Genomic DNA, 72,089 nt, shown 5'->3' on the forward strand with positions numbered 1-72,089 from the left:
TACTGATGGGTCCTTTGGATACCATTAGATCAAGATCACTAAAACAACCTTTGCGATTGAAATGGGTTGTTTTCAGTATACAGTGATGTCCTTCGGGCTCAAGAATGCATCAACAATATTCTCTCGTGTAGTCATTGCAGCATTCAAAGAGTTTATTCAAAAAAATTTGGAGGTCTATTTCGATGAATGGATAGTGTTTGGGCTAGTCAAGCACCATGTAAACAGTGGGCGCTTAATATTGGATACTGCCGAAGGTATCAAATTGTGTTGAACCTAAAGAAGTGCTTGTTTTGTGTCCCCTTTGGAATTTTTCTAGGTCATGTGGTATGCAGGCAAGGACCCATGGTGCACCCTACTAAGATCACAATAATAATCAATTTGGAAGCCCTAAGGAGTGTTAAACAGTTGCGCACAACGCTGGGCTATACTGGGTATTATAAAAAATTCATCAGGGCTTATGCTTAGATTACTGCGCCCATGGAAAAGTTGCTAAAGAAGGACACTATATTCTATTGGAATGAAGAATGTTAACGTAATATAGATGTCTTGAAGGAGAAAATGGTTACTGTGCCGATATTGGTCTTATCAGACTATAATAAATAATTCCATGTGCACGTTGATGCCTCATGTATTGCGTTGGGAGCAGTGCTGACACAGGTTGGAAAAGGAGAACTAGATCATCCTATAGCATTTGCAAGCAGGAAGTTGTCAAAGGTTAAGAAGAATTATTCGATGACAGAGCGCGAAGGAATGGTGATGGTGTATGCACTCCAAAAATTTAGGCATTACCTATTGGGCAGACATTTCAAGATGTACAGAGACCATTCTCCATTGAAGTATCTAGTCAATAAGCCTATGTTGGGGAGGGGAATATGCAGATGGACGCTGTTATTTCAAGAATATGGTTTTTATGTAATTGTGAAGCCAGGAAGGTTGAATGCGGGTCCTAACCATCTGTCGCACATTGAGACAGGAGAGGAGCCTACTAATTTGGAGGAAGGGCTGCTCGATGTGCAGCTCTTCGTGGTGTGCATAGCAGATAACCACTTCACGGATATTATCCAATTTCTAACTGCAGGGACAACTCCGGAAGGATACACCAGCCATCATAAAAGGGAGTTGGCAGTGCATGCGGCAGATTTCTCTGTAATTGCCAGACATTTGTATAAAACAGGATCAAACAAGGTACTTTGATGATATGTGCCCGATTTTGAACAAAATAGTATCCTCTTAAGCTCATGGAGGAGCTATGGGAGGGAATTACGTAGGACATGAAACAACACAGAAGATTTTGCATGCTAGGTTATGGTGACCGACGCTGCATAAAGATTCTAAAGCATATTGTAAGGCATGTGATGCATGTCAGAGGACAGGCAAGCCATTGTGGAGGGATGAGCTGCCACTAAATCCACAGGTGTCATTATAGCCATTTGAGAAATGGGAAAATTATTTTGTAGGATCAATTAAGCCCCCAAGTAAGAAAACAGGTGCACACTACATCATCACTGCGACCCACTATTTGACCAAATGGGTAGAGGCATAGCTTGTGAAGGACTGTATAGGGGCAAAAAATAAAAGTTTTTGTTTGAATATGTGTTGACCAAGTTCGGTTTCCCAAGGGTATTGATGAGTGATCACGATACAAATTTTCTCAATGAAATGATCAGTGCACTAATAGAAGAGTTCCAGGTTTACCATAAGAAGAGTACACCATATCATCCTGAGGCTAATGGAACAATTTAGGCTTTCAATAAGATATTGGAGAATGCGCTGACGAAGGTTTGCAATGTGCAATGGAATTATTGGGACGTGAATGTACCATCTGTGTTATTACAAAACTACTTGCAAAAAGCTAACAGGTCAAATGCCTTTCTGATTGGTTTATGGTGTAGAGGCTGTAATGCCGATGAAATATATAGTGCCGAGTCTACACATAGTGGATTTCACAGCAATGGTAGACCACAGATCCTTAGAAGAATGAATTGCGCAGCTAATGGAGCTCGAATAAGATAGGTTTTTGGCTGGATTCCATCAGCAGGTTCAGAAGGAACGCGAAAAATCTTGGCATGATCAGCACATCAAACTACACACCTTCAAGGTAAATGACTTGGTTTTATTATATGATAGCAAGTTCACTAAGTTTCCAAGAAATTTTTAGATGCACTGGATGGGGCCCTATGTCATCAAAGAAATTACAGATGGTGGCACAGTTCAGCTTGCAAAATTGAATGGAGAACCATTTCCAGGAAGGATAAATGGAAGCTGATTGAAGCCATACATAGGGGATCTAGATAAATGACTACATGATGATAGGACAATCTTAGTGCTCCAGGAAGCTGCAAGGGAGCATAGGACTATAAACTACACTATCCGGTCGGTGGAACTACACGACAGAGGGGCTGCGTGGAAAAGGGTGGTGTCATAATATCATAAGGCACATGAAGGGAGTTGCGCTATGAGGGGAGACACCATGAAACATCCATGAAATGACTGTTATAGTCACTATTCATGATTGGAAAGCTAGGAGATGATTAAGAGGAGTTGGGGGGGTGGAATTTAAGGCTAAAATCTTTGAATATCTATCGCTAAATCAACATTTATGGATGGATTTTGGGGGGAATGGTCGAATTTGAATTCAAATTTTCATATAAATTACGCGTGGCCATCCAGTAGAGAACACTTTGCATCTTTAGAATTTTTGAGCTATGCTGTCTGTCATTTATGAATCCTTATTTTTTCACAGATTTAGTTGCCAGCTCTGTGTTTAATACGTTGCCTAAGGATACCCAATAGTTTGTTCTCAGCACTATGTCTAGACCATGTGAGACTATAAGCGACAAAGGAACTCTTGTCTCTGAGGGAGCGACTCCAAAAGTTGTAAGCATGGAGGCTCTGGCTCCCATGCCTACAATGCTAAGGCTGCGTAGGCCGAAGCCTACAATAGTATGTGAGAATACCAAGCCCAAGAAAGACAAGCCAAAGAGGCCAATGCCGGTGCACAAGTCATCGAGGAAGCACTTTGCTACTAGTCCTAGAGAAATATAAACAACCGATGAAGGATAAGGATAAAGTTGTAGATTTGGAGGCTAAAGAGGGCATGGAGGATATAGATGTCGAGGGCATGGAGCCCATATGCAAATTTCCATAGTACATTCCTTTGTGTAAGGGAAAGGTGAAGGTCAGTAAGGACCCAGATGTAGTAAAATTCCTCATCAATATGCCCTTGCTACCAGAAAGTATCACCTTTGAAGGCCCGTGCCTGGCGCGAATTCCCCATTTGAAAATGGAACACTGGGATTTGGTAGACCATGAAAGGTTCCCCCACCTTATGATGAAGAACTACATGAAGTGGGTGTACTATAAAGAATCCAGTGTCACCGTGTTGGAGCCCATCGAGTGGATTTGTGGAGTGAATCAATCGGAGCTGTTGAACCTGTTGTGGGTGCCCCACTACCACCGCTGCAAATTCAATATCATCGTTATCAAGAAATTGCTAACTCTGGTACATGATGGATGTTTTTGGTCGAGCACACTGATACCAATCATAGATATGTTGATCCATTAGACACACTTGCCACATTCAGGCTTGAATTCGGCCAAGGAGTTTGGTGGAAAAACCAGTGAGTGTGACCTGACAGAAAGGATGAAGGAGAAGTTAAATCTAGTTAAGAAGCTGCACGGGTACTCCATCACGTCTATCACTGACCCTGCGATGCAAGTTTCCACATAGATCCTCGCTAGTAAGGTCATGAGGAAATGTTGTGCGGACGAGTTTCCGAAGCCAGTAATCTCATTATCTGCACAGTGTGTGGAAGGCGTGTAGTTTAATTGCTCGCACTACCTCTGCAGCGAGTTCCTTGCGAATTGTTGCGAGGCTCAGGATGAGAGAAAAACCTTCCACTATGCATGGTTTTTTCTCCATCATGCTAGTAGCTTGGGAGTTGCTGGAGGACAACCAGTTTCCTCCCTTGGAGAAAGGATTTTTGGAGGTTGCACAGTTTGCCTCCCTTTGGGCCACAAAGGAATCCACGCGGGTCATGGAGACAAATTTTTCTAGGTGTTGATGGAGGTGAGAATTCACATGGCCATCAACCAGAAGCCACAATTTTCTCCGACTATGTTTGAGTAGTTATCAAAGTACAAAGAGTTTAAGGCAGACTTCCACCATGTATATATCAAGGTGCAGAAGGATCCACAAAATAAATGGTTTTATCTGCCTTATCTTTCCATAGATGATGCTATTAAGGAGGTTATAAAGCAATGGTCAATAGATTGGCATTCTCCATCTGATCTAGCCACGGGCACTAGCAATGACATAGGGAGTTCTGCGTAGAAAAAGAAGAAGGAGGAAATGAAGTAGGTAGTCCAGTAGTTGGCTGAGAAGCATAGGAAGGAGGCCAAGGAGAAGGCCCAACTGGAAGAAGAGTGTGCCACAAAGCAGCAGGCCAAAAATGAACAATGTGACTTTGAGCGAAGAGGTAAATTCCCTTCACCCTAGCCTGAGGAAGAGGAGTAGTCAAAGTAGGGAGGTGACGAAGATGAAGGACAAAGCACCCCGTTTTGTGTGAAAAGGTACAGGGAATAGCAAAAGGAGGCGCTGATTGAGGCCAAGATCAGGAAACTTGCAACGGGTGTCCGTGACACTAAGACATAGTTGGCCCGAGTTGAGTTCGAGATAAACCTAAAAATCACAAAACTAGAGCTTAGGTTACAACCTTCGACCCCGCCAGAAGTTAGGGAACAACACGAAACAACTGTTAAGGATGGAATATGCACTATTGATGCTGTGATGATGGACTGCACATCATTGTTTGAGTAGGCTATGGAAGTAGTGACAGCCATGTAGGAAGATCCCAAACTGTAGAGATTAAAAACAGAGACTTGCGAGTTTCAACAACAGTACGACGAAGTGTGGGTGACGACATGCACAGTGGCTACAATGTAATGCCTTGCCAAGTTGAAGGAGGGGAAGAAACTCCTTGCACAAGTGGAAGTCGCATAGAAAAAGGAGGCAACCCTTAAGACGTGGTTGGATCCTTGGTTGGAAGAAGCCTACCAAGTCTCCGCCAACATACAGGAAAAGTTGGTGAACCTGCAGCTTACACAATAGAAGATCAAGCAGGACAGCGAAGGACCAGCCACATAACAGTTGGTTGAACAGGTGAAGCAGGCAGCCACGTAGAGCATGGCTGAAGTAGCAATGGTGTAGGTGGAGCTAAGGGATCTTCACAGCAAGATCCTTTCACCAGCTGAGTGACTCGAGGGCGAGTCATGATCTTTGTGTTGGGGGCCTGTTGGGATGGGGTCCCTTGGGTCAGTTTTGGGGAAAACCCCAAGTTTTGATGTAAAAAGATGTAAAGTGTCCAAAAATTGTGGTTGTCGAGTGTGTAGCTAGTTAAGAGTCAAAAATGGTTTTACTCTTCTTTTATGTAACTTGAGTCAGCTTTTGAAGATCTACCCATGGTCTGCAGACCATGTGATTGTATAAATAGGTGTGTCTTAGGGATGTCTAAAAATGTAAGAGAAGAAGTCTATGGGTACAAGCGAAGAAGTCTAGCGCATAAGTAGAAGTCTTAGAGGAGGAAAAGGCTTTGCACCTGAGTGCACAGAGGCCTAGAGTAGTGTTCGCAGCTGAGTGTGTAGACCCATGCAGTTGAGTGCGCAGAGAAGTCTTGAGTCTGTAAGCTTAACTGAATATCAATAAAGAAGATTGTTGCAGAAATTCGTATGTTTTATCCATTAAATTTTGTTATGTATGAATGCACTTTATGCTGTGATGAATAATGGTTTTATGAAATAATGATGTATTAATGTGTGACTTTACTTATTCTACATTATTATCTAAACACAATTAATGTTAAATGATTATGTGAAGATTATAACACTTTTGTTAAAGTTATAAAAAACTTAAGTAGATATGAGAAAATAATGGTCTAAGGATAATATAAAGTGCGCGTACGTAGCTAATTGACCTGTTCAGGGTCCAAAAATCCATTCGTAGACCTTTACGGAGGTCTAGAGGTTGATTGGAGGAAGTTACAACAATAGGTTGCAGGAGCATAGAGGTCTGCGCGAAGGCAGATCTAGGTCACCAAAAGGACATCACATTGATCTCTGGGTGCGGAAACTTGGTTCCAACACCCCCCCATACTTCTTTGGGTGAGACTTCAGTCTATGCACCACATATTGATGCCAAAAGGGGCAGTAGTTTAGGGATTTGTTTGGCACAACTAACTCTGAACCTGGGTCAGGACCCCTAAGCCAACAATATCTAACCCCAAAGTTTGATTCCAAAGTCTTCGTCATTGAAGAAATGCAAGATTTCAAGAACATCACTATTGAAAAACTCCATGGGATATTGACAACTTATGAGATAAGAAAAGGGAATACATCAGGTATTGGAGAACAAGAATTCAAAGCAACAAACAAAGGGAAAGAAAAAGAAGAGCCTAAGGAAACAAGTTACATTTGAGATGAAGAAGAAGCGAATTTTGTGAAGAAGATCCATGTAAGAATTGGCAGGTTCAAAGGTAAGATTCCTTTTAGATGTTTTTCCTATGGAAGAGTAGGTCACTATGCCACTAAGTTTCCTTATAAAGGAAATCATGAAAAATGGAAGAATGTTTCAAAGAATAATGTCAAAGGAGGTTTTACTAGCCAAAAAAGTTTTTATACTCATGCCACCATTGTTGAAGAAATAACTCAAAGAAAGATTTTTCTAGAATAAGCTAAATTAGTAGAAGAATATATGAATAAACAAGTCCAATAAAGTGAAAAACACTGTGAAAACTTAGAATTTTAAATTATGGATCTAACAAAGGAACTTGAGAAAACAAAGGCTCTAAATATTATATTTTCTAAGGATCTAAAAATTTAGAAGAAATCATTAAATTTCAACGTTCTCGAAGCAGTAAAAGGAAGCAATCATCATAATTATAGGACTCAGCAAAATAAGGAAGGATCAAACTATTCTTAGGAAAAAAAACCTCTTCGTGAACAAAGGGAAAGCTACTCAAAAAGGTATTATACTCCTAGGTACTCTTACTTCAATGGTTAATGCTTCACTTATCACAACTTTGGTCACAAAGAAATTCGTTGTGTTGCTTATAAAATGATTATGACCAGAGAAGCAAGAAAACAACTTAATGCAAATAGGAAAAATAAGTCTTCATATAATTATTTCTCCCCTCTTCATAATGAAGTTGAATGTTATATTTGAAATAACTTTAGTCATGAAGAAATTGAATGTAGAAGCAGGATGAATTCATCTTATCAACATGAGCAAAAGACAAATCCTCCCAAGCTATGGAAAAAGAAAATTTCTTCCTCTAAAAATTGTGGTCTAACATTATATGTAGGAGATCAAGAGAATCTATGGTACATTAACAACAAATTCTCAAAGCATATGACAGGTGAAAAATATAAGTTTGTTTCTTTTAATGAAATTAAGAAAGAAAAGAATGTGACTTTTGGTAATATCTCACCCACTATTATTAAAGGAAAAGGATACGTAGCATTAAAAGGAAAGGTCAAGGTTGAGAATGTATTATTTGTTGATGGGATAAGACATAACTTATTAAATGTTATTCAAATGTACGATTAGGGAATGAAGTTATTTTTATATCAAAGAATTGTGTGGTAAGAAATTTGGATACGGGTAAGACCATAATTAAGGGCACTAGAACTCCAGGCATCGTCTATATCCTATAAGGTGGCAAAGAGCACTATGTTTTCAGTAAATATGAAGAAAGATGGCTTTGGCACAAAAAATTGGGACACCTCGACTTTTCTCAACTATACAAATCAAGCAAGATGGGAGAAGTTTGTGACTTTCTAAACATTTCTCCACCTGAAAATAGTATTTGCAAATCATGTTAATTTGGTAAGCAATCTAGAGTTTAGTTTAAAGCTAAATAATGCACTTTAGGTAAACCCCTTGAACTTGTTCACACTAATTTATGTGGACCTATGATAAAGAAGTCTCCTTGTGCCAAACAATACTTCATGCTATTGATTGATGAATTTACAAGAATGTGTTGTGTTGGTTTACTAAAGTATAAAGATGAGGTATTTGAAATGTTTAAAATGTTCAAGGCTATGGTGGAAAATGAATTGGAACTAAAAATCAAATTTTTTAGGTCTAATAGAGGAGGAGAGTTTATATCAAATGAATTTTTCAATTTTTGTGAGTAGCATGGCATCAAAAGGCAATTTTCCATAGCTAAAAATCCTGAACAAAATGGAGTGGTAGAAAGAATGAACATAGCAGTTCAAAAAATGGTGTGTGCCATGCTTGATGAGTCAGGAACTCCTCACACCTTCTAGAGAGAAGAAGTACATATGACCGTGAATGTACTTAACAAAGTCCATGTTCGAGTAAATAATGGTAAAATCCATATGAACTATGGTATGGTAAGCTTGCAACTATCAAACACTTTAGAATCTTTGGAAGAAATTTTTTCATAAAGAAAAACGATGATAAGATTGGAAAGTTTGAATCCATAGCTTATGAAGGAATCCTTATCAAATACTGTTCCAGAAGTAAAGAATATAAATTTTATAATAAAGGGATCCAAAAGATAGTTGAAAGTGTATATGTTGTAATTGATGAAGCATCCATATGTACTAAAAAGGAAGCACAATCATATGACGAACCACTTCCTACTAAAATCTAAGTAGTTGTAGGAGAAGAAGAAAGAAGAGCATGAAAATAAGGAAATGAAAATACAAATATGTCATAAAAGACTCCATCAAGGTATGTTCATAAAAATTATCCTGAACCTCAAATTCTAGATGATAACGAAGCAAGAATTCAAACTAGAAAAATTTTGTTGGATCATCTAGTCATTTAGCCTTACTATCCACAATTGAACCTCAAAATGTGAATCAAGTAATAAAATATGACGTTGGGTTAAGGAAATGCATGAATAACTTGTTGGCATTATGATACATATGTTGTACTTGATGGCAACCCACTCATCTCAGATGATAAATTATAGTGCAGCAAAGTTCACGCACTTTCAAGTAGATAAAATTTTCTTTCATGTAGAGAAAAGTTCACGCACTTTCATGAAGATAAAAGTTTCTTTCATGTAGAGAAAAGTTCATGCACTTTCATGAAGATAAAAGGTTCTTTCATGTAAAGAAAATTTCACGCACTTTCATGCAGAGAGAAGTTTCTTTCATGTAGAGAAAAGTTCACACACTTTCATGCAGAGAAAAGTTTCTTTCATATAGAGAAAAGTTCACGCACTTTCATGCAAAGAAAAGTTCCTTTCATGAAGAGAAAAGTTCACGCACTTTCGTGGTTGGCTCATGGTATTAGTCCGACAGTTTTTGATCCTATGGTTTTGGTTCGTGGTATTGCATCCAAAAGTGTTGACCCCAAGTATTGGGTTCATGGTATTGTGTTATTATGGTTTTGGACCGTGGTATTATGAAAGGCCTAAGACTATAAAAGAGGAAGGAGATCATTTGGCAAGGCAATCAATCTGAATGAATTGAATATCTAATAAGTGCTAGATCTGAAATATTTGTGATTGGGGTTATGGTGCAGATCTGGATCTGAATGAAGGAGGAACCTTAGCGCATAAAGAAGGATAAGTTCTATTGATGGGTCATAATCTTTAATCTTGAATAATAGTATCTTTGTATGATTTTGATCTGTTATATGAGGCACATGCTTGATCTATAAATCTGACAATCTGGGTTACTTAGTGTTTGAATATTTGAAAGAATGAATTATTCTTTATAGATCTGTACGCAGGTTCAGTAAAGTGAAAGAGCGTATACATGCTGGTTCAGTGAATGAAAACGGCGTATACGCAGGTTGGTCCAAACACAGGAGCGTATGCATGCAGGTTTCAGGTTGTTGAAGTAGTGTATATCTTTTAAATTATGATCTAGCTACCTCTGTTTATTGCTGCAGTATTCTAGGTTCAGAATTTGGTGTGTGGTTATTGTTACTGTGTTCTGGGTACAGTTGTCAGAGAAGTGTTTACTTGATTCAGTGCTAATTGGGGAAAAGGAGATTGTTTGATGCAGATATACTTGATGATTGATTGATGTTCATGGATCCAGTCTGAAAATTTATGAAACGTGGTCCCTGAAAGAAAGAGAAGGTTGTAGCCTTCAGTAGGCTAGCACCTACGTACTAGTATCTTGGCTAGTACAAGAGCTAAGGGGGTTGTAGCTCCCTTCCAGGAGAAGCTGGAAAACGAGAGAGGGTTGTAGCTCTCTACAGGTTGTAGCCTACGTACTGGTAAAGGACTGCACCAGTACATTTTAAAAGGAAGTTTCTAATTAAAAAAAGATAGAGACGAATTGTAGCAGGTGGTTTTCACCCACATTGGGTTTCCACCTTATATCTTGTGTTCTTGTGTGTGACTGTCTTCTATTCTGTTTTACTGGTCTGGTTACTGTCTATTTCACTCAGATACATAGATTAATAATCAACATCTGAAAGATAAAGTAAATCATAAGTTTGCATTGTATACGTGGGTTTCCTTCTACATAGTTGCGTATATACGCGGGTTTTACTAACTGAAGTAGCGTATATCCTCTGAATTTTAAAAAGGGAATATTTGGCTTGATAATACTGATTCACCGCCCCCCCCTCTCAATATTATTTCCAACATAACTTGATCAAATAGAAAACAACCATAGATGGGAACTTGTACCAAGGCCTCATAATAAAAATCTAATTGGGACAAAGTGGGTGTTTAAGAACAAACTGAATGAAAATGGAGAAGAAATTCAAAACAAAGAAATAATTCTATGTAAAGGTTATGATCAACAAGAAGGGATAAAATTTGAAGAGACATTTGTGCGTATAGCTAGGCTTGAAGCCATAAGAATGTTTCTTGCATTTTCCAACTCTCATAACTTTAAGGTATACCATATGGATGTTAAATCTACATTTTCAAATGGGGACCTAGAAGAAGAAGTTTGTTTTGAAAAACTTGAAGGATTCATACTTGAAAATGATAAAAATATTTTTTGCAAACTTAAGAAGCATTATATAGGTTAAAACAGGCTCCTCATGCATGGTATTATCATCTTAACAAATATCTTCAACAACAAGGATTCAAGAAAGGATCTGCAGATAACAATTTATATATCAAATATGAAAAATACAAACTTTTGGTAGTAGTGGTTTATGTTGATGACATCATATTTGGAAGAAATGTTGAATCTATGAGTCAAGGATTTGCTTCAACTATGCAGCAGGAATTTGAAATGTCTTTACTTGGTGATCTAACATACTTTCTTGGTCTTCAAGTTCATCAAACTAAAGATGGCATCTTTCTTTCTGAAACCACGTATCTTAAGCAAATTGTGAAGACATATGGACTAGAAGACTATAAACTTGTGTGCACACCAATGGTAACAAGTTGCAATCTCAGCCAAAATGATGATTCTCCTATAGTTAATCAACCTGAATATAGATCTATGATTGGAAGCTTGATTTATCTTACAGGTACAAGACTAGACATTATGCATGCAGTTGGCATAGTTGGACGATTCCAAGAAAATCCTAAGGAAACTCATCTCAAAGTAGTCAAGAGGATATTCAAGTATCTGCAAGGCACTCAAGATTTTAGTCTATGATATCCCAAAAACACATATTTTGTACATCATGCTTACATAGGTGTAGACTAGGCAGGTAATGTTGATGACCACAAAAGTACTAGTGGAGGAGCATTCTATTTGAGATCTCGATTAATTTCTTGGTTCAATAAGAAAAAAGTTCTATTAATTTATCAACTGTTGAATTAGAATATTTTGTTGTTTCCACTTATTGTACTAAACTTCTATGGATGATACAAACATTGCAATACATTCAAGTCACTTGTCCTCAACCTGTACCTATTCTTTGTGATAAAACTAGTGCCATACACATTTCTAAAAATCCTGTCAGGCACTCAAAAACTAAGCACATACCAATCAAATACCCTTTTCTTAGAGAGAAAGTTCTTGAGAAAAAATTCAAATTGGAATATGTTCCTTCAAAGTAACAAGTTTCATAGTTATTTAGCAAGCCTCTTCCATGCTATTCCTTTGAATATATCAGACAAAATTTAGGAATGATTCCTACTTCTTCGCTCTACTAATTGCTCTAACATCACAGGAACATGCATGCCATGTTCAAAGGGAACTTTGACTATAAAAAATAACATTTTATATTATGTACGCGGTTGTTATGAAAGATAATCATGTGTATATGTGATATTTGATCTAAACAGTCATGTATGCCTCTCTGCAATGAAAAATATATGGCACAAATTTAGGGGGAGCTTCTCATATGCTTCCATCTATTCATTCTTATCTTTTTGGACCTAACATTGGTTTGTTGCAGTCTATTGGTGATTCCCTTATGCTTCTTAGGGTATTGGCTCACGATGATTTTGTGAGTTGTTGCAAAATCTCATATTATTACTACTATTAAAATGGTTCATTGGTGCATTTTTTTTATTGGTGAGAAAGATATGATGAGGATTGGTGATGAAGAGTGTTAGGATATTCCGACACATAGGATATAGTTAAGTTCAACTTGGTCTAGTGTAGAGTTAGGTATAGAGTTAGGTAAAGTGTGTTTCTTTACCGTTGTACATTTTGTAACTTACAATCCGACGGTCACGATATGTAGTGATCTGACGGTTCATTCTCTCCTCGGTATTACCGACACTTGATCCGTGGCTTAACACCCGATTGGTCCATGAGTTCTATTTAAAGTGCATGGAGGGTCATTGTTCGGGTAATCCGTGCATGAGAGAAGCTTATGTAAATTTTCATTCTTTGATTAATAAATTGCCTGTAGTAGCCACGTTGGCGCAGGTCGTGGACTGTTTCCCTCTTTAAGGGTTTTAACCACGTCAAAAATACTGGTGTATTGATCTATGATCTGGTTGTGAGCGGTGTCCTTTTGGTGTTCTTTCTGAGGAACTTACCCTGTAAATTCCTACATGGTATCAGAGCTATTTGAGGGCCGCGTCCGTTGGTGATCCAAATCTAAAGCCGATAGAACTGCATGCGGCTGTCGTTTCCTAGATCTGCTGTTTCTGACTGCTTTCGGGCCGAGAGGACTGCTCTGTTGCGTTCGGAGCATCTGTTCCAGTGAGGAACCCCTTTCGTTTCACGTGAAAAGGTTTCCGGTAGCCCTAGCTGCGTCATTTTTCAGATCGGGAGGTATACAGTGTTTTTGCAGTTTACTGTTATTTTCTCTCTGCTTATTTCGGTTTCGGTTTATTTACCCTTTTTTTTAAACCAGATCTATACCTTTCATTTCGACGTATGCTCTTTGCCCTGCGACTCTGTGCGATCTGGGCAAATCAGAAACAAAAAGGAAGGATTTTTCTCATGCGTATGCTCTTTTCCCCGCACCTTAGTGTGATCTCGGAAAATCAGAAACATTGAGAAAAATATTTAGTTTTTCGGCTAAAGCTAACTTTGAGATTTTTTTTTAAAAATATCTAGTTTTTTGGCTAAAGCTAACTTCGAGCCGCAAGGTTCGTTTTTCTTTGCATATTTGTGTTGGGTTTTGTGTTTTGTGTTTTGTAGGGAAAAAGAGCTTTCTCAAGGCAAGCACGCAAACCGAGGCCCCCCCCCCCTCTCTCTCTCTCTCAAATTTTTTGTATAGATCAATTGGTTCAAAGCTATTTTAAGAGAGTAGAGGTCTTGGGTTCAAGTCTCCATTTTGTGGGGGCGGATTTTTTTTTCATTTCCGCACATTCGCGCACTTTGCCGGCAACTTCAACAAATTTTTTTCAAAAAGCCATAACTTCTTCATCCAGAAGCCTTTTTCAGAGCCGTTTTTTTTAAAAAAGCCTAATTTTTTGAGATCTATCCATTGGAACACTTACCTTCAGCATATTCAGCTTCAGTTTTTTTAAGAAAAATGGAAAGTCCATGCCAAGTCATTCTTGACAGCACTAATTACTTCCAATGGATAACCTACATGGAAGATTTACTTAGAAGTAAAGGTCTCTACAGAATAGCCACAGACCAAGAGAAGAAACCAAAAGACGAAGACAAGGCTGCAAAATGGGAAAATAGACAAGATCAAGCACGTGGTTTGATAGGGATGTTTATTTCTCCTGATCTTAGATTCCATATTGCAGAACTTGAGACTCCTCATGAAGCATTGGAAAAAATCGCTAAAGTTTTTGGGATTAAAAATGAAATTAGAGCCCATCAACTTGAAAATGAGTTGCTTACTTTGGATCCTAACAATTTTTCTTGCATTGAAGATTTCTTGTCCAAATTCAAGACCCTTAGATATCTCTTGGAAGGTGTTAAGGTTAAGAAAGAAGATGGTAACCTTATTTATTCCATCCTTACTAAGTTGGGACCAGCCTACTCTGTATTTGTTTCCACCTTCCATTCTACAAGGGAAGCTTTCATTTGTCAAGTAAAAGACTACAAGGCCCCTTCCTTTGACTCCTTTTGTGATTCCTTAATCAGAGAACAAGAAAAACTCTTACACCTTGGTCTTCTTAATCTTGGAAACTCTTCCACGAAAGCGTTAGCTGCCCAACAGTAACCAAATTCAAAGAATCCTAAGAAGTCATATCCTCAAAAGAATGGTCCTAAACCAACTCAGGCTCAAAATGAAAGATCATTTCAGCAAAATGATAAGACCAATAAAAACAAATGGAAGAAGACTGATAGACATTGTAACTTTTGTAATCGAGATGGCCACTTAGAATCTAAATGATTTAAGAAGATGGAAGCCTTGGAAGCCGCAATGAAGAAACATAACATCCATGTGGAGCCTACTTCAACTTCAACTTCTGGAATGGCACTTTCTGCATGTCGTTGTCAATCATCTCAGTCTAGTTATGCATTAAATGTATCTTCTTCCTCTCCTTCTCATGAGTGGCTCATTGATTCTAGAGCCTCTTATCACATGGCCAAAAACCAAGCCATGTTTTCTTCTTTAAATGATTGTAACACCAAAGATATATATGTTGGTGATGATAGATCTCTTAATGTTGTCGGGACTGGAACTGTTCATCTAGACAATGGTCAGTTTAATGATGTATTATGTGTTCCAACCTTATCCTGCAACCTTCTATCTGTATATCAGATAACTCATTCAGGTGAAGGTAAAATTGTTGAATTTTCACCTCATGATGTTGTAATCAAGGATCTAAGAGATCCTAAACAGATTCTAGCTACTGGTATTGCTGATGATTCCACAAGGTTGTATAAGTTTCACAACTTTAGGTCATCAAATATTCCCTCAGTATTTGTTGCTCATAATGATGAAGTGAGCAAACTTTGGCATGAGCGATTTGGTCACTTAAACTATCGCTCCCTTCAGCATCTATGTAAAGAAAATATGGTGACAGGTCTTCCTATGGTATCTTGCAGAGATGTTGTTTGTTCCGGATGTGTACTCGAAAAACATCATCGGGACAGTTTTGACAAACATGCCTCTTGGCATGCCTCAGCCCCTTTACAGCTTATGCACAGTCATTTATGTGGTCCTCTTCCTGTTGCTTCATTCTCTGGCTGCAAGTATTTCTTAACTTTCATTGATGATTTCTCCAGACGCACTTGGGTATACTTCTTAAAACTCAAGAGCGAAGCATTTAACACATTTTTGGCCTTCAAAGCCTTTGTTGAAAAACAATCTGGACATCAAATTCTTAAGCTAAGAACTGATAATGGTGGAGAATATGTTAAAAACGCATTCATCAACTTTTGCACCGAAAATGGAATTCAAATGCAACATACTGTTCCATACACTCCACAACAAAATGGTGTAGCTGAAAGGAAAAATCGCACCTTAAAGGAAATGGCTAATTGTATGCTGCAATCTAAAGGACTCGGTCTTAGTTTTTGGGCCGAAGCAATTAATTGTGCAAATTATATAATCAATCGTACTCCTACTAAGGTTCTAGAGAATATCACTCCAGAAGAAGCTTGGAGTTCCATTAAACCAGATGTAAGTCACTTTCGTGTTTTTGGAAGTGAAGCATGGGCCCATATTCCAGATGAAAAGCATAAAGCTTTAGAACCTAAGAGTGAGAAATGTACTTTTGTTGGATATTCTAAAGATGTAAAAGGTTATAGACTTATTCCATTTAAGTCCAAAAATGTTATCATTAGAAGAGATGTAAAATTTGATGAAAATAAATCGGCCTGCGAGCCTAGTTCGGCGGATGTGCCACCTCTTCCTATCTCTTCTACTTTTGAAAACATTTCTTCTTCAGATGATGAAAGTGAGGATGATAATCCTCCCCCACCTTCTCAGGATCCTCAACTTCCAAGATGGGTTCGTGCTACTCGGGATGCAGCAGGTGATCTTGCCGGTGATCCTACAGATCAGCGACGTACACGTTCTCAGTTTGAAAGAGCCTCTTCTTTACTGGCTCAAGCTCCAGTAAATCATGATCCTAACACTTTTGCAGAAGCTTCAGGCCATCCACATTGGGAAGCAGCTATGAATGAAGAATATCATTCATTGTTGGCAAATGATACATGGGATCTTGTTCCTCTACCAAAGGGACGCAAACTTGTTAGATGTAAATGGGTTTACAGAACCAAGTATGGACCAGATGGGAAAGTTGATAAACATAAAGCTCGTCTTGTTGCTAAGGGCTTTTCACAGGTTGAAGGCATTGACTACACTGAAACCTTCTCCCCTGTTGCCAAAATGAATTCTATCCGCCTTGTTCTTTCCCTTGCTGCCTCTTTAAAATGGGAAGTCCATCAGATGGATGTTAAATCTGCCTTCTTGCATGGGGACTTGCAGGAAGAAATCTATATGGAACAACCCATTGGCTTCATACAAACAGACTCCAGCCTTGTTTGTCGACTTAAGAAATCCCTCTATGGTCTCAAGCAAGCTCCTCGGGCTTGGTATGCCAAAATGGATAGCTTTCTTTTAGAATCTGGCTTTTCTAGGTGTTATTCTGAAAATACTGTCTACACCAAGAAAGTGGGCAACTCTCTTATCATCCTTGTTCTTTATGTTGATGATCTTATTCTTACTGGTAGTGATCCCAACCTTATAAACCATGTGAAGTCCAGCCTTAAAAAGAAATTTGAAATGACAGACTTAGGACACTTACACTATTTTCTCGGTCTTCAAGTCTTGCAATCCAAGGAGGGTATTTTCCTTTCCCAGTCCAAGTATGCTTGTGATATTCTTCGTCATTTTCACATGGAAGACTGTAAGCCAACCCCTTCTCCCTTTCAGTCTGGAGTCAAACTTTCCCTGAAGTTGATGCTACCTTATACCGTCAACTTGTAGGAAAACTCTTGTATTTAACCCATAATTGTCCTGACCTTTCCTTTGCTGTTGGCCTTGTTGCTCGTTTTATGCAAAACCCCCGTGAAAGTCATTGGGAAGCAGCTAAAAGAATACTTCATTATGTTCGAGGTACAATACAGTTTGGGATTCATTACAGTGCCAAAGCAGCTCCTCTATTAGTCGGTTTCACTGATTCTGATTGGGCTGGTGACCCTGATGATCGAAAGTCTACTGCCAGTTATGTCTTCACTCTTGGTTCAGGACCTATTACATGGGCTTGTAAGAAACAGGCTGCCATTTCTCTTTCGTCAGCAGAAGCAGAGTATCGTGGTGCTGGGGAAGCTAGTAAGGAAGCCTTGTGGCTTCATCAGATCCTATCAGAGTTTGGCTTTGAGCAACAGCATCCAACCACACTTTGGTGTGATAATCAAAGTGCCATTCAGCTATGCAAAGATCCAGTGCAGCATCAGCGCAGTAAACACATTGAACTACACATGCACTTCATCAGAAAGCTCATTCATGACCATGTTCTTGAAGTGCAATATTGTTCAACAGATGATCAGGTTGCAGACATCTTCACAAAGGCTCTCACAGAGGCGAAGTTCACTAAACTTCGATATATGCTTGGAGTTCAGGAAGTTGTCACTAAGGGGGGATAGGCTCTAGTTCCTCCTTCCTTCTCCTAGTGTGTCATATTTGTAAATCCTTCAATCCTATCCCAAGTTGTTCTTAAGGGGGGATGTTAGGATATTCCGACACATAGGATATAGTTAAGTTCAACTTGGTCTAGTGTAGAGTTAGGTATAGAGTTAGGTAAAGTGTGTTTCTTTACCGTTGTACATTTTGTAACTTACAATCCGACAGTCACGATATGTAGTGATCCGATGGTTCATTCTCTCCTCGGTATTACCGACACTTGATCCGTGGCTTAACACCCGATTGGTCCATGAGTTCTATTTAAAGCGCATGGAGGGTCATTGTTCGGGTAATCCGTGCATGAGAGAAGCTTATGTAAATTTTCATTCTTTGATTAATAAATTGCCTGTAGTTAGCCACGTTGGCGCAGGCCGTGGACTGTTTCCCTCTTTGAGGGTTTTAACCACGTCAAAAATACTGGTGTATTGATCTGTGATCTGGTTGTGAGCGGTGTCCTTTTGGTGTTCTTTCTGAGGAACTTACCCTGTAAATTCCTACAAAGAGTTGGCATAGGTTCAAGGGGAGCATCTTCCATGATTATAATGATTAATTGTTGGCACTATGGTTTATTTAGCACTCCTTATTGCGTTATGATGAATATGATTGTTGGTGACCTTTCTATACGATTATTATTGTTGTCATTAATGAACATATATATGTTGTTGTCATTATATCAATAATTCTTGGGTTGATTATTATGAAGTTATATTATTGATTTATGATAATCCTTAATGCACTTGATGAACAAATATTGATGCTACACTGGCTTAACTTCTTCTTGTTCCTTGATAATGAGGATATTCATGTTGTTGTCAATTATGTTGTTGTTGTCAGATGATGCATGGTGGTTGCTGGTGACTATCATGGTATTGCTACGTTATCATATAAGAATCATAGACTCATATGTATGCACTAAGAGAAACTCAATGTCAGTGATCATAGCATATATGGGTGGCATTTTTAGCTGGAAACATCATGAGAGCCACAAAAAATCATCTCATATGTGTGTGTGTGTGTGTGTGTGTTATATTTCCATAAATATATCTGTTGGCCAATGTTAGGAAAAACGTAGTCATAAAAAATGGAGCATCTTCATAATGGGTGCTTCCCTTGGCGCATGAATACATAAAAAAATACATCTAAGGTTGGGTCCCAACACCCCCATCACCCTCTGCATCCCTTGCTTGAGGTCCTCTGACCTCACCAGGTGTTAGATCCAAAATCGAACAAACAGTCAACATTGCCATTGTAAGACAACGAAGGACATGATGCCTCACTCTATCTAGAGCCATAGTCCTCTCCAAAGTGTCCTCATACAACATTTCCCAACCAACCTTAGAAATCCCCTAAACTATGGCACCCACATGATCCCAAGCATCCTAGACAGCCTTTGCATGAGCCTCTACAACCTCAACATGCTCCCACAAACTCTCCACCTCACTATGAAGAGACGAATTCCCCCCCTCTCTTGAAGGGCCACCTATCTCTAGATTTCGGCATGGAGATGGCCTCTTAGGGTCCTCCTACACCCTATCATCTCTTTGTCAGTGTTCCACACTAGCTCCACTTGGACTCAAGCATGCGGGTGAACATCTTTCTTACCTTTTCTCATGCACCCCTAGCTCGACTGTTTCACAGTTTCCCATGTGGGTTTTGGCTTTTCTCCATAAAAAATATTCATACAAGGAATCCTGTATGGACCACCTACCCTAAGCTACCAAAATTACAAAGTTCATGTAGTGACCTCTTACTTGGCTATCCTCATATGCTACACAGATGCATAGGCTGGCCATAACAAAAGAAAACAACTCATGGACCTAGCTTTGCAATGCATTCCAACACGTATAAATGAGGAATATAGCCCAAATTTCCCTATATATCGCCCTCTATGTCACCTTCCTATGGCCCATTCAGGAGCTGATGACCTCCTTTCACAAAGCCGTCAACAACGTCAAGATCAGGATGACATCATCTTCATCATGGTACCCTCAGTTCCATAACATACTCATTTTTTGGGCTTGTTTCATGTTTCAGAGTACCTATCAGGTACATCTTTCCATCTTTTTTTATTCATCTTATTCAACATATTTGAGCTTGCATATGATCTCATCAAGATGTTTTCACTTGGGGAATTGGTTGTCGAATTTGCAGGCCTCCCAAACATTTCTCAAAAAAATCATTTCCCTGGTGACCATCGATAGTTAAGGTATCATTCTTCACTTAACATGATAAGATTCCTACAAATATTTTCATATCTTGACATCATTTCTCTGAAATTCACCATAGGGTCCATCACCTCGACCACGTTTACCAACTATGGAGTATTGAAGAACGTATGTTTTTATCTTTTATTTTGTCATCCTTGCTTTAAAACTCATAACCTCTTTGCATCATGAACTAGGTAGATAATAAGAAATTATGACAAAATCTATGGGATTTAGATGCAATGTAAAACAACTAATACTTTCCATTTTCTTATGTAGGAAAAGGAGAAAACAGAAGATTTCCGTCCCAAAGGAAAAGACAGGATGAAGTTAATTGTTGTCCCTCTAGTAGGAAACCGTATGCAAACAAGATGATCCAAATTGGAGCATGTTATCCAGAGAAGGGAAAAGGAGATATCAAATCGGCGCAAGAGAACAAATGGATAACTCGGAATTAACAGTCTAGCAAATCCCTCAGGATCCTTTGATCCTGGGGGATCGCTATCTTAACTACTTTTGCATCATTGATATCTCCACTCAATTGTTATAAGAAGGGGCAGAACTGCTAGCCCGGAGGACGACCTGTTGTTATTTTTATGTAATTCTCCTTTGTATTTGAAACTTTGATCATCGACTCTTGTTGAGAAGTGATCCATTGTAGCTCTGTTATGACGTTTTAATATAAGTCTGGTTGTCATTCCATCCTTGATTCTAGAGTAATCTCAAGTGGTGTATCCCTGAAGGCTAAGGGCCGGGCCCTGGTGAAACAATTGCTCTTGTACCATTATCTCTAATTTGTGTGTGGTTTTCATTATTAGCTCTGTTCGGTAATCTGATGTGTTTTGCTATTTTACATTATGGTTCTGTTATATTTCGTTTATGCTCAAACTGGGTAATGTTGTCTCTGTGACAGGAATGTTGTGTTGTTCATTCTGACTTTGTAACACATTATTGTTCCTTTAACCATTGAAATAACATTTTTGTTCCTTACAAAATGCTATTGTTGTTCAATTACAGAGTAACCGTGTTGTAACATTCATAAGTTGGTATTACTGTATCCATCTATGGTTTACACTTAATCGCGATTGTTGTTCAACTGGATTTGTTGTTCCATTATGAATTACAATCGTTATTCTTTATAACTGAGAATGATACTTGTTGTATCGAAGTCAGATTATTGTTCCTTCTAATATTAAGCGTGTCGTGTGTGTTATTTATCTTGGTTCATTGTACATTTATATTTGACTCTAGTTGTTGTTCTATATTTCATTTCTAATTAGTTTCCGTTCTATTTCCGTTTGTTGTCCGATTTATCTTTAGAGTAAAGATTGTTATCTGATTCCTGTAGGATACAATTGCTGCACTTCTTTCTGTAGACTAAGGTTTTGCTGTTCAATCTCGTTTATAAGACTAGTTGCTATTCCATTTCCTGTTATTTGTGTTATCATTGCTTTGGTGTGCAGAACGATCTGAGACTGTAGCGAGCATTGACATTTGTTGTCTAGCTCCCAGATTGGTGATATTTTCCTTGATTATCTTTAATTACATCAGTTTACAGAGGGATGAGTTACTGTTACTGTACCCTTGACTGATAAATTGCTATAGTTTTCCGAGTGCATGATTTGAGTTTTAAGGTACTTTTTTGTAAGTAGATCTTATTTCAAGCATCTGTTTACTCTTGTATTTAGAGCACTATACCACTAGCATTACTCTGACAAATGACCACCTCAAATTGAGTACACTCTTTGAGATAACAAATCAAACCTGGATTGATAAGTTAATGTAGGGTAAATAGAGGTGAAAAAGACCCTTTTTACTGCTCGACATTTTGGCACCGTTGCCGAGGAAGAGTGTAGCCATTTGTTTCTTTTCCAGAGTGATGTAAGAACTTGCTAGGAGAGAATTGGGTTTTAGAAATGGAAGATAAGAACCTGCGTACAGAGCATGTAATATCCCTGCTCCCCTGCCCACTTTCCTGCAGATTTGTTGCTATTTCCTCTTGGGTAGAAATTAGCAGTTGATTTGTGTGCATGACTAAGCAGAAAAAGCCTGAGAAGAATCCTAAACCTCTACCCAAGCCTAACAAAGCTAAGGGGTCAGTGACCCTTGGCTAATCAACCTTTATAGGTGAAATCCTTAAGAAAGCAGAATCTCAGCCTTCAGTAGGACCTAGAAAAGTTACTTCAAGACAGCCTACTAGTTCCCTTTAGGCCACAAGATCACCATTTGTAGCCTTTGCTGAGGTGCATAGTCAAACCAAAGAGCAATATTTTCAAGAAATTGAGAATTCTAGCCCAAAATCATTGCAAGAATGGGACCTTAGTAACCTCTGTGAAGGGAGAGGAGAAACAGGAGAAATTGAAGAACCAAGATCTCCTCTTGGGATAATTCAGCCATTAAGTAGCCCAAATAAGGGAAGTGCTGCAAAAATCATTTATAACGAAGTTGAAGAAACTCAAGAAGAAGAACCCCCTCAGACATTAGGCACTCTCATCATCCCAGATAAAGGAAGTGCCGTTAAGACCATTCCTGTTAGAGCCATTCCCCCTCGACAACCTAGGAATACCCTCCTAGATATCACATAAGGCTATTGGCATATATTTGACCAAATGGCCCAGAACCAGCCAAACACCCAAACCTCTACACTGCAATACCCCATTGTGGATACTGCAGCTAATGCACCTATGAAAGCAATTCCTCTCCAGCATATCCCTACATTCCATGGCCTTACATCAGAAGATCCAGATGCATTTTTATTTGAATTTGATGTGTTGTGTAGAGGATATGACTATACCATCGATCCCCAAAAACTGAAACTGTTCCCCTCTACATTAAAAGGAGCTGCTTTAAGATGGTTTATGGGGCTAGGTGGTGGTGTTATAAATAACTGGGACCAAATGAAAGAGTATTTTCTAAAGAAATATCAGGATTATTGCAGGTCTAGAGAGTTAAAAGATGAAATATTTCAGATTATAGCTAGACCAAATGAAACATTAGAAGAATATGTTGAACGTTTCTAGTATAATCTTCAAAGATCTCCTTATGCATCATTACCCTTACCTGATAATGTATTAAAAACATCATTAATTAGGGGAATGAAGGAACAATGGATTGAAACATTAAATATTATGGGAAAAGGAGATATTTATCAGCAAAATTTTGCTGACATTATTAATCTATGTATCAGGAGCTCGAGAGGCAGCACAAGACTAAACGAGCAGAATATGATAGGTTTACAAGAGATAACAAGAACTCTGCAGAGGGAGTAACTCGCGTAGAAATTGGAAATTTATTAAAAAAATTTAAACTGACATATTGGGGACATTGACAACACAACTTGATATTATGCAGGCTAAACAAAAGCAAGAAGAGGCAGAACAGAATTTGGCAATCCTCTGTCCTAGATGCAGAAAGAAACACAACCATAAGGAGTGTCCATTAGATGCAGTCCAAGTTTGCACCATTTGTACAAAAGACCACTCTACAGAGAGTTGTCCCTCACTTCTTGGATTGAAAGTAGTATACAAGGAAGCAGAAGAAGAGCTAGAACCGGTGTATCTACTCAATCAGTGCCGTGAATAGTAGCCACAACAATCAGGTATGTTCTTAGACCTAGATTCTTCTTTTTAGCCTCCACAATATCATGCTCAACAATATAATACGATGTGGCAACCTCCCTTCTCGAATTGGTCACAGCAACCATTTCCCCCGTCATCACCATGGCCAAACCAAACAAGTCAACCCAATTGGCCAAATTTTCCTTATACCCCACCATATTGGAAAAACAATGTATATCCAGCACAATGGTCCCCTCCTACTTCACAGAGTCAAGCCTGGCAGAAAAACTGGAAAAGGCTGATGAATCAGCCAATAGGAACCATTCCGCTCCCTCAACCTACACTGCCAGCATTACAACAAAACCCCCAGTCTAACTTAAGACCGCAACTCCCAGCCCAACCCAACCCTAATTCGAATAACAGACCGGTCCAATCTATTCAAATAATTGAAACACCAGAGATAGGAACCGATCTAAGGGAGTGTAATGACCTTCAATTAAGATCTAGGCGCATCATTGAAACAGAGGGAGATAAAACTGCTCAAGTTGAAAATCAGTTACCTATAAAAAAACCGCCATAAGAAGAGGATGTGACCAGACAACAAATTCATGATCAAGAAACCACATCTTCTCCCCCATTCCCAAAATTATTAATTATACCTTGACCTATACAACATCCTAATTTTGACATTCTGGGAGAACTAAAAAATCTGTCCATAACAATCCCACTCCTCCAAGCCATCCAAGACATTCCAATATATACAAAGACCATCAAAGAGCTATGTATAAAAAAACCGAGGAAAATAACAAATAACCCAAAAGTCTAAGTAGTTGGTACCTTATCCAATCTATTATCAGGAAAAGAAACACCCGTTAAATATGAAGACCTAGGAAATCCAATAGTAATCGTACATATCAATGGACAAACCTTCTCGAATGCCTTAGTTGATCTAGGAGCTGCAATTAATATCTTAACAACCACCACTTGTCAAAAACTAGGCATTACATCAGTAGAACCAACTTCCACTTTATTAGAACTGGTTCACCGATCTGTGGTTAGGCCAAAAGGCACACTACATGATGTTATGGTATCCGTTGATTCCTAGGAGTATCCTGCCGATTTTCTAATAATAAACCCCAAAAACCAACTTGATGGACATCCATTGATTTTAGGCAGACCATGGTTTGCAACAGCTGATGCTTATATTGGTTGCCGACGAGGCAGTATGACCATAACTAGGGGGGCTAATGTCAAGAATCTAGCTTTATATCCTCCAGCCTAGCCAAGTGTCACAATAATAAAAACTAACAAACATCCTATATTATATCTCACCGAAAATATTAGATCTCCATTAACCATAGAAGAGGCCCTCAATTTCAAAGACCAAACAGAAGATGATGCCATTAACAATTTTATTAGCCAAGTTGAATCCAAATCCCACATACAATGTCACATGATAGAAGCAGCATTTGATAATGAATTAGAAGAAGATCCTCTTAAAGATACTCATGATCAAACAGTACCTACTACCTCTGTCTCAAATAGCAAAATTGTAGAAATTGAGCTAGGAAAGACTTTAAACATTAATGCCAACCTAACCTCTGAACAAGAAGAGAAGCTCATCCAACTACTGAGGAAATACAAAGAAGAATTTTCATGGGACTATCCTGACATGAAAGGAATTGATCCCCAGTTATGTACACACCACATTTACATAGAGAAAGATGCGAGACCTATTCGCCAACCACAAAGGAGACTTAACCCTCATCTAAAAGACATTGTAAAAGATGAACTTCAAAAACTTTTAGATGTGAACTTTATCTACCCTATCTCCAATAGTAAATGGGTCTCTCCACTTGTTGTGGTACCAAAGAAGAATGGAAAGTGGAGGATTTGTGTAGATTATAGAGAGCTAAATAAAGCAACACAAAAAGACCACCTTCCCCTTCCATTCATTGACCAAGTATTAGACACTTTGGCAGGAAAGAAATTCTTTTCTTTCTTAGATGGCTTCAATGGATACAATCAAATTTAGATTGCCCCTGAAGACCAAGACAAAACCACTTTTACTTGTCCCTGGGGAACATTTGCCTACAGATTTCTACCTTTTGGCTTATGCAATGCCCCTGCCACATTTCAAATGGCTATCCTTAGCATCTTTTCAGATTTAATAAATGAACAGCTCAAAGTATACATGGATGATTTTACACCATACGGAGATGATTTTGACCCAGCATTGGACACACTGGAAAAAGTGCTCCAGCGCTGCATTGCCACCAGGATTTGTTTGAGCCATGAAAAATGATATATGATGATGACTAAAGGACTTATTCTAAGCCATTATATCTCAACAACTGGCATACAAGTAGACCTGGCCAAAATTCAAATAATTTTGCTAATTCCCACTCCTACCACTCAAACAGAGGTACGTAGTTTTCTTGGATTTTCTGGTTATTATAGAAGATTTATACAACATTTTTCTCATATTGCTGCACCTCTATATGCACTGATAGGTAATGTTGACTTTCTTTGGACAGAAAAATGTGACTGTGCTTTCTAGGATCTCAAAAAGCTTGTGTCAACAGCCCCGGTCCTTATAGGTCCAAATTGGGAACCGCCATTTCAAATTTCATCAGATGCTTCAGATACAGCTATTGGAGCAGTCCTTGGGTAGGAAGAAGATAAAAAACCACATGCAATTTATTATATTAGCAAGAATTTATCTCCTGTTGAATTGAACTATACTGTTACTGAAAAGAAATTTTTAGCTGTAATACATGTTGTCAACAAATTCAGGCACTACATTACTGGATATCCTGTTATCTTGTATACAAATCACTCTGCCATAAAATACTTAGCAAATAAACCAATCAAAAATAGTAGAATAAATAGATGGCTGATTTTATTGCAAGAATTTGATATCATGATAAAGGACCAACCTGGAAAAGAAAATCCTATAGCTGATTTTCTCTCGCGAATGCGAAAACCAGTGGACGCAGCAGCAGTTGAAGATCAATTTCCAGATGAGCATTTGTTTGTTGTCACTGTTAAAACACCCTGGTATGCTAATGTTGCAAATTACTTGGCAGTAGGAAAATTACCAAAACATCTAATCCCCAATGAACGAAAAACAAACTATCCAGTGAAGTACTCGATTTTCTTGGATGGGGGGCTACCTGTTCCATACAGGGGTAGATATGCACATCAGGAGATGCATTCACGAAGACGAAATTTTTGACATTTTGAAAGCTTGTCACGATGGACCATGTGGTGGACATTTAGCTGATCGAAGAACTGGGCAGAACGTGCTGCAAACATGGTATTATTGGTCCACGATCTTCAAAGATGCAAAGAAATTCATTCAAGCTTGTGACAACTACCAAAGAGCAGGACACCCTAGACAGTCCGACGAAATGCCCCTGAATCCACAACTAGTTATTGAACCATTCGAGCGATGGGCCCTCGATTTTGTTGGTCCAATTAACCCATCCTCGAACCAAAAAACATACATTTTGGTAGCAACAGAATATGTCACCAAATGGGTTGAAGCAGAGGAATTGCCGAGAGCTACAGACGATTCCGTCATACAGTTCCTGTTCCATATATTTGTGCGATATGGGCTTCCAAGAGATATAATTACAGATGGTGGACCACAGTTTGCTGGTAACAATATTACTGCAACACTAAAAAACTATCATATCCAGCATAAAATTACTACTCCATACCACCCACAGGCAAATGGTCAAGTAGAAAACAACAATAAAATAATAGAAGCAATCCTAACAAAAACCATTGTGTCACATAGACGTGATTGGGCTGCAAGATTGCCAGAAGCCTTGTGGGCTTACAGAACAACATGGAGAAGCACTACCGGCTATTCACCATACCAACTAGTATTTGGAAAGGAACCCATCTTTCCAATAGAATTCGAGATACAAACACTGCGAACAGCACAAGAAGTCGGTCTAGATCTAAATGAGGCACAGATTAATAGATTACAACAGATCAATGAGTTAGATGAAATCAAGCTCTCTGCCCTTCAACACACTACATTGACCCAACAACAGTGAGCTAAATGGCACGACGCTCTCACTAAAAAGAAAGTCTTCTGCGAAGGAGATTGGGCGCTCCTATACGATTCCAGGTTTCAGGATTTTCCCAAGAAGCTTCAAACTCGTTGGCTGGGGCCATATGAAATCCACAAGGTACATGATAATGGCACCCTTACTCTAATTACCATAGACAGATCTGGACATACCTTCAAGGTAAACTGCCACCGAGTTTGACTATACCGCAAACCACTTTCTTAGGAATCCTTCTACCAGCAACTCCGCGAAGACTCCGACATGCAAATTTTGGAGGAGGAAGAAAAATATTCCTCACCTTTGGTTCATTAATTGATTAAACTGTTCTTAATTCTATACATAATTCCTTTTTTTTGCTACCATAAATTATTCTCTATACATATTTTTTTGTATTTGCACTTTGTTCTTCCTTTTAGGAAGAAACAACACTCTCACCGCCTTGTTGTTCCTTTTTCAAGGAACAACACCTCTGCATTTTGCTGTTCCTTTTCGAAGCATCAGTAATTCCATCGTTTTTACTGTTCTTGTTAGAAAGGAACAACATCTTCACCATTTTGCTGTTCCTTTTTCCAAAGGAACAACACTTGCATTTTTCTGCTGTTCCTTTTTCTAAAGAAACAACACTGTCGTTTTTGTTGTTCCTTTTCTGAAAGAAACAACACTTGTGTGCACTTTTGTTTTTCTGTTGTTCCTTTTCCGAAGGAACAACACTTTCATTTTGTTGTTCCTTTTCCGAAGGAACAACACTTGTGTTTTTCTGCTGTTCCTTTTTCCAAAGGAACAACACTTTCATTTTTGTTGTTACTTTTTCCGAAGGAACAACACTTTTGTTTTGGTTGTTCCTTTTCCACTTTTGTTTTGGCTGTCCCTTTTCCACCTTCATTTTTCTATTCCTTTTCCAAAGGAACATCACTTTTGTTTTGTTGTTGTTCCTTTTTTTCTAAGGAACAACACTCTCGTTTTTGTTGTTCCTTTTCTAAAGGAACAACACTTTTGGTTTTTTCTGTTCCTTTTCCAAAGGAACAACACTTGCAATTTTTTTGTTGTTTCTTTTTTAAACGACAACACTTTTGTATTCCTTTTACTTATGCTTGTTCTCCTTCCCGTTCCAATTAAATGACAGTTGTTGTTCCTCTCAATATACAATAGTTTCGAATCTTTTCATTGTGATTTAGAGCACAACTATACACTTATGCAATGAATGCAAAACTAGAGCATACTGAAATCAATAAATTACATAAAATCACTATTTTTACAAGAAATTGCTTTGAATTGATAGGAGGAAAAAGGAAAGGACACAATTATTCATCACTTTGCTGTCATTATTCTACTAATACTGATATGATTGGTTATCTTTATCATGGTGGTTCTTTTTAAAATTCCCATAATCTTCTTTGATCATTATTAAGGAATAAGAACAAAGGGAATATTTTCCTATTGAGATGTTAAGACTTCTTCCACCATTCCTACTCTTAAGGAGTGTTGAACCACCCTTTGTGTATAAATAGGAAAGTACTTTATAAAAGAGAAAAAAAAAGACAAAAATGTTTATATGATTTGCTAATATGCATTGTCAAATGAAGGATAGGGGGTCTCATCAAGAGCCAACGTACCATGATCATAAGGAAGAAAGTGAAGTGGCATTCACACTATGGCCACCACACCAGGGATATGATCCAAGAGGCACATCAGAAAAATAAAGAGTCCTTGGAATAAGAGGTCTCATCACGAGCCGACCTGCCCACCTTTCACTCCTTCCCGGTGAATGGCATTATGGTTTAATTGGTTACCAATCCAACATAATGACCTCCATTTTGACATTGCACAACACTTCCTAAGCATACACAAAGGATCATGGTTCCATGGGTGAAACAAACAACTTTGTCAAGGTTATGGACACCTATGGGCAATAGAGCTCTGTTGATGGTATTGAAGTCACATTCCTTATACACCAATAGCAATCATCAAAACCCTTCTTTGTCTTATACCTCTGTAATAGGTCAAATGAGATTATGTATATAACTTCCCCGAACCTGTAAACACATGAAAATCTATTATAACCAATCATGATGAAAAAGTTGATAATGACTGCATCAAAATTTTTGTGCACGTTAGCTATCCTATCCCCCCAGCCTCGCATCATATCATGGCATTATCTTATTTGTTAAGTGATCCTATTATACACCTCGATTTTGGTAACCTGCTCCTTTTGTAAACATGGCATTTCAGGATACACTGTTCCTTTATGACTCTGTACCATGGCAGTTTGACACGCTGCTCCATCATTTGACGGCCAAGGACAGCATATCACATTACAGGGGGGAAGCCGGTGACCTCATAATCTGCTGGTATATGTGTCAAACTATTACTCGGAAAATTCTCACTCGAGAATAGCAAGGCTTAACGGTATATTTTTTTTCAATCTGCATGGCTTGATGTTCCTAAGCTATTTCCGTATTATGCTCTGCAACAATTAGTAAGTGACTCAAGATTTGAACGAGCTTGATGTTTCATTATTTTCTCTATGTTTCTAATAGTTTGAACAGCTTGTTGTTCCATTGCCGTCTCTGTGTTTTTACAGCGTGCTAAAATATGGGAGGAAGTTCAATTCAAAGAGAACCACAGGTATTGACAATTTCTGATGTTGCACAAGAAATCCTAACAAGGACAGGATGGATAGTTTATCTCAATCATTTACAAGAATCCAGCGAGACCGTAGCAATAGAATTCTTGCAGAACTTGCAAGAATATCACTCCACAGTAAGACGGAGACACATAGCAGTCACCGATGACATAATTGCAGAGGTCTTAGGATTACCAGCCACTGGACCTGCGTGGACTCTAAAGAAGGAGAGACTGCAAAAAATCATAAAAGTCTTCCAAGATGAAGGCCAGAACCTGACAGTAAGAGGAAGGGGATTTTTACTAGCAACATTAGGAGAGCCATGGGTAGAATTGGCGAAGGTCATCAAGAATCAATGGAATGATGATGGAATAGAAGCGTAGCAGAAGATCTAAGTGTAGAATCGAGTCTTTGGGTCGTAGAGTAGGAGAAGGCTCTACAGCTGAGTGCGCAGAGGCTTAGTAGTCTGCAACTGAGTGCGCAGACCCTGCAGCTGAGTGCGCAGGGTGAGTGGAGTCTGTAACCATTGGAGAAGTAATAAAGAGAAGTTTCTTATCATTTCTGTGTATCTTTTTCCTGTTCGGAAAATTGAATTTGTTGGGTATAATTTTAATTTCTACCGTTTATATGTTGCGCAAACTTATATGATTGTGTTAACTAAGAGAATATAAGATGAAGTATCTGTCTACACGAAGTTAACTAACATTTATAAGAAGATAAGTAAGATCTGTAGTGTAACTTAGGGAAAGAGTGCAGATCACTACCTTAGTAGCACGAAACCGCCTCAACCCCTAGTTAGAGCTGCATGAAGGTGATTGTAACAGATCGCGAAGGCCCCACAGGTCAGGACAATGTGTGAAGTGGCCTGTGCAAATCTATTCATAGTTGGACTAAATCGACCCCTCAGGCATCTCCAGGGTGAGGAAACTTGGTTACAGTATTCCCCCATACTGCTTCGGGTGAGACCTCAGTCCGCGCTCCGCGGGCTGTTGCCGAAAGGGCCAATAGTATAAGGATTTTTTTGGCTAATTAACTCCGACCCTGGGTCAGGACCCATCAAGCCAACACCCTGTCTTCTTCTCCTGAACCACCATAGGGCTAACCCAGTATAATTCTTCTACAAGCTCAATAATTCCTGCTGCGAACATCTTATCCACTTCTTTGTGCACCTTTTCCTTGTATTTAGGATTCAATCAGTATGGACATTGCTTTACCAGCTTCACATCTAGCTTCACATGGATCTTCATAACACCCAGATCACCTACTATCCCTTTGAGATCATAGAACCTTGTTGGAAACAAGTATTTATACTCTCGCAATAACTCTGCAACTTTGTCAACTATGTCTTCATCCCAGTAATCGCCTATATTCATGAACTTCGGCTATGCTTTCGACCCAATGTTCACTTGCTTGGTATTTAATGGTTTGGAAATATCAGGAACCTCTACCTTAGGCCTAACAACTTCGCATTGTACATCTGACTCGGGAATATTGATATTCCTGGGATATTCCTTGCCCTCTTCTGTGGTAAAATTGTAACACTCTAGAGCATGACACAGTTTCATACTCCAGTCAGGTTGTACCCATGAGATAGGTTCTACAGGAATTCTGAATATCGTAGCCTTGATTTCCTATAATGCTTCATCAATACATTTGAATCTATCCTCAAAACTAAATGTTAGTAGGAAGCTTTCCTTCAAACCTTCCCACTTCGTGGTTCCATGGTGCAGCTCTGTTTCTAAGTACCAATTCATCGTAATGGTATCCAAGATATGGAAAAATACATGTACCCATTCAGGTTATGGTTCCTCACTCCATGCTTTCATCCAACGAGCCAGATGCTCATGCAGATCATCCTTCCCTATATACTTTTCAGTAGTGCAGGTATTTGTGTAGCCAAATTGCAACTTCATCATCCTTTGGTACTCCTTCCAGTCTACAAAACTATTCTTATGTGTACCCCACCATCTGGTACGTGTATCTCTTAGCATGATGTCCAATGGCTAAAAATGATGCTCGTCCGGTACATCCCTTTCAAATTTATCATGAAACAAATTTACATCTTCTAAGCCATCATAATGTGTAAATTTCATACCTCAATGGATATACACTAGAGTGATTTATTAATTTTGTTGCATCGCAGCCTTGATACTTCATGCAACCTATTATTCCAATGCTTGAGCTCCTCATCTGAATCTAAATTATAGGAGTTGTCATTTTCCCAAGTAATTCTTCCATCCAGTGTAGGATTGATCCAATCCTCGTTCCACGTAGTAATCTTGTAAATCTGTTCAATATCATCCTCCTCACAGTAATCTCAGACTGTTTCAGTATACCATGCACCCATGACTAGATCCAAGGGAACAATGACTTTCATTTCCTTCTTCTCAAACGTCATGTTGGGATTCTTCAGGTTTATGAACACATTCATATCAAACACCCAATCGATTCCAAGCAACGCCGAGTAGGGATTACTATCATCCACTATTTTTATGACCTCAAAATCAACTATGGTGTGTTCCCCTTCAATGTTTATACTTACGCCATGTAGGCTTGCCATAGGAATAATCTTATGTTGGTTCACCATTTGTAGTTGAATTGGGGACCACTATAGCATTAACTTTCCCATTCTTTCCCAAGCCTGTTTACGCAAAACATTTGCATCAGATCCAAAATCTAGGATCACCTGGTCTATTTCAAATTATGGGATTTGTGCATCCAATCTCATCTCCCGACCAGTCCTTTTCTTACTTTTGTTTATTTTATGCACTGCGTGTTGTTCATGGAGTGGCTTACCCTTGCCAGCGTAGTTTTCTAGTAACCCTTGCAGTCCCTCCACTACTTCCTGATTTCTTAAGAGCTTCATGCAGGTCTGTAAGAAGGATGTCAATACTAAAGGATCTGTTTCCTGCGTAGCAATGACCTCTTCAGGATTTTCTGTTCACGCACTCTGATTCTTTGATGTGGAAGCTCCTGAATCCACAAATCTCTTCTTTGCCTCCATAAATGTTTCTTTTGCCTTATGCAAATCAAATTCAGTATCTTTGTCAGCAGCCCTACACACCCACAGATTTTCTTCTGGTTGTTTTACTGTGGCTTTATCTTCCCTGGTAGCTATACCACTTCGCGTAACTATATTAACATTGGGGTCATCCTCGCGTGGTTTTTACCTCATCATCTGGATGTTTTGAGTGGTCTACTAGTTCTTCTTCTCTTGCATCTTTGTGATGATTACAGGAAAATCTTCTATTACATGGTCAAACTGTCAGCAATACTAACAAGATGGGTGTATTGGGTTTTGACAATCTCATGCATACTAGCTTTGTTCCCCACAATTGTAACAAATAACATGTATGCAACCTCTTCTGGCTCCTCCCCCTCATCCTCTTCTGTGTCCTTGGAATCCTCTATGCGCTGTAGGTGTGCCTTTATCCTACTACGAACGAGTCTCAGCTTGTACTCTATATGTTATAGTTTTTTCCATCATTAACTCATAACTTCAAAAATTGCACTCATCATCGCCCACAGACTTATAGAAATTGCAGAATACTTGTTGGGGATTCTACACGAACTTCTGCAACAAATGGCAATTGCCAGTAGAGTGTTTTGCAATTACTTGGAAGATAGCACACCATGGAACTACACCATTACTTGATCCAACAAAATTTTCTGGCCTCAGGTAGATAGGGCCTCCCCTAATTTGATAGTTCTAATATATCGAGCAATGATCCTTTTCATGACCATTTCCTTTACACTTTAAGCACCATACTTTAGAATGGGTCACATTTTGGACCTCTTTCCCCTTTTTGAGATCCTGAAACTCCATATGTAGGCTAGCCAACTACAAATGAATCTATTGCACTCCCATATTCATATCTTGAATAGGCGAAGCCTCCATCTTCATAGAAATTTCCAGTGCTTCAGCCTGTAATCCAAGCTTCAGTTGTGACATGGTAATCTCAAATGAGGTAACAACAAAGAGATATACCAATCCTTATGTTGCTCGTCCGAGATCTGTAGATTATCCTGCTGTAGCAAAAATTTCAACCTTTGATCAAAATCCCATGTAGATTCATTCACCTTCTACTTAATTTCTTTAACCTCAGTCACAAACTGAGCTCGAGACTTAGGCATTCTGAATTCATTATTCAATGCATATTTTGTGTTTTTCAATGACGCAGCTGCATGAGTCATAATGTACTTAATATACCAACTCAATGCCCTGTCTTGAAATGTTTTGACCAACTGCGCTTGCTTTAGATCATCATATGTTATATGTTGTGACTTCCACACAACATCTACTACAAACCAGAAATGATCAGGGTCTTCTATCCCAAAACCCCTAAATATAGGCATCTTCATAGTGTTCGCCATACTAAACAGTGGAGGTGTAGGTGGAGGATGACGCGTAGGTGTTTGAGGTGGAGGTAATGGCAAAGGTGGAGTGGATGGATGTGGTATTCCCACAGTGCCTTGATCTATCGACTACGATGCACCTCTGGGCATCTTTGGACTATTACTTTCTTCTTCGCTATCATATGCTCCCAAGAGAGGACTGTACTCAACAATTGTATCTAGATATTTTCTGAACTGTTTCCCACTTTGCGTAACTCCCGTCAAGTCTCTCCTAAACATCAATTTAGCGGCATAACCCATTTCTCGAAAAATAACATTTTAATCCAAGTTTTCAGAGACTTCAGATACTTATCTCTTGGTATTTTGAAAAACCAACATTCATCTTCACTATAACTGGTGGACGTATCAATCACGAACTCAGTAATAAATCCGCCCATAATACTATCAATCCAATAATCGACAACCTTCGCAACCTTGTTTTCAGATCCTTCCAGGCAGTTCACTAACTTTGAAGTCCACACAATATGGTTATCCAATTTCCAGGTAGGTTGACCATTTCCCAATTTAACTAACCATTCTTATAATTCGCATGGAAAAGATCAAAATAAAACTTCATGTTCCTTTGTATATATATATCTCTACAACCACTCTTCTTTCAATAGGCATATATTCTTGTTTTCTTGAGATGCAAACTCTTGCAACTTCCGATCTATCCACTTTCCAATCTCCTTCTTAGATAGTATCCAATTATGCCACATCACACGATCCTCAGATAGATCTTGGTCCCGACAACGGAACCATTTGTTGGTTTTAGGGGACTTGGACCTAGGTTCAGAGTTAGTTGCTCTAACCAACAAAACCCTACACTACCAGCCCTTTCAACAACAACCTGTGTAGTGCAAGCTTCAGTCTCACTCAAGGCAATATTGGGGGATGTTAGAACTAGGTTTCTACATCTAGAGGACTATGTGATGTGTCTCTTCCAAGCTTATGGCTTTATCTTGAGCTTCACAAACCCTAACCCTTGAATCCCGGAAATTATATTAATTAAGAGTTAGTAGATTTATGTTCTTCGTCGATTGTGTTAAACACACATAACATCATAGAAATAAATAGATCTATATCTTCATGAATCTATTAAGCACTTTCTTGACTAAATGCGTTAAAAATATCATAAATACAGTAAATTTAGAGATAAACAATAATACGTAGATGCATAAATAATTCTTCAAAATAAGTCTCTTATTATACTTCATGTTAGTGCTTAGATTTACCTCAGGCTGAAAAGGTAAGATTCTAGATCCACATCAAACCACGCTCAGCCTCGTAGCTAGCCCTACGAGGACAGGAGAGGGCTCTCTCCGGGTCAATATCAGCAAAAGATAATTAATGGGGCTTGAGATGACTGAAATAAAAACTAATTTTAGGCTAGGTATGAAGTGCAAAGTTTTGATTTGATTTTTTGGGAGTTTTTGTTGGAAAAAAGAGAAAGGAAAATTTGGGTCTGGGGATGAGGCCAAATTTTTGCAAAGTTCTGGTTGGGGAAAGGTAGGCAGTAGCTTTGATGCTTTATATTAAATGAATGGATAGAAAAGACTGCTGAGGAGATGAAGAGGGCAAGAGGGTACCAAGAATCCTCTTCAAACTGAAGAAAACATTGAAAATTAAACAAACTAACAGGCAGAGCACAACAAGCTAATGAATTCTACCGTTTGTCACTCATTTGTTTAATTCCAGAAGTAAAGAGAAGGGAAAGGGAATAGATGAAACATCAATGAACTTACAATTGCATGAAGAAAAACACCATCAAAAGACAGAGCCACAAGGATCCCAACAAGTGCTGCAAAACCTTGGTCTTTCCTTTGCAAAAAATGCAGAAATCAAATGTACAATGGAGTATCAAGAAATCCCAAGTGTCCAAGCATGAAAATGACTGAGAAATTACATGATATAGACAAGCCTAACTCCTTCCAACGCCTCTAGGGGTCGAGCTCATCATTCTAGGAGCTGTTTCAACCATATCTAAACAAGGAACTAAAAAATAGGCAATGAAACAACTTGCCCCTATATGAAAGGAAACTGATTCATTCAGTTGTTTTTCACTTTTTAGTGAATGAATCTACCAAAACAAGTAAAAATGTACCCAAAATTAAATCATGGTCATCAAATTACATCATGGTACATCAATAGTTACATCAAAAAGTAAAACTAGTCAAAACTGGGCGAATTTCTGAGTTGAAGAGTGAAAATGAGGCCAAATTTCTCTATGCGCCGTGCCCAAATTCTCTTTGGAGCTGATTTTGAGGCATTTCCTGAAGTCCAAATTAGCTCCAAGTGTGCTTGTTGGAAATTTCTGCCTGTCTACTTTCCAACCCAAGTGGAATTTTTCAATTTGGCCTCAATTTGCCCCTCCAAAAGTCAATTCTCCCAACACTGCTTCCAGTGTGTCAAAATAGGGGCAGTGAGGTCATTTTTGAGTGTTTTTTGACCTTTTGAGGGCTCAAAACCTGCCCAAATTTCTTTGCCATAAGTAGGAAAACATAATTTATCATGACAAATCTAGAAATGCAAATTTTTTGTAATTTGGAGCTCCCTAAAAAAATCGTGCACCACGTGGCGCGGCGGATAGGGAGGAAAACCCTGTTTTTTTAGTGCAAAAATTTTCAAAATGAAAAAATTGCTCCAAATTTCTTGAAATTTGGGCTAGACCTTCTTCATCAAGAGCTATGATGGGCCAAGGATGTCTCGGCCAATATCCAGAGTTGATCATGCTCTTTTTGCCTCTTTTGCCTTTTTGATGCCTTCCTTAGTTTTGCCTTTAAATTTCTTATTCGTGCCTTGCAAACCTTGTTCCGCGCCATGTAGTGGAAAGCCATGTGTCTTAGCAATGCTTTATCCCTATCGGCCTTATCCAGCAGTCTCTCTAAGTGGATGTTGACTCTCTCGAGCCAAATCTCTCGATCATCCTCTATCTCCTGCTGAATGGGTGTCATCTCATTTAGGCTTCTTTGGGCAACCTGCTGGTTTTCATGGATGTTTTGCCACCTCTATGAGGCCTCCTTGGTGCATGTACTTCTGTTAGCGAATCACTGTAGGTCTCCTCCTCATGAAGAATCAAATGCCATCACTACTAGTGAATAAATTGTCTGCCTTAAGGAGAAATAAGTGAGTTGTGATATGTCTGACTTTTGCCACCAAGGGAAAACAATGATATAGGGGACTGTTAAGAGAGAGGAAAATAGTGAGGGATTAGGGGCTATTGGGATAGATTTTGTTAGAGAAATATGGGAGGGTTTGGGGGTTTTATGTATGGGATTAGGAATTTTTGTGTAGTGTTAAGGTTTGAGGTTTTGGATTTGAGAATTTGGGAGAAGGAATTAATGAATCTAGGGGGTAAGGAAATTTAGGGAATGATGAGAACAAGGGAGAAAGGGATGGAGGAGTGACTTTGGTGACAAAACAATGATTTTGAAACCCTAACAGCAAGTTTCCTTGAGGTAATTTAGGAGGTAGGTTTTGATGTTTTTGTTTTAACCATTATCATCCATAAACCACCATAGCCTATCACAAAATGGGATGAAACACCAAGATGGAGGCTCTACCTGGTGAATCCGTGCAAGTTATTAGCAATTTGGAGTGGATTGTGAGCAGTTTCTGGCCTTTAAGTGTATGCATCACGTAGCTCGCCCAATGCACCGCGCCCCACCAGTGTGTCGCGCCTGTGTAAAAATGCACTGAATGGTCACGCCCAGTGCGCCGCGCCTCCTACTCAGTGCGCCGCACTTCCAATGTGCAGCGATTTTTTGCCCAATATCCTTACTTTCTCACAAAAACTAATTTGTGTTTCTTCCTCTTTGCTCTTGGCATGCAAATGAGCTTTCAAAACTTGGAGACATGTTTTATACATTGGCTTTTCAAATTAATTTTGCCAAAGACCCACTTTCATAATGTTTTGGATTTGCTTTATCTTTCAACTCTGTTTTTGGACTTTTTCACTGCTTTTTCACTTTGCAATGAGCGAAATGACCTGAGCTTGGCTTATCTTTGCAAGTGATGGAGCTTCTAGGCTAAGGAAAGAAACTAGGGTGCAGATGAAGGAATTTGCAATGACGAAAACAAAATTTACATGAGTTTTGTACAAATAAGGCTAAATACTCTGTTTTTTCCTCAAAACAGAGTTTTGAGGAAAAACACATTTTCGAACACTTGTTGATGAAATTTATTGATGATGAAACATCCTCATGGCCTGCTGGAAATTTTTGAACACTCTGACACATGTTTTTGACAAAACCCTAATACAACCCTAGACCTAAGTGACCATGAAACCCTAAAGACAACTTATGCAGTTTTCAAGATAAAAAGACTGTATATGTTTTGTTTTTTTTAAATGATGAGCCAGCAGGTAGATAACATGAGGGGAATAAGTGACAAGGCCCTTCCGTCAGACTATGGCATGCCCCCTAACGGAATGTAGATGAATGAACTGTATGAGACACCTAAAAAAAATGAAATGCAATAAGAGAAATGATCTCTGACGGAGGGATGTAAAGACCGACTCTAACATTGGCTCCAATGGGGATGGTAGCTCCTTGGAGGTGCCAAGAACTACAGATCTTTGGGCAAGCAGGCAGTGCCTTTGTCCATTGGGCTATGGAGCCGATGACTTGACAAAACCACACAAGATTTGTTAACTCATTTATTGACTGAAAATTGGACTCAAAACTAAAATTGAAAACCATAATAAAAAAAAACATGACTAAAACATAACTAACAAACCTACTCAAAGTGTTCTTTTCACCACCCGATCAAGTGAAATGAACAACCAATGCAACCATGTAAGCATCCTGGCTGCTATTTGATTTCTTCCCAAATTCTTTATGATGCACAGGAAAAGGGAAGAATCGAAAGGCAACTCCCATGGAAATTCGGAATCAAGTTGACTGCTAATAAACTTGCAAAACATGAATTGACTGGATGACTTCAAGAATACTGCGAAAGGATCTTCATAAACGTTGCTATTGATTTCCATTAACACATTACTGCTCTGGTCCAAGTAGTCTTCATAGCTAAATATTAAACTTTTCCTCACATCTGCACTATTCTCTAATGATTGCAGCAAGCTGTTAAAAGGATCCTGAATTTGGTGAATAACCAAACTCTGTTGTTGTTTCCAAACAGAACAAAAATATCCTTTATCAATCTCCTCATATGACTGCAAACTTTGGTATGGGGTATGCAATGAACAGTCTATTAAACAAGACAATGAAGGCGACTTTTGAATAATATTATTATCAACATTCTCTTCTGTCACATGGTTAGCCAATGGGGAAGAACTTTTACAGCAAACATCATCCAACACACGAGAAATAGGATCATCAAAAATTGGAGAAGGCTGTTGCGATGTATCCATTAAAACTGTATGACATCCTACTGGCTGTTCATCCTTTTCTTTAGAGATATTATGAAGATTCTACCTTATAAACTAAAATGTTTTGAAACAAAAGGGTACAGAATCCTCTTGCATCATTAAATCATGTATTTCAAATTCCACGCCTTCATCTATAATCTGATCTTCAATTGCGTTCGGTGGCTGCAAATATGGTGCTAGGGAGGGTTTTGTATCCAAAATGATTTCATCAATCATTTCAGTGGAATATTTCTCATTAACAACTTGCTCAAGAATTTCGCTATCTGTCCTTCCTACAAGCTGTTCATTTGAAAATTTACTATGCAATTTACCCTTCAAAAACTGAAATGATTCAAAACAAAAAGGTAGGGAATCTTCTTGTATTATTTGATCATATGTGCCAGCTTCCATGTCTTCATGTGAAACTTTACAATCAATGGCATTTGGGGGCTGGAAATCTGAATATGAGAAGTCTTGAACAAGGTTTTTATTGCCCTCAAGATGATCCAGATCAAGACTTGTTGACGGCTGATTTCTGATTGCATGGAAGTTGTCTCTGATGAACTGAAACGAAGCAAAACAAAAAGGCAAAGATCCTTCACTTACTTCAAAATTTGCTGCACTTTCCTCGTCACTGTAATAGCTGATATGCATCGGTTGATCACTGTATTCAAGCTGCTGTAAATGAACTTCCTCCTCCCACAAACTAGCTGTTGATTTGTCTGCAAGATTAGCTTCTGTTTGGAGGACATAATCATCATCATCATACTGATCAAACTGAGGCAAATCATCAGTATAAAAGACATCATCAAGCATACATGTCATATCAACATATCTCTCTTCTCCAATATGATCTACAAAACAATCATTATCAGATCTATGACAACTGGGATAAGAAAGAAGATGTTTTGGAGCAGCAACTTGTTCTTCTTCAATCAGCGAGCCATGGGCTTGAACATTATAATCATTCATTGTAGTGATCTTTTGCATCATCTCTTCCACTGCACTTACCAAAATGTCAAGCTTTACCTCTAGAGATGTCGATTCCTCCAGATCTATATTTTTCATCTCTTCTTCCTTCAACTTTGCCCTCCGGATCAACAAATGAGCCTCTACATCTACTGCACTTTTCTGCATCTCTTCAAGTGTTGCAAGATTCCTTTCTCTCAGCTGAAACTCCATTTCTGGATCAAAGGCACCTGGATAGTGCAAGAGAGTAGATCTAGGAGGAGGTCTTATATCAACCGGCATTGAATAATAAACTTGATTAAATCTGGTTGAAAACTGTTGTACTGTCTCCCCTGGCAATCTTTTCAGCTGGTTATACTCTTCTATAATCAAGAAAGGGTTTTGTCTTACCACCCACCTGTCGAGGAAAACTTTGACGAACTACTGGAAATATGAGATGCTCGCATCAGGCAGGGTTTTGAACCAACTCTTGACTTTGCCTTGCAAAGAAAGAGCAAAAAGCCTAATACTAACATCTTCTTCATCAACTTCAAAAAGATCAAGAAAAGTCTCAACATTCTGCACATGTTGCTCAGCGTTGACATTCTTACATTCACCGTCAAATCTTGGCAAATATAGATAATAATTTGCAGGGAAAGCATGGAGTACAGAAGGTAAAACAAGAGGTTTATACCTATCTGGGACTATAAAAGGTGTAGGAGTATATACAAGAGCTATGGGATCAGTTTAGTTTTTAGGCTCATCACTCTGAAGAGAGTCATCATGAGATGTGGGAAAAGTAAGGAGGCCAGGATCAGAGGAAAACTCAGTATTTACACTTTTTGAATAGATCGAGTGAAGATTTTGATCACCTTTATCATACAAAAAATCCTGAAAAACTTTTAGGACAGCTTCAAGAATAGCAAAGACGTAATTTACAAGAAAGCATACTAGATCCAGAATACCATTCCACTTTGGATACCCGAACTTTGTGTAAGATCCTTCCATTTTCTCAGAGAAAGATTTAGTCCTCCAGTGGAGTCTCTACATTGAGTTGGAGTCACCAGGTGAATGATTTCAGCCTTCTTATGGCTGATCATTGTCCACCATCAACCATCAGATCTAACCTGATACATGTACTGGGGTGATCGTTTAGATCAGATGTTCAGTTTATAAACTAGACTGGAGATTGACTGAAGTAGCTTTTATCTACTTTTGATAATGCAAAGCAAAAGCGTTTCGAAGGCTACCTGGCTAATATTCAGGCTCCGTTTGTAGTCTACAAATCCAAACAATGAAAATAAACTTTCTTCCCCAGTATGGTCGCCACTATGTTAGTGCCTAGATTTACCTTAGGCTAAAAAGGTAAGATTCTAGGTCCACATCAAACCACGCTCAGCCTCGTAGCTAGCCCTACGAGGACAGGAGAGGGCTCTCTCCAGGTCAATATTAACAAAAGATAATTGATGGGGCTTGAGATGACTGAAATACAAACTAATTTTAGGCTAGGTATGAAGTGCAAAGTTTTGATTTGATTTTTTGGGAGTTTTTGTTGGAAAAAAGGGAAAGGCAAATTTGGGTCCGGGGATGAGGCCAAATTTTTGCAGAGTTCCGGTTGGGGCAAGGTAGGCAGTAGCTTTGATGCTTTAGATTAAATGAATGGATAGAAAAGACCGGTGTGGAGCTGAAGAGGGCAAGAGGGTACCAAGAATCGTCTTCAAACTGAAGAAAACATTGAAAATTAATAAACTAATAGGCAGAGCACAGCAAGCTAATGAATTCTACCTTTTGTCACTCATTTGTTTAATTCCAGAAGAAAAGAGAAGGGAAAGGGCATACATGAAACATCAATGAACTTACAATTGCATGAAGAAAAACACCATCAAAAGATAGAGCCACAAGGATCCCAACAAGTGCTGCAAAACCCTGGTCTTTCCTTTGCCAAAAATGCAGAAATCAAATGTACAATGGAGTATCAAGCAATCCCAAGTGTCCAACCATGAAAATGACTGAGAAATTACATGATATAAACAAGCCTAACTCCTTCCCATGCCTCTAGGGGTTGAGCTCATCATTCTAGGAGCTGTTTCAACCATATCTAAACAAGGAACTGAAAAATAGGCAATGAAACAACTTTCCCCTATATGAAAGGAAACTAATTCATTCAGTTGTTTTTCACTTTTTAGTGAATGAATCTACCAAAACAAGTAAAAATGTACCCAAAATTATATCACGGTCATCAAATTACATCATGGTAGATCAATAGTTACATCAAAAAATAAAACTAGTCAAAACTGGGCGAATTTTTGAGCTGAAGAGTGAAAATGAGGCCAAATTTCTCTATGCGCTGCGCCCAAATTCTCTTTGGAGCTGATTTTGAGGCACTTCTCGAAGTCCAAATTAGCTCCAGGTGTGTTTGTTGGAAATTTCTACCAGTCTACTTTCCAACCCAAGTGGAATTTTTCAATTTGGCCTCCATTTGCCCCTCCAAAAGTCAGTTCTCCCAACACTGCTTCCTGTGTGTCAAAATAGGGGTAGTGAGGTCATTTTTTAGTGTTTTTTGACCCTTTGAGGGCTCAAAACCTGCCCAAATTTCTTGTCCATAGGTAGGAAAACATAATTTATCATGAAAAATCTAGAAATGCAAAGTTTTTGTAATTTGGAGCTCCCTAGCAAAAGCGCGCGCCACGTGGCGCGACGCATAGGGAGGAAAACCTGTTTTTTAGTCCAAAAAATTTCAAAATGAAAAAATTGCTCCAAATTTCTTGAAATTTGGATTGGACCTTCTTCATCAAGAGCTATGATGGGCCAAGGATGTCTCGGCCGATATCCAGAGTCGATCATGCTCTTTTTGCCTCTTTTTCCTTTTTGATGCCTTCCTTAGTTTTGCCTTTAAATTTCTTATTCGTGCCATGCAAACCTTGTCCCGTGCCATGTATTGGAAAGCCATGTGTCTCAGCAATGCTTTGTCCCTATCGGCCTTATCCAGCAGTCTCTCTAAGTGGATGTTGACTCTCTCGAGCTAAATCTCTCGATCAGCCTCTATCTCCTGCTAAATGGGTGTCATCTCATTTAGGCTTGTTTGGGCAGCCTGCTGGTTTTCACGAATGTTTTGCCACCTCTATGAGGCCTCCTGGGTGCATGTACTTCTATTGGCGAATCACTATGGGTCTCCTCCTCATGAAGAATCAAATGCCATCACTGCTAGTGAATAAACTGTCTGCCTTAAGGAGAAATAAGTGAGTTGTGATATGTTTGACTTTTGCCACCAATGGAAAACAATGATATAGTGGACTGTTAAGAGAGAGGAAAATAGTGAGGGATTAGGGGCTATTGGGATAGATTTTGTTAGGGAAATATGGGAGGGTTTGGGGGTTTTATGTATGGGATTAGGAATTTTTGTGTAGGGTTAGGGTTTGAGGTTTTGGATTTGAGAATTTGGGAAAAATAATTTGGGAGAAGGAATTAATGAATCTAGGGGGTAAGGAAACTTAGGGAATGATGAAAACAAGGGAGAAAGGGATGGAGGAGTGACTTTGGTGACAAAACAATGATTTTGAAACCCTAACAGCAAGTTTCCTTGAGGTAATTTAGGAGGTAGGCTTCGATGTTTTTGTTTTAACCATTATCATCCTTAAAACACCATAGCCTATCACAAAATTGGATGAAACACCAAGATGGAGGCTCTACCTGGCGAATCCGTGCAAGTTATTGGCAATTTGGAGTGAATTGTGAGCAGTTTCGGGCCTTTAAGTGTATGCATCGCGCAGCTCACCCAATGCATCGTGCCCCACCAGTGCGCCACGCCTGTGTAAAAATGCACTAAATGGTCGCGCCCAGTGCATCGCACCTATGTAAAAATGCACTGAATGGTCGCGCCTAGTGCGCCGCGCCTCCTACTCAGTGCACCTCGCTTCCAATGTGCAACGATTTTTTGCCCAATATCCTTACTTGCTCACAAAAACTAATTTGTGTTGCTTCCTCTTTGCTCTTGGCATGAAAATGAGCTTTCAAAACTTGGAGACATGTTTTATACATTGGCTTTTCAAATTAATTTTGCCAAAGACCCACTTTCATAATGTTTTGGATTTGCTTTATCTTTCAACTCTGTTTTTGGACTTTTTCACTGCTTTTTCACTTTGCAATGAGCGAAATGACCTGAGCTTGGCTTATCTTTGCAGGTGATGGAGCTTCTGGGCTAAGGAAAGAAACCAGGGTGCAGATGAAGGAATTTTCAATGACGAAAACAAAATTTACATGATTTTTGTACAAATAAGGCTAAATACTCTGTTTTTTCCTCAAAACAGAGTTTTGAGGAAAAACACATTTTCGAACACTTGTTGATGAAATTTATTGATGATGAAACATCCTCATGGCCTGCTGGAAATTTTTGAACACTCTGACACATGTTTTTGACAAAACCCTAATACAACCCTAGACCTAAGTGACCATGAAACCCTAAAGACAACTTATGCAGTTTTCAAGATAAAAAGACTATATATGTTTTTTTTTTAAATGATGAGCTAGCAGGTAGATAACATGAGGGGAATAAGTGACAAGGCCCTACCATCAAACTATGGTATGCGCCCTAACAGAATGCAGATGAATGAACTGTATGAGACAGCTAAAAATAATGAAATGCAATAAGAGAAATGATCTCTGACGGAGGGATGTAAAGACCGACTCTAACACTTCAGATATTTAATTACATCTTGTTCCAACCCTTTGGACACAGCTACAGGGGCCCATGCACTCAATTTCAAACTTTCCAAGGTTTCCGCGCACACAGCTGCAGGAGCCTTCCCCTTCGCCCAAGTATAGAATAGATAAAATCAAACCCAAATCATGCACTATTCTGACTTCCCTATCTTATGCCTCTTCTATGACTTCCTTTAATATTCTTCTTCATTACAATACCATGGCCCGTGAACCATGGGTGGGTCTCAAAACAACTTAACTTTAACAAACTAAGGGGCTTTGACCTTCCTAAATCTCCTTTAACTCCTATTGACCTACGCTACTTGTGCTCCTCTCCTCAAAATGTGGAAACTTTACAATAAATTTACAAAACTTAATAAAATTTGACCCAGGGGACCCCATCCCAACAATAGAATTTATAGCCTTTGCATTGATATCATAATATTTCTTTCCTGCATCATATGTGGGAATGGAGGTTGAATATTGATATCCACTTTCAACAATTTCCCATACATCAACTCCTGGTGCCTGCAAATATTCTCTCATTCTGATTTTCCAAAATATAAAGTTAGTTACATTAAAAAAAGGTGGCTTGATAGAAGATGCTCCCTATTGATTGGTCATATTGATAGATCTCCCTTTAAGCAATCAATATTCTTCAGAGCGACCTACTTTGGTACCAAATGTTAGGAAAAATACTAAGAGGCGGAGGGGGTGAATCAATATTTTTAATTCACTTTAACTTTCAATTTCACATTTAGAATTATGTATGTTACTATTCTTCATGTATCCCGCATGTGTATGTGACTCAAGTGAATGGAAACCACATATATCTAGTTTACATAATTTGTCATATATTTCGTCAGTGAGTTAACTTAACCATTGCATTAGTAATTCATTAACCATCTAGAATGCAATAAAGAATAGGAAAAACACAACAAATAAGCAACACACATAAAACGTCGGGATTTCAGGTGATCCAAGTGGATATTGATGGCCACCTACCAAGTCCACTTGGAACCCCACCATTGTTTCTTTCAGCTTTTTATTTTCCTTAATTGTAGCACAATGTACTATTTTTAGCAGTTTTTCAGCTCCTAGACTTCCGGAGCCATTTTGAGGCCCTAAACAACGTTTTTTGGGAAAATTGGGAGCAACATGGGTCCGTGGACTGATGTCGCTCTTCCCAAAGTTGTATTTCTTGGATAGATATTTCTAACAAAATATTGTGCATGTCAAACGGAGATCGTATGCCAAAGTTATAACACCGAGAAGTTGATGTACCAATTTACCCAAACAGGGCCCAAAATTTGGTGTTTCATCTTCTAGGGTTAGGTTTTTGGATGTTTAGGGTTTTCCATTATTTCTCAACAATAAATAGGCCTTTGAGCCTCATTGTAACACAATTCAAAGGCATGTAGCCACCACATCTCTTCTCAGAGATAAGCTACCATTGCCCTAGCTAGTTTATTTCCATTGTTGTTTGTAAGCATATTTCAGTATTTTACATTAATGAAATGAAGTATTATATCTGTTGAATCTCTATGTTTATGGTTATCTCTATAATTTGTTGCGTTCCTATTTAAATCTAGATTAGTGTTATCAAAGCGGTCTACTCTTTCTCTATTTTTCTTTGCATGTCCCCAAGGAGGTTGGGATATAAGGAGTTAGGGCTTGAACTGGTCGAACCTTTGCAAGACCAGCCTTGCAAATCTCGACGGCCTCCCATGGCGGATGAAAAGAAACATGAGGGGGTAGGATATCCTATCAAAATCTTGCTCAAAGAATCCCTCGAGCGACAAAAGAATGTGATGATGGACAACTTTACCCAGATCCTTCAGCGGCTACCTAGGGGCGACGCATTGGCTTCCAACAGCTACTCGAGAAACACCACACTGTTTAAGGTACAATTTAATTTTGAAATCCCCATATTCGAGGGTCAGATAGACACAGATGCCATCGATAAATGGTTAAATTTGCTAGAGGGTTATTTTTTTGTTCATGATTTTTGCAGTCGGGAAAAGATTATTTTCGCTCTTCTCAAAGCAACCCCCCACAGCAAGGATTGGTGGGAAACCTACTGCGAGTAGAAGGATGAAAGTACAAGCTCACTATTTTCAGTCGCACCCACTTGGGATTCATTTCGAGATGCCATCAAGAAGCAGTACAACCCTGTCGGAAGCCATGAGGATCAATACATAAAGTGGACCACGCTACGGCAGGGAAGGGACCAAGACGTGCTAAAGTTTACCAATATTTTCCATACCCTTCGTACAAATTTGGCTATCAAGTATTCGGAGCAACATTTGGCACTCAAATATCGCGGCTGTCTACACAAGTACATCCAGGAAGAAATAGAATTCCTGAACATCCCCTCACTTGGAAAAGCATACCGATATGTCGTCAAGGTCGCACAAAAGTTTAAATATAAGAAGCGAGACTTTGGATCTACGAATCTGAAGCAAGGGAAAGGTGCCCCCAAACCGCAAAACAAAAGACAAAGCCAAGGCACGGAAGCCCAAGAAAACCCGTCAAGATGCAAGCAAAGAACAGCATCGTGAAGCCGAAAAAGGACATAGGAAAGTGGTGTGAGTTCCATAAGAGCTCCACTCACAACACAAGTGAGTGTCGGGCCAAGCAGTCACTGGTGGTCGAGCTAAAGGTTTCAGAATCAGATGCATGTTCCAACTCTGAGTCAGAACCCGACAAGGGGAATGACAAAGGGAAGAAGATTATCGATGCGGAGCCTAACATCACCATTGCCACCACGAAGATCTAGAAGGAGGAACCCGAAGATCCAGAGGAGGAGGAGCATCTATTCCACTCCCAGATGTGGGTAAAGGGCTCCCCACTATAGTTCATTGTCGACAATGGGAGCCAAAATAACCTCATTTCGGAAAAGGCCGTGAAGCGGCTAGGCTTACCGACCATAGCACATCCATAACCGTACACCATCGGGTGGCATCACCAAGGACGGGACCTCTGTGTGAGCCAGCAATGTCGCCTTCCATACAACATCAAGACCTTCACAGATGAGGTATTGTGTGACATTACTCGCCTTGAATTTTGTGATGTATTATTAGGACAACCATACTTGTGGAAGCAACATGCCGTGTATGAATCAAGGCCCTGTGCTATTATCGTTACTTTGGGAAATAAGTTGTACAGGATACTGGAGGTAGCACCACCTACCACCATATCTTTTATTAGTGAAAAAAATTGCAGTAAGCTCGTTTCCAAAATTGGGAAATTTGTTTTCCTAGTGATACGCCCTCAAGGAAAGAAGAAGACAGTGGCCACGACCTCCAGAAAAGGCCCCTCTGCATGACAACTACATATGGACAAGGCCGTGGAGGAGTATGAGGACATCTTCACCTCCACCGCAAGGGTTCCTCTGCACTGTCAGGTCAAGCACTCCATCGATTTGACCCCAGGTGTGTCGCTACGCAATGGACCATTCTAGAAAATGATGAATTCAAGAGGTAGATTCAGGACCTGCTGCAGAAATGTCACATCCATTGTAGAGAATGATGAAATCAAGAGGTAGATTCAAGAGTTGTTGCAGAAAGGTCACATCCGTCCAAGTTCATTGCCCTGTGGGAGCCATATCATGTTGGTACAGAAGAAGGATGGGACTTGGAGACTTTTTATTGACTATTGGGCATTGAACAAGATCACTATCCATAATAGGTACCTAATCCCATGGATTGATGACCTCTTCGACCAACTGAAGGGGGGAAAATATTTCAGCAAGATCAATTTGAAGTCAGGATATCACCGGGTACCAATCGAACCCTCTGATGTGTGGAAGACTACCTTCAAAGCCAAGAAGGGCCTTTTCGAATGGTTGGTTATGCCTTTCGAATTGACGAATGCTCCTGCAACCTTCATGAGGCTAATGGATGACATCTTATGGCCATTCACCAACTCATTCGTAGTGGTATACTTGGATGACATCTTGATCTTCAGCGAGAGTTGGGAAGAGAACCTCCACCACATCCGACAGGTTCTCCAAACACTGCGGCAACACAAGTTATGTGCCAATTTGAAGAAATGCACTTTTGGCATGACCCAGGTTCAGTATCTGGGATACATTATTGATGAAAAAGGGCTGCATGTGGATCTAGCCAAGATCCAAATCATTCGAGATTGGCCATCTCCAACCACTCTGATAGAGCTCCGCAGCTTTCTAGGTCTTGTCAACTTCTACCACAGGTTTGTGTTGGGATTTTCTCATATCACTTGGCCCTTGAGTCAAGTCACCAAGGGAGGAGAAAAAGAAAAATTATTTTGGTCTGAACCTCAACATAAGGCATTCATAGAGTTGAAAATATCGGCTTGGCACGGCACCAGTGCTCGCATTACCAGACTTGCAACAACCATTTGAGGTCGAGACAGAATGCCTTTGACTATGCTATTGGGGTAGTCCTTACTCAACATGGGCATCCAGTGGCATATCGCAATGAGACACTTTCAGACACAATCCGGAAGTATTCCACTTATGAGAAAGAGATGTATTCCATCGTGCAAGCCTGCTGACAATGGAAGAATTACATTTTGGGGAAGGAAACGGTCATCCACACAGACCACCAACCCCTGCAGTATATATAGACCCAAGGGAAATTGGAGAATGATCGCCATCAGAAGTGGTCCACATACCTACAACAGTTCCATTTGAATATCAAGTATAAGAAGGGTAGCACCAATAATGTTGCAGATTGCCTCAGTCGACCACCAATCATGGCGTTAACCACTGTGCTCAACTCTTGTGGGCACGAGACTTTTGATTGGTCACTTCTCTACAAAAGCGACCCAGAATTCGGCCACACATACCAGACACTCTTGGAGGGTCAACATGTTCCATATTTTCACCTCCAGGATGCTCTTTTATGCCACCTGGGTCACCTTTGTGTTCCTTCAGTACATTTTTGTACAGTCTCTAGTCGATGCTCGATAGCAAACTCACTAAGTACATAACCTTCCATCCTCAAACTAACGGCCAGACAGAGGTTGTCAACAGGATGATCATACACATTTTTCACATGTACAACTCAAAGCATCCACACACATGGGACGAGAGCCTCCCCTATGTTCAGCATAGCTATAACCGAGCTCTCCATAGCTCGACTGGCCACAACCCTTTTCAGGTGGGCTTGGGATTCCAGCCACTATGTCCCATTGAAGTGGCCATGCCATTTGCAGCTACTCAGACATATTCGGCTCATGTCCAGTCCAAAACAGATAAGGCAAGAAGCTTCATTGAGCACATCCAACATATTCGCCAGCAAGTCCATGACATTCTGGAGAAATCAAATGCCAAGTACAAGCAGTAACATGATCAACATCAGGTGCCACACAAGTTTCAAGTGGGCAACAAATTCTGGTTGCATTTGCAAAAGGAACGCCTTACCAGAGCCTATCGGAAACTCATACCACTCTAATATGGTCCTTACACCATTACCAAGGCTGTGGAAGACAATGCATTTGATCTCAGCATTCCCCCATTCCTTGGCCTACACCTAGTGTTCAATGTCGACTGCCTTAAGCCATACTTTCCACCATTACTAGACACATCCAACATTGCAGGATAGCTCACACCCACAAAGCTAAATCCAGATGGCATGGAACAAGCTGCAACTAATCGGATCATGGAAACACAGATCAAGCACACTCACCAACAGAATATCCAATTGTATCGAGTTGTCAAAGTAGGCCAACTCCTTCACTAGGGCAAGTGGCTCACTAGGGACCAAGTTCAGCAGAAGTTTCCTCATCTCATGGAGGAACTCAACGCAATGGGGACCATTCCTTCCTAAGGGGGGAGGAATGATCCAAGTGGATATTGGTGGCCACCTACCAAGTCCACTTGGATCCCCACCATTGTTTCTTCAGCTTTTCAGTTTCCTTAATTGTAGCACAGTTTACTATTTTTAGTAGTTTTTCGGGACCTGAACTTCTGGAGCCATTTTGAGGCCCTAAACTACGTTTTTTGGGAAAACTGGGAGCAACATGGGTCCATGGACAAATTTTTCTCTTCCCAAAGTTGTAGTTCTTGGATAGATCTTTCTAACAAGATACTGTGTGTTTCAAACAGAGATTGTATGCCAAAGTTACGACCCCAGGAAGTTGATGTACCAATTTACCCAAACGGGGCCCACAATTTGGCGTTTCATCTTCTAGGGTTAGGTTTTTGGATGTTTAGGGTTTTCCATTATTTCTCAACAATAAATAGGCCTTCGATCCTCATTGTAACACAGTTCAGAGGCATGTAGCTGCCACATCTCTTCTCAGAGATAAGCTACCATCACCCTAGCTAGTTTATTTCCATTGCTGTTTGTAAGCATATTTCAGTATTTTACATTAATGAAATGAAGTATTATTTCCACTGAATCTCTATGTTTATGGTTATCTCTGTAATTTATTGCATTCTCGTTTAAATTCAGATCATTAGGTGGAACCCAATGTGGGAGAAAACCATTGTTGTCTTCATCTCTGTCCTATTTCTTATTATATAAAGAAAATCTTCATTACATATTGTATTGGTGCAAACTCTTACCAGCACATAGGCACCCACATGTAGGAGGCTACAATATCCACTCATTCTCCAACACCTACTAGAAGGGAGCTACAACCCCCTAATCTCATTTACCATCTCCTACCATACGGGAACTCCTATCCCCCTCATTGAAGGTTGCAATCCTCAGCACTTTGTGGTCCATGTTTCAAAAAGTTTCACAGTGGGTCCACCTACCTCAAATACACATCAAAACATGTAGGCCACTTTTCATCAAATTTTCAAACTGTATCCATACCAACAATAAGCCCAAACCAATATGCCAAACTGAAATACTGAATCTCAAAATATGAAGCACTATAAACCAACTGAATCACTATAACATCAAACCATTGAATCCTAAAACTATCCAATCACTAAACTGAATCTCAACCAATCAATACCTAGTAATATTGTCACACCTCAACCATTTAACCATTCATTGGTTAATCACAATATTGGATAATAGACACACATCAAAGAAATAGTGTGTAGTTACTACAAACCCTTATCAATATTAACTTATATATATATATATATATATATATATATATATATATATATATATATATATATATATATATATATATATATATATATATATATAGATATATATATATATATATATATATATATATATATATATATATATATACGTGACTATTCTAAAGAAAACATGTGTATATACGGACCTCCTATGCATACAACTTGTGTACAGATCTTAGATTAATAAAATATGAACCATTTAACTAACTGAATCACTGTAACTCTAAACCAACCACTTAATCAAGTATTGAACCATTCACATATCATTGAACCATACCCACTCACACTTTTGCAGCATCAAAACTAAACAATATTCCATTCCACAATCAAATCAATTCAATCAACACTACTAGATACAGACCATCCATATCAAGACATCATTGACAGAAAACAACAAATAGGACAAACATCATCAACTGTCATCATCAAGCAACAATTGAAACCCTAAATAGATTTAATTCAAAATATATATACGATAGATATGAAGTAGACCTACATATATACATGCTTATCATGTGTAACACCCACGTATATAACGTAATTTAATGAAAAACATATCTCAAAATATATATGCAACTAAACAGAAATAGATCCGCATATGTACGTGACTATCGAAAATCAAACCTACGTATAGATCTTAAATTTCTAAGACCAACCTTTGCTGCAAACCACAACATATGTTAAACCCAGATATCGACACACATATTGTTATAGTCATACATCACTACATTCATATCATACCATCATCATAGCTACAAATCTAACATTTTTAGCTACAAGCGTAAACAAATCAAGCATTAGTCTTCACTATATTTTCAAATCTATCAAATCTGAGCCATTTCCTTGCTTCCTGGTGCACACATGTTCCAAATCATATCACGCATAAATAATTCATTCACTTTCACACCTAACACCTTAATATCCATCTCCTTATGTAGATTTTTCCTTAGCCAATAATATGGTAAATCCTTTGGTAATGTTGTTAGTATTTGTTGATGGGATCAAATAAATGTTGTCACCCTAATTACTATGGGAAAATACCATGGTAATGACCCCTGGTATCCAGATTTCCATGGTTTGGATTATGTACACAAATTTTTCTCAAAAGACTTGCATATGTATGCGGCCCTTCTTCACATGAACCATGTATACATTTCAATCTTTACATTTGTCATCCATCTGTAACTAAACTACCATTTCTTTTTCCATATCCACTATAACATTTGTACCAATATTCCTCATAATTGCATTAGTTCTATGACCATCACATTATTACCATGTTGACATCAAGTACCTCTTTTTTCAAGTAGGTTTCCATCAAGGACAACACCTTAGCCATAATTCCAACACGAGTATCACCACTGCTTTGTGAATGGCTTCGGCCCAAAATATCCATCAAACATTTCTTTCTTCCATCATAGCTCTGGCTAGATGTTGTACAAATTCGTTTTCTCTTTCTACAACACCATTCTATTGTGGAGTCTCTACTGTAGTGAATTTCCTTTTGGTGCAATGCTTCTTGCCAAACTCATCAATCTCTTTTGAAGTGAATTCACATCCATTATCATATTTTATTCTCTTGATTTTGCAATCAAATCCATTTTCACCCATAACTTCAAAATATTTAAACTTTTCAAGGGATTCACATTTCTCCCTAAGAAAAGAAACCCACATCATCATGCTAAAATCATCAATTATTAGCATGAAATACAATTTACCTATGGGTGATTGTGTTCTTGAAAGTCCACACAAGTCCATGTGCACTAGTTAAAGTGGTTTTGATGATGAGGTCTCCTTAGACTTGAATGGAAATCGAGCTTTCTTACCCAATTGACAATATTTGAAAAATGAATTATTGGTTTTGATAGCCTTGGAAGGTCCTTGACAACATTCTTCTTTCTCAGTTTGAATATCTGATCAAAATTTTGATTCCCAAGTCTCCTATGCCACATCCAACTCCCATCTATCTTTGATAAGAAACACCTCTCTATTTTCTCTTTTAGAACATAACATTATTGTATATTCTCACAGCTTCAACCACTATTTCTCTTGTTCCTATAGACTTGATTTGATCATTTTTATCTTCAAAGGATGACACTTTTGTTGCAGGCTTACAATTCAATATTCTCATCTCATAAGCAGTAAGGATGCCAAGTAATTGGTCTAGAGTGAGAGTGTTCAGATTGGTCATTTATTCAATGGCTAAAACCTTGGGATTAAATCTCTTAGGAAGAGATCTCAACACCTTTTGAACTACTACATCTTCATCTAGCTTCTCATCAAGGCCTCATACCTCATCAACACTTTAAAAATATTTTTGCAATATCTTCATCATCATGCATCCTCAAAGACTTGAATTGCATTCTAAAACCTTGAAGTTTAGCTTTCTTTACCTTGTTGTCACCTTCATAACAACTACTCATCTTGTCCTAGATAACTTTGTTCAGATGTGTAGTCCATCACTTTGACAAGTTTTGATTCAAGTAGACCAGCAAGCAGGGCATTCATGGCTTTAACATTGCATGTAAACTCCATCTTTTGATCTTTGGTAATCACTATTGAAGGCTTTTAATATTCTTCTTCCACAATATCCCATACATTAGCTCTAAGTGATTGAATGTAGGTCTTCATCCTTACTTTCCAAAACACATAGTTTGTTCCATTAAACATAAGTGCCCTATTGGTAAATCCTCCTTCCTAGTTTTCCATGGTCCTTGATCTTTCTTCTAGCTATTAAACTAATATGAAGTAACCATGCTATGATAAAAATTGTTAGAAACCATGACAATACTAAGAGGGGGGATGAATCAATATTGTAGGAATTTTAAAAATTTCTTTCACTTGTAACAATATTAGGACACCAATAAATACTTCAACAATTAATACATGTGAGCATGAAAAGAAATAGTATCAGTAACACAATGAACAAACAAATTCTTCAACCTATTCTTTAATTCCTTCACAAGGCAAGCTATAACTTCTTGTTACAAACTTCTCTTGCTACAACTAGCAAGAAGCTACAACTCCCTAATTTATCATCTACAACTGAATGGAGCTACAACCCCAAATATTTTACTAGCACCTACTAGAAGGGGCTTTAATCCCTGATCTGCAAGCTACAACTCACTTGACATCAATGATTCATTTTTCATCCATTTTCACACTAGAACCATGAACGCCAAATCTTCTTACAAAATAAAACAATTTTTTCAGCACCACCTTTAGCAATCTGTGATTATTTAGAAATGCACCATCCACACTAGCAACCTCAATCGAACTCACACACCTTTATAACACACTTGCAGAATTCCTCAATCGATTATGCTTATAAATAATTTTTCTTGATATTTTTGGCATGAGATTTTAGTTACCTTCACCTTGAATCTTTACTTGAGTCTAATTTTTTCCTTTTTCCTATTCATTCCATTCTTATAAAACTACACTTCAAGTTATCAACCAATACTCCACTATTTTGGGCTAAATCTCTAAGTTAAACTACAAATTTTTGTTATTCTAGCACTTTACAGGTTTTAGCTGCCCTTTTAACTCTAGTTCCAACTTTAGTTGCCACTATATTTGGAAAAAATGCCAAAAAATCTACCTAACTCATATGTACCACCATATATACTACCTTTTAGACCCTAGTGCTTGTGTTCTATCATTTTTACTCTCATAAGTCCAAGTGTTATGACCTGCACTTTATGCCTGAGCACTTAAATATATATTACGCACCTTTTGTCCTTTAAGCTCGTGATCGCAATCATCACTACTACATATAACCTTAACCTTGTGCTTTGTGTTATCCCCCGCCTTTCACCCTAACGATATTTTATTGTGCCATTTAAATACCTTTTTGACTATGCGGCAGAGATTACATGTCTCATGGGCCACCTTGTTCTTATCCCATTGATCTGTGCTCGAATCTATATGTTGGCATCATGTCCTAGTGCCTACATTCCCACCATTCCTTAACTACACCTTAAGAATTCTCTAGGGTGGACCTTCAGGGACAAGCTATCCCAGTGGATCCCCTACTACACCTATGAGCCAAAAATCTTCCATATCGGGCTGAATTCGTTTTGACAATTCCCAAATCACCCTAATGCCTAATCATCTTGTCAATCCTTAGCATGCATCACTCAAACATTCTCGGGTCTAGCCTACAGGATGACGGCATGTTGATGTCACATGTGCCACATGCCACTTTGTGAGTGGTCTACATGTCACTGAAAAATGGCCCACTCAACCCCACAAAAAGGCCAAAAACACCCGACACATGTCATGCTTTGGTTAGGCCACATCACTACTAAGATAATTATCCACATGTACTGCCACTATGTGCACGGTCCAATCAAATTATTCCACCTATTCTTCTGTCAGAGAGGTGAAAGAAATGTTTTGAGCCTTGGTTTTTCGTTATATTTCTCTACAAAAATTCTAAGGGTCCTGACCATTTCTCCTTGCCACCCGCAGGGTTTGTGTAAACCTGATAGCCTCTTTTATGTGCTCTTTGAAAACTGTCAAGATAGGTCCTATGGGATGAGTTGTATAGGGGTTATACCAACATCCAATAGTCTATTTCTATGTGTCCTCCTATTAAAGGAGAGAGAAAGGGTCTTGAGGTATTATATTGTGATTGATTTCTTCGTTAAATTATTTTAGTAAAACTATTGGGTTCAAGCCTATTATGCCTCTTCGTGCACCACATTTCCTAATCATGCTCCATCCCAGGCCTACTCTTCTACACGTACTTGAAAACCTTATGGGATTAGTCTTTGTAGGATTCGTTGTCATATATGGTTTGTCTGCCTTAAGCATCACCAATCAACATGCCTACTGATGTTGTTAGAGCCACGTCCACCTTGGTTCACATCATCCTGCTAGATCCTTTAACCGCCCCTTAAGGTTTTTGCAAGGTTCAACCATCAGGCTACCTCCATTGAGCTAATTTTTTATATGGGCTCCTCCTTGGATCAATCAATATGCTTCCTACTGCTATGATGTATACTCCACGTCTTCCCGATGCTTTGGATAGAAACTTCACCAAAGACTCCATTGTGTTTGGTTGTGCACCAAACATAACTATGTGCCAAAAGGGTCCTCCACCCAACTTTATCTCTACACTCTTTTGAATTTGGGGTCCTAAACTTTGACTGCCTCTAACTTTCAATCTAGGAGTCCATTTTCGATCTTCTGCATACCATTAGAAAGCTCTTTCAGAGCTATAGCTATCTAGGTGGGTTCCAATTTCATTTGGGATGATATGTTATATAACAAATGGAACCAAAGTCTTTGTACGTTTACTAATTATTTCTCCAATTTGCTTGGAAACATCTGAGCCTTGCAACACCTTTGCCATCATTTTCTTTTGCCTTTTCCATCAATGATAACAAATTCCCAATACATAGTCACAAGGGAGGAGAAGAGTCACCTCATTTCTTATAAATACACTCTCATAGCTCAAGAAAAGGGCTTTCGACCTTGGATTCTCTATTTATGCATAGGAGAGAAGATCATTCTTCAAAGGAGAAAGTGGTGACTTAATGTTCCTGGAACTTTCACCTAATATTTGAAGCTCTTAGAGCTAATGCACTTTCATGAATTTATCGTGGATATTGTAAGATTATTATTCTAATGTTTGCAGTATATGTTTGTGTTCATACATACTAGAGAAAATAAACTATTTTGATGGCTTAAGTATATATCTTGTTGAATGTGTGTTGATACTTTATTTTATGATCATTGTTACCTTGTGAACTATTTTACAGGTTAACTAGCGATTCTTTTTATGCTCGGTCAACTTACTTTCTTATATCAAAGTTTGTGTACAATCTCTTATGTTGATAATTGTAGTAAAGGAATATATCTAAGAATAATGGTGGTCGGGCTTATTATCCAGATGGGGCTCCTACTCCAAATGGTGTGAGGTATAATTGGGACTTCATACTGTGGAGACCCCCTACTGTTAGCGAAATCCAACACTATCAACAATTGTTTGACTAATTTTGGGTTGAGAAGTCAAATTCTTGTTGTTGTTTCTTAGAGGAAGTATATGTCTCAACAAATATTTACCCTTCAACTGAGATTTAGATTCAACTATTGGCCCTTTATTTTGTAATTTGTAAGACTTATTAGCCTTAGCTAGGTGTGTTTCTTCAACCGATATTTTTCTAATTGTTTGTGTCTCTTTGTGAACTACCACTTCCCACAGTAACATAGTTGACCCCATAGTGGACTCATCATCAGCCAAAGGGGGTTCCTCTTCTATTGGATCTTCTTATTAATCTTCAGCAAATTGTTGTTCCAAAATTCGGTTAATCATGAGGGTTGTTGAAGTAATCCATTATGGACAAGTTTTTTCTAAGTGACTCACTTGATGATAAGAACATAGTTTTTTCATCCCCAATTCTTCAACGTTGAAATTAAAGTTACAAATATGAGCATATTTAGATGGGGGGGGGGGTTGTTGGTGCATTTAAAAAATAGTTTGGAAGATCTATTTCTTGAAGAAATTTCCTCAACATTCTTCTTCAAATATTCTTTGTTGGTTAACTTATTTATCATTTAAATGACATCCTCTAGGTCACTAACCTCTTTCTTAGTAGACCTATTCATCATTTTTTTAGGCTTCTTCCCACTACCATTCAAATCTTCTTGTATGTGGTGTACACCAATTGCAAGCATGTCTTTTTTGACTCACAATGATTTTAGTAAAATTTTATGCTAATGTTTCCTTATTATCCCTCCTCACAAACATTGCTATGCTAGAATGTAGGGATGATGTATAATATTCAATGTTTACTGAGTCATGAGGTATATCGACAAGGAATTCATTCAATATTGTGGTGAAAATTTGGTTTAAATTTTTAGCATTCTCTTTCTTCTCCATTTTCAACACACTTAGCTCTCTTAATATCATAACTGCCATTTTTCTTCTCCAAATTTATCTATAAATGCCTTTTCAAATTTCTCCCATTTTGTAATGGAGCTTGCTCGAATATTATAATACCAAGTGGTGGATTTATTCTTAAAATTGCAAGGAAATAATCTACATGCCACATCCTCATATTAGACATTCATTAATATTAAGGATGGGTATAAATTCTAAATATGATCTTCCGCGGAAGTTGATTCTCTAGGTAAAAGTTTGGAAGAAATTTTTTAGATGCCAGGGTAAATCATGTAAGGGACCTTGTAGGTTCAAACCCCCATGATCCATCCAGGCCAATTCATTACCAGCCATATTGTTGTCTATTTGTTCTTCTTCACTTTCTAAATTAGTATATTCTTCTTCACCCTCTAGAATTTCACCGCCTTGTGATCATTCGTCTTATTCATCAAAAGGGCCAAATAAATGAGGTCTTTCAAAATATTATGCTAAATATACTAAGGATAAGTTAACCAAGTCTTTAGTGGAATCATCTAGTGCAACACAAGAAATTTTTGTCTCCTTCATAAAAGCCTATGAGGTAAAATATCAGTGAAAGGAAGTATTCCAAGATTTTTGGCATAACCCTAGGTTTATGATCTAGGAGGTTTTTCATCCTCTTGTGAGACTTCATACAACTTCTCAAGAATCTTAGGATGAGATAAATCTTCAAGATTAGGTTATTCTAATGGATTCGGATTTAAGTAAGGGGAAATGCATTGATTTATATCTTGATCAGATGTTTCAAACTGATAAGAGTGAGGGAATCTACCAGATATGCAATGGTTTCCCCCCTTCTAGCGCCAAAAAATTGTTGAGGGGTCGAAATGCACTATCAATAGTTAGGGGATATCCCTACTATGAAGTCCCAATCAAACCTCACAATGTTTGGGAGGAATATTGGGTTGGATTCCATATCATTTTTGAGTGAGATTTATATTTTTGATGGAGTGAGAAAGAAGAAAGGAAACCCATATAAGACTTCTGATGAAATGCAAGTTAGAATAGCATATGGAAATACATCAGGAAAGAGAAACAAATAATATCACAATAGATTAGAAAGTCGAAATGAACCTTCAATAGAGTGATAAAAAACTTTAATTAATATACATGAAGAAAAGTTACAAATTGTAAATTAGTTTTCAATTAGTAAGATATAAGTTTCCAAATAATGAAATAGTTCATTAATTCTCAACACATGAACAACAATCACATACAAGTAAACAACCATAAGAAGAGTCTTACAACATTCAACAACACATGAAAGAAATGCTTGTCTTGGCCCAAAAGAGCTTCTCGATATTGGTGCTGAAATATCCCAAGCACTACTACACAAAGTATCCAAGAGACCCACTAGTGGGAATGCAAAAAAATTCACTTTATCTTCACAAGAAATGTACAAGCTTTCCCTTTTCCAAGTGTTCTAAGCAGTCAAAAACTAAAAGTCCTTTCTAAATAGCAATGAGGGTATATTTATATAACGTTAAGTGATCTTTCACCTCCCATGACATTTCAATACTCTTATGGCTTTTCAACTTCCTTCATGACTTTTCAACTTCCTTTGCACCTAATTTCTATTTCAATTTTAATTCTAATTCTACTTTATTTATATAATTACATGGAAATTTAAAATAATAAAATAAACATATTTCATGGAACTAGTTCCAAAATAGCCAAAGGCATCATTTGAACTTACAGTTCTTAAGTCAAGTAAGTATGTCAGGCATTGTAATCAACAACTATGGATAAAAATTTGCTTGATATCAAGCTCCCATAGGTGATTTCACAATCAAAATAATCAAACACTATTGTTTTCATGTATGCTTCTACTCGATGGAATAGTGTGGAGAGTATCATATCTAACTTTATAGGTTCCACCATGTGTTACACAACAACTTTCCTAGTGGACTTGAGATCATTCTAAGAGATGTACAACCTACATGTATCTATAAATTACTGAACTTCTCACTGGATTTCCTACTCTAGCCTTACTTTCCCATGTGCTCCAATGGAGAATATTTTGTGAGACCTTATGAGAATTTCTAATCATACTATGACATTGCCAATATTTTCTCATTATCCTAGCCACATATTTCCATAGTTTCTAATGGAATTAAATGATCAATATTATTTCTTCCTTAGCCCTATCCCTGGCCATTTCATCCTTTCTTGGTAAATCAGTTGGGGAATTAGGGAATTTTGTATGCCACTCGTACATTATGTTTATGAAAATCAAAGTTTCCCTTAATAATGTGCCTTTTTCCTTGAGTTCATTTTGAATGACCATGAGTGAGGAGGCTACCTTCTAAATCTTGATCAACTCTTTATACAGTTGTTTCATGATCTCTTCTAGCACTATGTTTTCCTCTAACGTTGTTTCTCGAAAGTGTTATTCATAAGAACTTGAGGTTGATAAAGTTTGATTCCCTTTATGAAACCTCTCATTCTCTTATTATGAATTGGAAAGATTCTTCTCTAGTTCTTTGACCTTGTTTAGAAACTGTTCGATATTTTTTTTTATAGTGGTGGAGAAGGTTGATCCTATTGAAGCGATTGTTAAATTGTAGCAAGAAAAGACTTGATTTAACTTCTGCATTAGTCAAATGGAGAAATTTGAATTTCCACATTAGCAGCATGAATTGAGTTGCAGTTATCAGGAGTGACATGGTCAAGTCACTTAGTTAAGTCAGTTAATTCAAGTTTGTGGGAAAGAAGTAGAGTTGTGTATGAGTTTATTACTAAGATATAGAAATATAATGGAGTTATAGTTAGTGGAACTTAATTATCTGAGATATAATCATGAACAAAGTTAGTGGGAGTCAGTTGAGTAGTTATAATTTTTGTTAACTCATTAATCTCTTAGTTAACTAGTCAATTTACTAAAAATAGGCCTAGTCATGCACGCAATTCAAATTGCCTAGTTGAGTGGAGGAAAAAGGAATTAATGTAATTATTATTGTATACTAGTGAGTGTAAAGAGTTTTCATGTAGCAGGTGAGACAAATTCCTTAGAATTGAGCAAAGAAATAGACGTGATTGTAGGAAGCTTGAGTGCAGGCAACACGAGTGTAGGTAGAGTGAGTGTAGGTAGCGTGAGTTTAGGTAGAGTGAGCGTAGGCAAAGCGAGTGCAGGATATGTTTTTTCGAGTGTAGGCAAAGTTAGAGATCAATATTGCAGTGTAGGTTGAGCTTAAGGGATTGAAGTTGTCATTGTAATAGATAATTGTTCTCATCTGGTTTAATACAAATAGAGAAGGGGTTTTTCTTAGTTGGGTTCCCCAGTAAAAACTGCATTCATTGTGATTGAATGATTGCATGTGCTTCTATTGTCAATTTTCCTTCCGCGGAATTTAGTAGAATAAATTTGTGTCTATTGATTTCAGTTTGATTTCATTAGCAACTTTAATTTCAATTTATTTCTACATGGTATCAAAACCATCAAAGAATACATAGAAACTAGGTTCCAGATCAATCTCTCAAGAAATTTCGAATAAAAGAGAGATTTCCCATATGGAGATCATGACTCAAAGGGAGCCTAGTTCCAATGGCAGCATCCCTATGGAAGCTAGTATTTCAATATTTGGAGAGATCAAACTCATTATTGCATTTTTTGCAGCAATTGTGCAAAAGCGGAAGTAGAGTAGTACTAGCAGCAGTATGAGAAGATCATAGTTCACTTTGTTTGTTGTTATACCTCCAAGAGTGAGGTGGGGCGATGTAGAGCCTTAGTCCCATAGTTGTAAAGATTTGGGTAGGGTCCATAGGAGAGTAGCAGTAGTTGTAGTATACTCTTCTTATGGATCATTACCCTTTCTATAGGGCCCCACAATATTCTGTAGAAGAAGGATCAATGTTAATTGATGTAGTCATATCTTAGGTGATAGTTGCAGGCTAGTAGCAGTCAGAGACTCATGAGACAGTTTCAACTCAGAGACATAGTTGATTTAGTATTTTGGATGCTTGTTAGTTGTATTTGTTATAGTAGAACCAACAATAATGAGAGGGAGTGTTAATTGTGTTATAGTATATTACTATAGAGGAGAATATTAGGGTTGTTCATAACCTTTCTTGCTAAGAGGGAGTGTTAAATTGTAGCAAGAAAAGTCTTCATTTGACTTGTGCCTTAGTCAAATGGAGAAATTTGAATTTCCACATCAACAGGATGAATTGAGTTGCAGTTATTAAGAGTGACATTGCCAATTCACTTAGTTAAGTCAGTCAATTCGAGTTTTTGGGCAAGAAGTAGAGTTGTGCATGAGTTGATTGCTAAGATCCATCAATATAGTGGATTTATAGTTAGTGAAACTTAGTTATTTGATCTCTAGTCATGGATAGAGTCAGTAGGAGTTTAGTTGAGTAGATGTAACTATTGTTAACTCACTAATATCTTAGTTAACCTGTCAATTTACTAAAAATAGCTCCAATCATGCATGTAATTCAAATTTCCTAGTTGAGTGGATGAAAAAGGCATCAATGTAATTATTAGTGTATACTAGTGAGTGTAAAGAGTTTGCATGTAGCAGGTGAGCTAATATCCTCAGAATTGCACAAGAAAATAGGCACGAGTGCAGGAAACATGAGTGAAGGAAGCATGAGTGCATAAAATATGAGTGTAAGCAGCATGAGTGTAGGTAGAGTGAGTGCAGGTAAGATGAGTGTAGGCAGCGAGTGTAGGTAGAGCAAGTGTGGGGTAAGTATTTTCAGGTGCAAGCAGAGTAGGAGATCAATATTTGCAATGCAAGTTGAGATTTAAGGATTGAAGTTGTAATTGATATATATCATTTTTCTCATCTGGTTTAATACAAAAAAAGGAGGGGTTTTTCCTAGTTGGTTTCCCTAGTAAAAATTGTGCTCATTGTGATTTAATGATTGCATGTGTTTCTATTGTTAGTTTTCCTTCCATAGAAATTAGTAGAAGAAATTTGTGTATATTGATTTCAATTTGATTTCATTAGCAGCTGCAAATTTTGAGTTATTTCTATGGAATTTCTCATAGTATTTAACATTATATCTCTTTTATTAGTCATCAATATTGGCTTTGTTGATTCTCATGCTAAACACTTGCACCTCTCTTAAACCATTATGCTGGAGCCACAATGAAACCTAAAACTTGCAAGGTATAAAACTTGATTCTCTTCATTGGTTGAGATTTCCATCTCTCCTAGTGGTAGATTTCCTCTAATGAGTGGCATGGAAACTAGGGTAGTAGGCTCAAGGTCGATGTCGGTCATTGTGACTTGGGATTCCTTCTTGGCTTGCTCCTCTTGTCTGATTTCTTGTGCTTATTTTTCCACTGCTTCTTTCGCTAGTCATTTTGCTTCTTGTTTTTTGGCTTCCTCTTCTCGTTTTCTCTTTTATTTATATTTCCTCTTCTTTTATTCTTCTTTCTTCTCCTCTTCCTCTACTATTTTTATTCTTTATTCCTCATCCTTCTTCTTTTTCTCCTGTACTTATTTCCTCCTTTCTTCTTGTTTCTTCACTTTCTCTTCTTCCTTCCTGGTTTTTTATTCTGCCTTCACACTTTTCTATTGCTCTTTCTTTTCTTGCTCTTTCTCCCTTTCTTTCTTGTGCGAAACTTTCTTGTCCTCAACATATCTTCTTTTGGATTATTCCCCATTTGTAGTTTTTGCACCATTTGTTGGTTGTGAAATACCAGCTCCCTTCTTTTGGGCATCCATACCCAGTGCAACATTATAAAATTTCTTTATCTTTTCTTCTTTTTCATCAATGTTAGGTGTGTATGGCCATTTGTACTTTAGTTGTTTATAATGAGCCATGGTGATGCCTCTAGAATCATGCCTATGAAAGTTGAGATCACAAATCTTGAAATGTTCTAAATCACTAGCCTCTGCTTCTTGTTTTTTATAACTTTTAATACAATGTGTTCCTATATAAATCAGGAAAGCGGGCCATGGTCCCTTATTTTCACACATTAACATGCCTCCTAGCCTTATTGTTATGTGATATGCTACTTGCTACAGGATTACTTTATCCGATAGAGGAAGCTAGTGTGGAGGCTTATAGGCTCTGAATACTCTGATGTAGGTAGAGTTTACCGGTGTAAACCAATCAATAATATCTTTCCACTCTTCCCTTGAGTCGAAATTAAAGAGAATGTGATACAAGGGTGAAATGAATCCTTCTGTTATTTTGTGGTACATTGTCATGTAACCAGTATCCCATAAGTTTCATAAATAAATATGCACTAGTGGTATTTCTAGACCCAAAGTCCATCTCCATCATAATTTCAAAATCATAGCTCAAGCATATGGCATCTAACAGGTATGATGCCATGTAGAAATCAAGTTGTTTTCTTGTAGGTATATTTTGAGCTTGTTCTACCCTTGTCTAGATGGAAGCCTCTAGAATTTCCACCCAATTGAATATGTTTCCCTCTTGAGTATAGGTGTATATCAATCGTATCTATGTTTCCTCGAATGTTTCCACATCTAGCTTTCCACACAAATGGAAACACATAGCCACTACCATCTAGTATGCCTTTCTCAATAGCTTGGTATTGTATATCCCATCAATTTTGTGTCAGAATTTACATGGGTCTTGCCACCAGGTCTTCAAGTTATCCTTGCTAAATAAGAAAAAAACCTTCAAACCACTTTGTTGTAAGTGCCACATGATAGTTCATAAGTTTGTAATATTTGACAATACAAGAATATATATATGCTGCTATACAATTGCCATTATTGTCTTGGATGGTCATGTCTTTCATGTCAATGCATTTTATTATCCATTCAATGATCTCTACACATGGGAGGACAACAAGATGTGATATGACTTTATGCAACCATGAATTCTTCACATTTTGATACACTTCATTATCTTCCTCATCTTCAAGAACCTCTTTGCATGAAAATAACTAATACATTCCAGACCAGGAAATTAATAGAGATTTATCAAGGTAGCTTATTGTATTTGCATATATTGGGGTTGAGATTATAGAAATTCCTTATGCCCCTCTTTGACACTTTCACCAATGTCCTTGCCTTGTTTTCTTTTATGTGGGTCCATCTCTCTCTTTGACAAAAAAATGTTGAGATACTCCAAGTCTATTATTCCTAAAATTTCAAATATATTCATGGTGACAAACAATGTTTTAAAACCAAAGTAAATTCAATACATTGAGCAAGGCATTGGCTCTATGTATAGTATATCAATGTGCTGCTATGAAATAAATAAGGATGGAGAATTAAAGGTGGAGGCACTACAATGCGAGGGAGAGGTTCTTGGTGGCGCTAAGAATTATAGTAACAAATTGGGTTCAAGTGCATCATTGTGTAGGGATAAGGAAAGACAACTAAAAGGGAATGCATTGTAGTGCAAGAGAAAGGTGATTTGTGGTGGTGCTAAAAATTATAGTAGCTATGAGGGGAGAGAGCGTTTTTTCACTAGAGAGAGGGATAGTCTAAAGAGGGTGATTGTGACACTGCATGAGGGAAGAGTAATTAATGATGGTGGGATTATCAACATTAACAAAGCTTTTGGGTGGTGCCTTGTGTTGGGGCATGGGAGCTTCACTCAATGAACCTCTGGAATAACACATGCATTCATGGTATACTAAATAATGCCCATAATTTGACTACATATTGGAAAATACCTCTAAAAATCACATTATTTAACCCCATACTAATATGAACCTAATACACCTTCCCAATTTAAAACAACCCTACTTTCATAGATATTGTAGGTATCCAAATTTTCATTAACATTTTTTATACCCTTTTACATTTTTTCATTAACTTTGAGCTCCATTTTTTATATCTACCAATATAAAAACCCTTTACCCCCTATTATATGCTCAATATATTATGTCATGTTTTCCTCAATATATATCCCCCAATATGAATGCACGCGGTATGGTATTTCTCCCCCAATGAAGCCCCTGTGTGTTAGGGAGATTCATAGACAATTGGCAAAAGCCACACCACAATGCTTGGGTGAAGGTGATCTTGCCATTTCACAAGGAGTAATGGAAGGCCATGTCGTAGTGTTAGGGATACGAGGATGACGCGTCGCAATGCAAATAGATGTGTAACATTGTGTTAAGGGATTGAGAAAAAGGGCATAAGGAAAATGGGCTAAGTGTGGCAATGATGAGGATTTAGACGGTGAGGGAGAACGCAAGGAAAGGTTGCCAATGGTTATGTCTGGGAATATATAAAAGCATAGGGGAATGTCAGAAGGTCAAGGATTAGGGAACTGAATGGTTGCAAAAGAAAGGAAATGACAAAGAAAAAAAAATTATAAAGGTAGGTGCAAGGAACTACCTAACACCTAGAGAAATTATTCATCTCCTAAAAATAATGCAACACTTAGTAGCAACAGGATACACTACTATACTTCAATTCGCTAATGAGCAGGGAGTTCTTACGACAAGGAAGAAAGGTGCAAATTTATTGGGGCCCCACACTTTTATAACTTTTCACATGCGTGAGGGACTTTAATGTGCATTAAATGCGGATTCGCAATGAAACTTGTGCATTGGTCAATGTTGATGTACTAAGACTTAAAGCATGTGTTGCACCATGTTAAGAGGTAACTTTGCACTATGCTAATGAATAACATTTCACTACGCTTAGCAGGTGTGCTAAACTATTAGACAATGTTGCCCCATGCTAAGGAGGTAAGGTGCATTAAGCTCCTTATTAAAAAGAACAAGTGCAACCATTTGACTTAGCTAACTTATAGAAAATATGGATGTTTATTACTTGGAAAAAAAATGTAGTGAAACTCCAAATTTTAGAAGATGTTGAAAATTTACAGTTGTTGTAGTTGCTACAATAGGTCCTCCAGTTTACCAAAATATTAAAAAAAACCCTTTTCTCCTAATTCGAGTTTGATCTGGCCTTTAGGTTTCCATTTATTTTGCACCCATTGTGAGAGAGATTCTCTAATAGCCATATACCAAAAAACTTCGAAATCAAGGCATAGCCCTTCAAGAATTATATGTATTCTCCAATTATATTTGAGTATACTTCAAATTTAAGCTCTTTTTCCACTTTTGGCAAACAATTCCCTCGCCGCCTTTTACTAAACTATTGCGAGTTTTACAGTTCTTCATCTGATTTCAGCCCTAAAGAGTTGGGGATAAAGGTCATATGTCGACAAGGTTATTTCCTCCTAAGACCATCCTACTCTAGGAAAGAGCCTCCATTGGCCTTATCCATATGAAGAACAAAGGGAAAATAAATCAAAGTTGTCATAGCTAAGGTTTAAAGAAAATTCAACTAAATTTTTGTAAAACTTAACACAATTGTGTTATATTAACCCTTGTTTTATGAGATTATTATAAAACATTATTATTCAAGACAAAGTACAATTACAACCTTATCACTAAGTCTGTTTTACAATTTATTGTTGAGATTGCAATAAGATGATGGAGCTTAGTGAAAAGAGTCGCCTTCACTAAGTGGGCCCGCAGGCAAATTATGGCGCAAGTTCTATTTTTGATCCCAGCAGGGATGATCACAGTGTGGGTGACCACAGTGTGGGTGACCACAGTGTGGGTGATCACATTATGAGTGATCAAAGTCTATTTTTAGACTAGCTGTCAAAAATAGAAAAGTCAAATATTATTGTCTCATAATAATATTTGGACTATAAACTTGATCTTATTCTCTTGGAGCACTTCAGTTTGAGCTACAGATGTGGCCCATGCAGCTGTAAAAAGGAAGTACGCTTTTCTTATGAGTCAGTTGAGTTTTTGCATGCATGACTTCAATTAGAACTCAATCAGTTGAGTTTGGTGGAGTTGATTGTGGACTTGATGGAGTTGTGTTCAGTTTGACTTGGTTAAACTAGTTGTAGTTAGTCTAACTGCAAATAGACTAATGATGAGTTGTTAAACTAATTATTAACTCATAATACAACTATAGAATACATCAGTTAACTCAGTTGCGTGTCAGTGCATGTTCAGTCCAGCAGGGACAGGTGTTAGAGAATCAGATTACTATCAGTTGTGACTATAGTTGTGCATCAGATCTTGCACAATCAAGGGATTGAGTATGCCAATGAGTTTGCTCATGTATTTGCCCAGTATTATAGCCTCTGCTCACGTCTTACATAGTGTGAGTGATTCATTGGAGGCGAAATACGAGTTTGGTAAACCATTCTCATTCATTCTTGAGTAGGTATTGAGCAGTGGAGGCAGGCAAGCAGTGGAATAGATTTGGAGATCAGATCTTAGCTGTATTGTGTGTAACAGGTGGAGCTGGTACTGGATTGCTTGTGATAAGCATTGTACTTTTTAATGTTACATGGTCTCAATCATTAATATACAGATAGTTGGGGTTTTTAGCAAGATTCTTTCCCCGGGTTACATAATGTGTTAATGTGTGAATGCTCTTGATGTTTTATTGTTATTGATGCTGCTATATTGATGATCAACGTAGAGGAGCTTATGTATTGTATATGTATTCCACAATAGTACATGATCAGGATAATCTCTGTTGAATATGTGTTAAATTATTCAAAATTTCTACATGGTATCAGAGCTGTTGATCATCAGATCTACTATTCAGGAAGTGTTTACATTCTATTTCTTCAGGCAGAGTTTGTAATCGGGCCAGGTAGCCTCTGGATTCATCCTTCCTTTGGAAGGTGAGATATCCGATGAATGCCCATACAGTCAATCTCTGTATGAGAAATATTGTGTTCTCACGAATCTTAGATCCGAGGCGGTTGAGTTGGTTGCTGGTGGAATTCGAATTTGCAGCAATGTTTTCTTGGTGACAACGCAGCAATGTCTTTCAACGGATTGCGATTGGAGTATGCTCTTGAGGGCAGCTCAAACTATATTGCATGGAAGGACAGGATGGAGGTAGTATTGGATGATAACGGGCTGAAGGAGTTCATAGAGACGGATGTCCCAAAGCCTACTGATGCTACTCAAGCTAATGCTTGGCAAAAGAAGACCGCAAAATGTCGAAGGATTCTGTTGGAGGGCGTGAAGGATCACATTGTGTCTAGCCTCCATGGAAAGGCTACTCCATATTTGATGTGGAAATCATTAACAGAATTATTCCAAAGCAAGAGCGATCAGAGGAAGCTGGCGCTCAAAGATAAACTGAGAAACATCAAATGCGAGAAGGGTGACAATATACCCAGGTAACTCACAAAGTTCACTCAGTGTCGAGATGAGCTGGGAAGTGTGGGGGTTACTGTCGATGATGAGGACTTGGTGAGCTTGGCTCTCCTTGGTCTTCCGAAGAGTTGGTATTCCTATCAGGACTCTGTCAATGGTCGGGATAAATTGCCAGGATGGGAAAGACTATGGTCAGATCTTGTGCAGGAGGAGATCAGGCGGAGTACCATGGACGGATCTTTGTCAAAGGGAGCTGATGAAGAGAATTGTGCTTTGGCTGCCAAAGCAAAGAAAGGGAAGAGCAAGAAAGCTTCTCAGTCTGGTGCGAAAGGTAAGAAGCAGGATATGTCCAAGGTGAAGTGTTTTCACTGTCACCAGCACGGACACTATGCCACTAATTGTCCGCAGAAGAAGAAGAACAAGCAGGGTGTTGGATCTTCAGCAGGAGAGGCTCTAGCCTCATAGTTTGAGCTTGATTTTTCATTGATCGCATGCTTGGTTTCAAGTGTGATGGGATCGGTGTGGTTCTTGGACAGTGGTGTGTCTTTTCACATGATGGGAGATAGAGATTTGTTCTCTAATCTAGAGGACAAAGATCTTGGAGTGCACATCGAGATGGGCGATGATGGTAGATACAGTCGACCGGTATCGGTACCATTTCCTTTGAGAGGGAGTTTGGTAAACCCTTCGTATTGAAGGAAGTCATGCATGTTCCAAGATTGAAGAAGAATCTCATCTCAGTGGCGATGTTAGAAGACAAGGGGTATGATGTTGTTTTCAGCGAGGGAAAGGCTTTCTTGCGCAGCAAGACAACTGGTGAGACTTGGAAGATAGGGGTTCGAGTGAGGAACCTTTATCAGTTGCATGTAGATGGATGCGCAGCAATGGCGGGCAAGGCAGAAGGATTGGTGAGCCAGGACAATGGCGAGTTGTGGCACAGGAGATTGGGTCACCTTCACCATGGAGCCTTGAAGATACTGTAGCAGATCACTACAGGGCTTCCTAAAGGCACACTTGCGCAGTCAGATCAGTGCAAGGGGTGTACTTTGGGGAAGTTTGTTAAAGCCACCTTTCACGAGAAGGATAGTCGTGCCACGATGATCCTTCAGAGAATTCACACAGACATG

Source organism: Pinus tabuliformis, chromosome J (assembly GCF_031772625.1).
Source record: "Pinus tabuliformis cultivar Carrire ecotype Pingquan chromosome J, CPIR1, whole genome shotgun sequence".
Taxonomy (NCBI): Eukaryota; Viridiplantae; Streptophyta; class Pinopsida; order Pinales; family Pinaceae; genus Pinus; species Pinus tabuliformis.